Source organism: Protopterus annectens, chromosome 4.part1 (genome assembly GCF_019279795.1).
Source record: "Protopterus annectens isolate FY-2018-M chromosome 4.part1, PAN1.0, whole genome shotgun sequence".
NCBI classification, from domain to species: Eukaryota; Metazoa; Chordata; order Ceratodontiformes; family Protopteridae; genus Protopterus; species Protopterus annectens.
In genome coordinates, this window is record NC_056734.1 from 330,468,179 (window position 1) to 330,540,267 (window position 72,089).

A 72,089-nucleotide genomic window follows, 5' to 3' on the forward strand; every position below is an offset into this window, starting at 1 on the left:
GTAAGAGGAAATTCTTCTTATGATAGACAAAGGAAATACAGTCTAGCAACCGTCTCGACAAAGTAATCTTTGCCACTGCTCTCCCTAACTTTGGTTTTGAAAAACAATTTATTTTATTTATCATTTGTTTACTGGGAAATTTAGCAGATGCCTGAGGAGAAATGCTTCAGACACGTCTTTGTAGCACAGGAGGAAACCGGAGCACCTACAGGAAACCCAAATAATGCAGGGAGCACATGCAAACTCCACCCAGAAGGCACCCCAGACAAGAATTGAACCAGAGAACTTCTTGCTATGAGGTGACAACAAAAACCACAAACCACTGCATCACTGCTCCATCCAATTGCTTGTATCTCCTGAATTGTTTTGTTCTGTGAACACATAATCTGAGTTGTCTGTGCATATATAATATATGCAACTTGTTTTCCTCTTTTTGAATATCTCAGAAAAAATACTGTTGAGTTTATGGATTAGTTTAGGTTTATTTCCGATACCACCTTATGAATGAAGGATGCACTGGTCATAAGGAAGACTCTATCCTTGTGATAAAGTAAATAGGGAGGTTTACATGAGTGTGCCTGTAACTCTAAAAATTCATCTGTCTGATGTCACTGCCACTAGGAAAATTGTTTTCAAGTAAGGAACTTTAGGTCTGCCACAGATGTCCATTCAAATGTGATCGGAGTCGGAGCTTGCAGTATAATGCTGATATCCCATGGAGGGGCTAGGTCTATAATGGAAGGTCTTAGTAGGAAATTACCTTTCAGGAAAGCTTTAGAGATTTTCAGTGAAGCTATAGGAGTGTCCTTGTGTCTAACATTAAAATTTGAAATAGCTATGATCTGAACCTTAATGGTGGAAAAGCTAGAACCTTTATGTTAGAGATCAGATAAGAATTCTAGTATGTATGGAACAGACACTGAAAAAAGATTAAGCCCTTTAAAAAGGTCCCAAATAGAGAATCTCTTACATTTGTTCTGGTATATCTTTATATTGGCCAGTTTCTGAGAAGCAAAACAAATATTTATTACTGCTGGGGGGGAACCTAGCATCTCTGGCTATATTTAAAATTGGAGGAACCATATGGTTAATTTCATGGACTTCTTATCCAGAGGAGGCAGCCTGGACAGGTGAGTTAGTAGGTCTGGATAGTGATTCAACATCCATGGGGGATGTGCTTGTAAAAGCCTTAGGTAGGGAAGCCATGTTTGGTAGGGACAAAAAGGGGTAATGAGGATCACTCTGACCTTGCACTGTCTTGCTTTCTGTGTGAATTTGCTCAGTAGGGGCAACAGAGAAAAGGCATATAGGAGACACAGGGGCCAATTGTGGACCACAGCATCTCTCACTGACTGACCCTGTTGCAGAGTCATGGGTAAATACCTGCTGCATTTGCCTCCTATCTCAACAACTACAAAGAGGTTGCAGTATGGTTGGCTCCAGTTACTGAAGATCAAATGTGCCACTGTAGGATTGAGGGTCCACTCTTGAAGAATCAGAATAGTTCTGCTCAGTTTGTCTGCCAACACATTGTTTGACCTGGGGATATGCATTGCTACTAGAAAGTGATAAGACAATATCGCCCATTTCCAACCTCTCACGGCCTCTCAACACAGAGGATAAGAACATGTTCCCACCTTCAATTGTCAAGATACAGAAAGACTTGTTCCCCAGCAGATGCAGATATGCTGCTACCACTGCTGTGATCTTGGTGAAGACCCTTGGGGCTGTGGTGAGACAGAAAGACATTGCTTGTAATGGGTAGTGACTGGCTTCTAGCTGGAAGCAGAGAAAGCTCCTGTATTGTTTTGCTATTTTGATGTGATAGCAGGCGTCCTGGAGATTTATGAAGCACACCCAATCATCCTTCTTCAGCAGAAGTCAAATGGACTGAATTGTGACCATCTGGAATTTTGTCTGTTTCACAAATTGATTTAGGTGACTGATATCCAGAATGGGTCTGAGGTCCCCAGTCATCTTTGGTACTAAAAAGAATCTCAAATAGACTCCAAATTCTAACTAGTCTTGGGGGGGATCAGTTGGATGACACTTTTTTCTAGCAGCTTTAAAATTTCTATGGCTGGTGAGTCCCAATAGCTGGTTGGAACATCAGGGACTTTTTTCTTTTTCTGCAGTGGAAGGGAACAGGGAATTGAACACCCTCTGGAAATTATATTTCACACTCAGGAATCCGAAGTTATGTTGTGCTAGGCTTGTGATTGCAAAGATAGATGATCCCAGACTGCCTCCAGAGCACAACAGTTGGGCAATTGTTCAAGAGCACTAATAGGCTTTCTCCATAAAAGGACCATGAAAGCCTGGTTATATGGTCCACCTCTGCCTCTAGGGTGTTGTCTGTTAGAGTTACCTCCTCCCTTGCTGCTCAAAGATCTATCACCTGGGGAGTCATGGTAAAACCTCTACGATTTATGGAACCACATCTTCTTCCCTGAACTCTGTTTCATAGAGAAAGATCTCTGCAGGGTTGAGAAGTGGACTCCCACTGCAGAAAGAGATATTTACCATTCTATTGACTCCTAGTGAGTGTGTCTTTATCCTTAGGCCCAAAAAGAGTTGAGCCATTATAGGGAGGCATTCACAAAAGATGACTTGAAGCCTTCTGCAAAGTCACAAAGACATATCCAGGCATGGTGGAGCATGGTAATGCTGGTGCCTGCCACTCTAGCCGTACCATAAACTGCATTTGAGAGGAATCACATAGCCATATTCAAGGTGGATTCCAGGATAAAAAGCTGGGAGTCCACCATTTTATGGACTTCCATAGGCAATACCCCCCAAGAGGGACGTGATGATCTCTTTCATCAAGTCTCTCTGGAATCTGGTTAGATAAACCAAATAATTCAGAAATCTAAGAGCAAAAGTCACTGATGTATAGGCCTGCTTCCCAAATCAGTCCATAGCCCTGAACCCTCTGTTAGGTGGTGAAAACATGAACTCTCTTCTGACAGACCTTTCCTAGTGGCTGCTACTACCACCATACCATCTACTGGTGTCCCCTTGCTCCAGTGTTTCCTGTCCTTAGGAACAGTTAAGATGCAATCCACTTTTTTTGAAATGGGATACACCACTTTAGGGTCCTTCCATGCCCTTTGAGCCATAAGGTCGATAATGGGATCAATGGGTGGTACCACCCAGGACAACGCTAGACCAGAGCCAAATGTTTCCAAGAACACTGACTCAGCAGGCGAAGGGTCTTGGGATAACCAACCCCCTCTCTGCTTCATCAATTTGAGTGTATCATCAAATGTGACATCTTTAGTGAGGGAATGAGGGAAACCTTCCTCTTCCTCAAAGTCAGTGCCAATGTGCTAGGATGGAGAGGAAGTGATATAAATGGAATCAAGCAATAGTATTGTTTAATTTGATATAATCTAGACTATGAACTAATATTTTTCATTCTGATGAAGTCTTTTAAGAAAGACAAAAGCACTCAGTATATGAGTTTAACCTTTAAATTCTTCCCAAGCTTTGTTTTGTCTGAGATGAGCCATTACCAAGGTGTTTTACAAGTTACTACTGCTTTTATACCTTGGCTTCCTAAAGAATCGGTTTTACTATTAAATAAGGGACTGGAGGCCACATTTGATTCAGAGCTTTTAGGGCACTGATAAGAGGCATCACTTCTTTTAGGTCGGTGTGTTTCTGCTTGTACCATGTTTCCCAGATTCTATGTACCTTGAAATTGTGACGAACAGCATCTCAAGCAAAATCTGAAGCATCAGTAACATCTTTGTCTGAGAACACTTTCTGAGAGTGTCTGGGAGAATATAGAGAATGTGACAGGATGGACAGAACTTGTCTGGCCCACCAAAAGACATCTTTCTTTACAAAGCTAAGAATTTGAGTGAGGTAGAGGATAAATATCTTGACCGCAAACATACTCGAGGAAGCACTGAATCTTTCTTTTGTGAAGGTTGCTATGAGGAATAACCAGAATGGAAGAAGCTAAAAAACCTAGAGCTCTTAGAAATTCTCTTGCAGTGGACATTTTCAGTAGAAAAGACTTGATGAAGTACTGATGATATCTTTGCTTCTTTTCTGGGGAAGAAAGGCAATCGTCAAGCAAGTATCTAAACGACATCCAGAAAAAACTGTTTGTAAGGCAGAAGGAAAGATTATTGTTGTCAATTTTTGGCTGATCCCTGAGTGGCAGGAAGGATTCAGTGTGACCTCTAATGCTGATAAAATATCTTGTCTGTCTGAGGCTGTGATCAGGCAACCATTCAGACAAGGAATAATGTGCATGCCTTGCAGTCTGCAGTAAACTACTACTGGAGCAACGCTCTTGGTAAAGACTCTGGGAGCAGCAGGCAGTCCAAAGGGCAAAAGAGTAACTGATGCTGACAGAATTTATAGTCATTTAGAAGAAAACTAAATCATGGTAATAGAAAAAAGGGTAACAAAAGAAAGTCATACGGAGAAAAGGATCATTTGTTCTTAAATAAAGTTATAATTTACAACTGTAAAAAGGGTAAGACTCTAAGTATGGCATCAATAGACTACAAAAAGCATTTGACAGTATCCCACATTCATGGATAACGGTGTGCTTAAAAATATACACCACATACTGATTAATTACATTACAGTGACCATGAAACAGTGGCAGATAACTTTGCAATTAAGCCATGATAAAGGTCAAATTATTATTCCAGTGATAAAAATTCATAGGAGGATATTCCAAGGTGACTTTGTCACCGCTGCTCTTTTGGCTTGACCTTAACCCATTAAGCTTTCTACGTAACAGATTAGATCATGGCTGCAATGTGACTCTCAGAAAACAGAAAACTGTAATGACTTCTTATCTTCCTTTTATGGATGATTTAAAACTACATAGTTCATCAGATGAGGAACTGAAAGCACAGCTGCAAGTGGTCAAAACCTTTTCAAATGATATAAGAATGATATTGGGTCTTCACAAATGTGCAAAGGCAACTTTTAAAGCAAGGAAAGCTACAGCACCAAGAAGACATCAGCCTGGGACAGGAATGTGATATAAAAGAACTTGAGCAAGAGGGAATGTATAAATATTTGGGAATTAATGACAGATCAACAATAAAACATGAACAAATGTGAATCAAACTGAGTAAGTAATATTTTAGAAGACTAAAATTAATACTGCAAACAGCGCTGACATCTAGGAACAAAGTCCAAGCTATAAACCAATTTGCTCTACTTCTCCTAACTTACAGTTTTGGAGTGGTTGACTGCCCCAAAAGGTGTTGAATCGATTGGACAGGAAAACAGGAAAATAAGAGGGATGCTTCATAACTATCAGATGATTTATAAAAATCAGTGTATACCAAGACTATATATATTCCCCATTATGAAGGAGGTATGGGCCTCCTTGAAATGATTATATGTATAGATCTGCAACTGTAGGACTGCTAACCTCTAAAGACCTAAATATAGTGACAGTATTAAAGCATGAGGAGAATAAGTCTAAGATGACTTCCCTGCTTAGTTTAGCACAAGCAGGAATACAAATTAAACCATTAGTAGATAAAGATCAGGTAGCAACTGAATGTGCCAAAAAACAAAGAAAGAATACAAGGTGAAGAATCAGATGAAAAGGCAAGACATGTGGAAAAGGCATAAATATAGTTGCAAGTATAGAAAACTCTTGGAACAACCTCATGTCAGGATCAAACACAGGAATGATTAAGGAGAGGTGAATTTAAACCAAAAGACGAAAGATTAATATTGGTGGCCTAAGATAGTGGACTATGTACACATTGGTATACAGAGTCCATTGAACATGTGGGAGAAACAGACAAATGTATGTTTCGTAAAACAGAATTGGAAACAGTCGCCTATCTTGCTGGCATACCTCTCAATCTCTTAGAGAAAGAAATCTGAGCAAAGCTATAAATAATGGGGGGCAAAGCCCAAAAACAGGGACAATTTTTAAATATTGCTCCTACAAAATTAGAAAGTTGATAAAATAATAGATTTTGCATTAGCATGAATTTTCTGAAGGGTGCGAAGTCTGGAACTCAATTTTGTGTCATTATTTTCTGACTTCAATCTTTAATAAATTGACAGTGATTTGCCAGAAAACCACACATTTATGAAAAATGGATCAAATATATGAGGCAAAAATCTGGATAATCTGCAAAAATCTGTACAGTTGAGCTGTATGCTTGTTGCTGGTTATGATAAAGCTGTGCAGTTGAGAGGTATGCTTGTTGCTGTTTGTGATATACTAATGGCAGAAGGACTGTATACTGGAAGGCATTATAATGTGTGAAGACTATTGCATTAGAGACTGTGCAAACATTATAATATTGAAGTAGCTGAAGAACACTGGAAAACATGCACCACAAAGCATCATAGAAAATGATGAAGTTTACATCACATGGGATCACCCACTACCAACAGTTCAAAAGATAGATGCTAGAAAACCAGATATAGTAGTCCATGAAAAGAAGACAAAAGTAGCACTGATCATTGAAATCACCCAGTGACTAGAGTGTCTTGAGTACAGAGAGACACAAAGTTGTAAAATACATGGGTTTGCAGGCAGAAATGAGGCAATGTCTTAGAAGGATGCCTGGACAGTTCCAATAGTAGTTGGAGCAATGGGTCTTATAAAAAAGAATTTACAGTCGCACTTAGATATGTTACCGATACATGTAGCTCCATATGACTTGCAGGAGGAGTCATTACTGGGCACATTGTGGGTGCTGCAAAGAGCACTTCTGGCTAACATCAAAGATTGAAACAATACTAATTTCATGAGCTTTACTCACACTTTGACTTAGGAATTGGGTTCATTCCAATCATGGTATTAGAAATCCAAAAGACCTGGAGAAATTAAAAAAAAAAAAACAAAGAAGTACAGTAATAATGCAATCCCAAGACAAATAACTTTAAAAAAGCTCTGTGGTTCTTGTCAATGTAAATATATTTCTGATATAGAGTGACCAATAAGGTTTGAGGGGAAAATAAGAAGGAATAGAAATTGAACTGTCAACATCTTAAATTTTGGAACCTGCATAGAAGTGTTTAGTCTGGATAGGCCCAGAATGGGCCTCCAGCTGCCCTCTTTCTTGTATAAGAAAAAGTATTAGTTAAAATCCTTTGCCGTATTGATCTGGAAACATTGGCTCTATGCCCCACTAAACACTTAGTTTGAAATAATTGGAGTTATAAAGTGAAGCAAATCATTTGGAGTCTAAAAGATTCCTGAGGAAGTGGGGAAGGATGCCCGCCAGAGTGCTTAACTTATTTCTTTAATACCAGTAACAAGTCTGTAGTTATGGTTTGCCATGCAGGAAGGCAAAAATAAAGGCTGCCTAAGGCTGGGGTGGGAGGGAAAAGTGTCAAGGAGAGTTTTTTTTGTTTTTGTTTTTTTGATTTGACAGTCTCTCTGCCATTTCCTTTTAAGCTTTTTCTTTTATTTTTCAGATTTATATAGACCTGGGCTTTATGAAAAATGAGACCCACATTTGTTGGATTGTACCTTTGACACTTAGGAACTGGAGATGAGAAAAAGTTGTTTACCGCCCTGCATTGGTTTTTGTCTTTCTTCTAGCTTTTTTGAAAACTTCAGCAGATGTGTTGCTGAACAGCAATTTGTTACCTACAAGGACACTTAATAGCACCTTTTAGCATCCTCCAGGAAGGTCTGTAATCTTAACCAAGCATGCCCTATCATAACAGTACCAACAGCAGTTGTTAGAGGCAGCATCCACTGCATCATAGACCCCCATTTAATTGTGTACTAAGTTACCTGAGAGGCAGAATTAAGCATGCCCATAGTATTAGATTTCATATCAGGATTAGATGAATTTGCCAAGTTTGCCCCATTTTAACTAAACATGGTTAGAATGAACTTGATCATGTTGGCTTAGGATTTAAAAGCTCTAAAAGCAAATTTGGCTCTGATGTGTAGACATTTTTTTACATACCTGTCAAAGGCTCTGCTGTCCTTACCATTAGGAATGGGATCAAATGAGGGAAAGGTTCTAGTACTTTTGTCAAGATACACAGAAATGACATCAAGGCCATGAGTGGGATTTTTGTAAAAATACTTACAAGTATCAGGAACTCTTCAAAATCTATCTGGCTTCTGAAAGGCCAGAAGTTGGGAATCAAGAGACAATGAAGCAGTTGAAAAGGCCTCTTCCAGTGCCTGCAGAACTGGAGGTATAGTAACAGACTTAGGAGTAACCATGCTCAAAAGCTCATGTGACCCATTCTGGCAGTCAAAAATCTCTTCACTTTCCCACTTGAAGTCTTTCATTTTAGCAATAGTGTGTCCAAAGGAAATGTCATCATTAGGGAGTCCGAGGATAACATCACATCTTCCTCAGATTCAAATCTAGTGGGTGAAGGAATTTGAGAAGTATACCCTAGCCCTTCTTAATCTGAATCCAGCAATGCAGATTCTTCAGAAGAAGAGGGATTGTTTCCTCTTTAAAGTATTAGAAGTAGAAGAAGACGGAGGAGGAGGATGAGGAGGTGGAAGAGGGGGAGGCTGAGAAGACAAAATGTAATTAGTTGCTTTAAAGAGAGTTTGAGCAAAATTGGACCAGTCCTCCATGATGACTTTTTTGACTAGAAAGGGAAGAAGGTGAGGAAATGTACTTATTGTTTTAAGAATGTATGTTAGGAGTATCCAGACACATCCTCTTTAGTGTGGAAGCCTAACCCACATAGTAAGCTGTGACCATCCTCTCTAATAGTTGGTAATACCTTCCTCACCCTCAGATAAGACCAGCCTACCCTTTCCTGCTTTCTCAGCAGCACATTCAGTCTTATCAGATATGGAAGTATCCTAGGTCATAATGGCATCCAAAGAGGATGCATGAGAATGTCCAGGAAAAGCAGCTCTATGCTTCAGGGGTTGCAAAGGTGCCTCACTGGAGTCATCAGTCCCAGACCAAATGAGGATGACTGGTCATTGTCTAACATATCTCTCAAAGTGTTTCTTTTCTTCTTCAACTGATGGGGAAGTCCACAAAAGAGGATGATGATGCCATAAGCACATGACCACAACCCTGAAGGTATTTCTCTGTGCAAGTCCTGAGAGAGAATTAAGCATATGTCTGATAGCCTTAAGGATGAATTTTTGACAAGCACCAGGACGTTATGTCTCCTTTGCCTCCTAAACAAAATAAGCAACTCAAGTGGGAGTCTTTGTATAGTATCAGATGTCCACAGTCACACTTTCTTTCTTTCTTTTTTTTTTTGACCTACATAACATTCACACAAAAAAGATACAAAGAAAGTGGAAAGGTCCCTAATGGGGTACTTACCTGCCTAAAACGTTGCACTGAATCTGACCCTATAGTTGGTCTAGACACAATGCAGATGAAATTCTGTATACGCAGACTAGGGCCAAGAGACTATTGAGTTTGTCATATCCAGATGTCTCTTTTATACTGACACATCTGTTCATAGGTTAGTACTAGGCTAACTGCTCTTGTGAGCCATTTTAAGCCTAGCCAGTTATCCCCTGTGAGATTCAAACCCTGTACCTTGTGTTTGTAAGGCAAACACTGTAACCATCAGGCCACCCTGTTCATGCTAAAGGCAGATGTACATCATGCAAGGAAGGTGCTTGAACTTTATAGATTTCCTGGGTGTATGGTATATTTTGTAGGAAATGTCCCAACAGTGATCTTATGAAAAACATTCTTAATTTTGTAAAACCCAGCAAACCCGAGGTCGTGATTCATTACACTGTTCTACAGATACTGTAAATATTGTATATAGGAATATGGTAAGGAACAATTTCATATTATTCATCCTAGATACGAGTGAGTGCTGCATCAGGAATTGTAAACCCATTTTATAAGACTACTACTGAATTACTTTGTATGTGCTATAATACATTATTACAATTCTCACAAAGCAATTACATGTCTGCGTATACATGCTCCTAACTGCCTGTAAATCTAAATACAGCATTCTAAATAATAATGACTATTTTAAACTCTGTTGAATACCATTCTGCTCTTCCTTCTTTTGCTGCAGCTGGATTCTTGTTACCATATGCATACCATATAGTACAGCTGGTATGGAATATACATCATTGGAACATATAATCATTCTATTGCCTCAGTATATGCTCTGTAATTCCTGGCAGTGGATAAAATGGGTCCTTTGGGAACAGTTCACTAGCTTCCATAGCAAATTAAATAAATACATAAATTCTAAATTTGTATATCAAGAGCTGATTTGAAATATGGAAGAACATTACCAGTCACAGTAAATGAAATTTCATATTACAAGGTCTGATCAAATTCACAGATGATGCATAAGTTCTTATGTACTATGTTAAAGCACCTGGGTCTGTACTCATTAAGTAATAGAATAGCGATAACAAACCTTACAAACGTGTAAAGCAGCTAAAGGTGAACGTTTCATGAATACCTAAGGCTTAGTGGGCATAAAATAAGGAAAAATTAACATTATAGAAGAAATAAACAGTAACAAGTCCATGTTTTGCTTCTTTCAAAGGACCATTAGTTTATGGAATTGTTCCCTTATGCAGTTAACAACACAGCACGATACCATCTGACTGCAAGCTCAAAACATGATAACCTCATTGGCTTAAGATGTTATAAAATGGAGCAGGCAAATTCTAAAGTTTTGGTCCAATCTTTGCCATGATTATCTTATACGTAATGCAATAAATACAGGAAGGTTCAGGATGCAGATGAGAACTGCAAACACTTGGAACTCTGTTTATGTGAAAAAAACACCAAGTACTGACATAACTCTCTGAATGTGTGATCTCAAAGACATTATTTATTTAGCTCTATTACCATATTAAATGACTGCACCAGGTTTCTACAAGACACTGGTGGTATTCAGAAGCAATATTGTTAATCCTTACAACTTCTGCAGTTCCAAACAAATAATACTTTGCAAAACAGTAATTAAAATACATTATTTGTAACTCAGTGCTACCTTTCTCTGAACATTCTTTACTCATATCTGACTGAGTCTAATATGCTGATTCCCAAAATATTTAAATGCAATGAAACAGCAAATCATAACTCAAGGAAGACAGATAAAGCAATGCTCGCTCAGCAATGCACATTAGTGTAAGATAGAAAAAATACCTTCCAGGAGGTCTATGCCATAAAGCAGATATTTAGTAAACCAAGAGGCATTATCAACATACCGTTGTATCTTCCCTATCAACTATGTAAGGCAGAACAAGATTCTCTGCCATGCATATATCATATACTCATATTATCACACCGAGAACAGGAACATTTAGTGAGATGTCACATTGACCTATCATTATGGCTGACCAAGTCTGCAGATGACTGCAAGCTGGGTGCTGTCATCAATTCCCCTAGTGATGTGGACATCATCCAAGAGGGTCTCACTCAGACAAATGACTGGTTCCAGAAACATGGCCTCAAGCTAAATACCAAAAAATGCATCATTATCCCCTTTGGGAAGAGTGATGTCCCCACAAATTATCACATTAATAACATCCAAAGCACTCAATCAGTCATGAGGGATTTGGGCACCCAGGTTGATAGCACCCTGATTTTTGACCGCCATATTGCTTCCATTCTATGGAAAGCCTTCTACATGGTCCACCTCATAAATAAGGGTATCTCATCCAGGGACAAAGAGGTCATAATATCTCTGTATTCTTCCCTTATAAGGCTCATTATTGAGTATGACACTCCTTTTGACATGTACCTCACAAAGCACAAGCAGCAGCTGGAGAGATCACAGAGATATAGCAAGATGAGCAAGACTGGAGAGTCTGTTGTTTAGAAGGCAGTTGTTGTTGATCAGCTGACTTACAGAACCTCAGTAAAAAAGGAGGGAGGTTAGAAGAATGAATTCTAATAAAAATGGAGGGAGGTTAGAAGAATTAATTCTAATGAGCTGTGATTGCTGATAGTTGAGTGTGCGTAAATGTACAGCTAATGAGTATGGGGTATTCCTTCTAAAGTTACATCTGTGAGAACAAGTGGAGAAACAGAATGTGACTAATGGTTTCTTTCTACGTCCAAATATTCTTTTTGTTTTAACAACAGGGAAAGACTTCTGTTTGAGGGTCCTATGGGGACTACCTGCACATAATTCTGTCCTGGTCCAGGTTTATACTTGATGTAACAGTGCCCTTTCTAAAATACATAGTATTTTCAGAGAAAATAATAGTGCAAAAACAAGCTATAAGATTCCCTCATTATTAAAATTCCACATATTATTTTTTTCATTAAACCTTAAATAGTTAAATAACCTGGACCGTTGTGGAAAGCACATAGAAAGGGGCAAATTCTGAAGCAAGACAACATAAAGAGAACAGCCAAAATATTCAAGTATAAATTCTAGAGGGCAGACCGTACAATTAACTTCTTATAAATATGAATTTGAACATACAAGAAATACAAGAAATCTTTTAAATGACTATTGTGCTATCCAAAGAGCAGGACACACTGTTTACCTTTAGAAAGCTCTTTTTTGACTGTGCCATGCTTTAAATGTAATTTTTGTGCGTACATTGATTCTTCAGGATCTTTTAAGCACCCTGACACCGGGACAGTGTTCACCTTTAGGGTTGAAGCCAACTGTAATTCATTTAATGTGGTTTTCTTAGCCTCTTGCACCCAATGTTCATCTTTCTATGTAGGGAAGACCAACAGGTGGATCTGAGATAGGACAAGGGAATATACATATGACATCAGGACTGGGAATGCTACTAACACCTTGGCTAAGCATGTAGCTGGTAATGATGTAACACACACTTTTACATTTTTGTTTATGGAAAAGATTGCAATGAATGAACATGGAGGGGACATCAGGAATTTAATTGAAGTATCAGAAACAAGATGGATCATCAGATTAAGAGCAGATGTAGGCAGAGGTCTAAATGATAAGATTCCCTTAAAACCACTACTCAAACCCAAATCTCTATGCAAATAATCAATATTTTTGAATATGTCTTATGTATGTTTTAATATACATTTTTATATATGTAGTTTTATGTTTTATAGCAAGTATCTATACGAATGCTGTTTTATTTAGTGCTATTTTTTCTTATACTTTTTCTTATATTTTACTATGCTGTGTTCTTCATGTTATTGTACTATGCTGTATCTTTAAATCAGCAGGGTAGTTCTCTTACAGCTCTTTTAAGGTTACTTTGTTGCTAGGATATTGATATATTCTTTTATGCAATTGGCTACAGCATTATTGGCTTCTCTATTTAATGCTAAGCAATGTTTGGTTTGGTTTTAATGTCTGAAGAAGCAGTATTCATTAACTACTTTGAAAACACTTACATACCATGAGATTTCTTGATTTTAACTCTACTTGAAGTTTATTTTTTGACTGCCACTTGTTTTAGTTCACTCCTATGTGTCTTTGGAGATACCCTATTTTTTCATAAAATATTTGAACAAATTGGTCATATGAATTATCTTTCCAATGATATAATAATATTCAACTATATTTGATTTAAGTGTGTTTCCAGCATAATATGTTCACATGTCTTTTTATTATTGTAAACACTTTAATGTTCCTTTACAGTTAATTTCTAAAAAATAAGATGAATATGACTTTTTTAAAACTTTTGTCAAATATTCTGCACAATTTCTTGCCATCTCCACTGGGACAGAAGGATAAAGCCCTAAAAACAGCCTGGGTAAACCAAGTACAATGAGTGGTTCAGGCACGTGTCAATGCTGGCATGTGGGGGGGGGCTAACTCTTTGGCAGATGTCTTCTTACTTCTTACCAGGGTGAGGGAGAAGGGATGTGCTGAGGGGCATAGCTGTTCACCAGCCCAATTGTAAAACAGGGACAATGATGAGGGACCACTACTGCAACAGATGGGTGGGAAAAATTAACATCACATGGGTGGGGACATTTCCCCCTTTGTGTCACTGCACATATCTGGGAGATGCCACCCAGCGTGACAGTAGGGAGATAAGGCTTAATCAACTATATCTCATTTTAGGTGTAGAATGATAGCCTTAGCTTTTCTGTTCTTTTCTCAGTTTGCAGAAGAAATTATCATCTGTGCAACTGGAGAGTCTCTTTTCGTCCAGATGTCTTTGGAAGAGATCCATCCAGTGAAAGAACATAATGTTCAGAGTGTTCAGATGGTGCCATGGTATGTTCATTGACTATAGTGTACAGGCTCCTGGGTTCAAGACTTAGAACTGATATTTTGGTTGGGAGAGTGGTCTAATGGTTGAGGTGTTTGCCTTACAAACACAAGGTGCAGGGTTTGAGTCTCACATGGGATAATTGTCTAGGCTTAAAATGGCTCGCAAGAGCAGTTAGCTTAGTACTAATCTATGAACCTATGAACCTATGTGGTGACCATGGGAAGAAAGGAACCATGGAATAAAACATGGGATGGATGTCTGTCGTAAACTGGCTTAAGAAAAAAAATATCTGGCTAAATTAGGCATGTGGATATTCTTCCTTATACTATAGTTAGAATCAAGTATACCATGATTTCAGTGTCTGCTTTTCTAATATAACACCCATAGACACACACACACACGCGCACACACACACACACACACACACACACACACACACATATATATATATATATATATATATATATATATATATATATATATATATATATATATATATATATATATATATATATATATATATATTTATATTTATATATATATATACAGAATTCTTTTCTTTTTCATTCTGATAAATATTTTAACCTTCTCAGTCTTAATACAGACTTAATATCCAAAATAAATGCAGTCAGTTTGGAAGCCAGAAAATTATGTGGCTGCTGCCAGCAATTCTTTTAAGTTGTTGCTTAATTTACTTACTAGACTTGGCCACACCAATTTACAATGTTTCATTGTTTAGTGATCATGAATTATAAGCAAAAGTAAACAGGACATATGGACAGGATATATGACTCTGTCACCCATCCAATATTTTAAAAACAGTTCCAGAAAATACTGAGTGATCAATATAAATTCTATTCTCTGCTGCATATTTATTTTGCTATTGTTTGAGTTATATCTGAGAATATACAATTATTTATGGAGTATTAGGTGTGTTATTTTATGTTCACCCTTACCTAGATTTACATTTAAAGAGATAAGCAAATATAAAATATTAAAAAATAAGGCAGATCTCAAAAGCTAACATGAAAGTTATGTGCTTGACTGATGATAGGCTTAGTTTGCATTTATGTGGTAAGATTTTTGTTTGGTTCATTTCCTTATTTTGCTTATTCATGCAGTTTTGCATAATCATGTCTATGTATGCTCATATATTAGGTTCAACAGTTTGGATCTGTATGCAGATGTACAGAGCTTTTAATGTAGTCTAACATTACAACAGTTGTGTTAAATTTGCAGAAAAACAGACTCTAGTAAGAGTATACATCTGAATGATGTTTTCATATAACAGCTCCATCTGTTTATTTTATTCATCTTTTTTTTTTTTTTTTATTTATCATTTGTTGACCAGATTAGTCCCACTAAGTTAGTATCCTCTTTTTAGGGGAGACCTGAAGTAGTATTTATATACACTACTAGGCAAAATTTGGCAAGGGCCTTGGGGAACTTCCCCTACTCTTTCTGATAGAGGATAGAGTGGTATATTTTACATCCAACTGAGCTATCACCAACTCAAACAGGTGGGAATTTGGATTAATGTATCATTCAAAGGACGATACCCTCAGGAGAGCAGCACCCCTCTTATGCTGCACTGTATTGTCAGCAATCCAACAGTCCGGTGTGGGAATGGGACCTACAGCCTTCTCCACCAGTGGGATGGGACTGACTAATGAATGCTTGGGGAAAAGAAAGTGAGAGAGACAGCACTTTAATTGTAACTTCAACTGGTAATGTGGTGAAGGCTCCCAAAAGTACACACTACCCTACTGCGAGAGCAAGATCATGGGAGTCCTCCAAAAATGTGCTTGCACTGAGGTGGGTACATGGTCCCTGTCATAAAAATGTACCTACATCACACCCATGTAAGAAACAACTGCTTTTGAGATATACTGTATGTCAGCTAGGAAGGAGAGCTATCTTACCAATGAGAAATGTTTTTGATTTGCAGTGACAAAAAGTTTATGTGACTGTGTGTGTGTTCAGGTTCCTATCACATAGTCAAACTTTTACAAGTTCAAAACTCATATGGTCGAGACCATAAGTTCGAATTTGTAAAAGTTAGAGCATTTAAATGGAATTCTCCATAAACTGAGGTTTCCATTTTGTTCAATGTGGTGTGATCTCGGAATTGGTATATTTAAGTAGCAGGGGTGCAGGGGGTGCAGGGGGCTTGCCCCCCCTGCTTACAACAATTTATTTTGTTGTCCGTTGTTTTTTTTTTTTCTGTAGTCGAAGTTTTGTAACTTTGAACATAATGGTTCGACCATTAGGTGTTCAGAGTTATGAAACTTCGACTATGTGACATAGACCCATGTGTTCTACATCTGCTGCCACTGATACACAGTCCATAGCCCAGGGTTTACAGCTGCTTGGCTCCTATACCCTCAAAACACCTCCTCCAAAAAAGCACCACCATTATCACATTATTTGTTTAACTGTTCATGATTTTTATGCATTCTTTATGGTAATTAATGTACGCATTATTCTGTTTGAAAGCGTGAAGTGAAATGTGATTGAGATAGTCTTTTTTTCCAGTAAAACCTCTCTTAGAAATGTCCACAACTGTACATTCTTCCCAGAGCAGAGACTGCTCAGCTCTATAGACTGTAGACTCCTCCATTACAGAAGCTCAAATTCCACAGCTACACAGACCACTGAGCATACAGCTGCACAAACCACAGACTCCACAGCTGCATAGATTCCACAACAGCACAGACCACAAGCCCTGCAGCTGTAGCAAATATATGAATGCAACAAACTCAAAACATATTATTTTGCCTACAGCAGAAATATGTTACTTGAGCCTATCCTAGAGTTGTCATCTCAAAAACATTATTGTAACAAACATGGCTGCATATTACAGCATTACCAAGTAATCTATTTTAAGAGATAGGTCATAGCTACTAAAGTTTACTTGAGCTCTGACTCCTTCCAGTATGGTTCATGCCATTTTAAGTTTAATCACATTTACTAAGCTCTATTTCTTTTCACTTCAATTGTAATATTTTTTAATCTACTTTCTTTTTCAGCTTTAATAGCTTCTCCTCAGGCTCCAACTGACTCATTTGCTTCCCCCAAAGGTGACAACCCACTGGACCATTTGTTCCCCTTAGGATCAAGAGTTTAGCACCAGGGTGTGGATTCATCTGTGGCAAGATAAGTAATCTCTGCTTTACATTTCTAGCCCCTCTACTGATGGCTGATGACAAAGTGGGGTCTACTTACTCCTCTCTCATACAAGTACGTAGAGCTGCTGCTCATGATTGTAACCTTGCAGGGCTATGCATGAACCCCTGGATCCTCCTCTTGCTTGTATAAGCCCTAGATTCTGCAAGCAACAGTAGCACAGCAGTCTGGGTTCCTGTCACCCTCAAGGATGGAGGAGCAGGCATGGTTTTCTCTCCCCCATCCTCCCTATTGGTTCTATCAATGTCCGAGTTACTGGTTAATCCAGCATTATCTAGGTCACAGATGCAGTCAGAACTTTAATCTTGTGCACCATGACGAAACTAAAATATTTGTTTACATCTTGTATTACTATGTGGCCTATGTGTTTCCTTTAGCCTGTTGTTTGATCCTGAAAGACATCACATTACAATAACTATGTAGCTAGGTTGATGGATTTTACTTGAGAAGACTCAAAATGAAATGAATGCACCACGTCATTTTGCAACATATTTTTTACAGACCTAACAAAATATGGATGAAAAAGAAATCTTTAATGGTCCCTTGGAAATGCTACAGTTCCTGTATATTCCTCAATTTGTAGTAACCACCTGCTTTACAGCTGTGGGGAAGAAATTTGAATTTGCAATTTAAAAAGTACTCAATTTTATTTATTCTGCTGCATTTATTACTGCGTGGTCGTAGCCTGATTAAATTGTAACTATTATTCTAAGTCTTTTGGTTTAAGCACTTTGGCTTCATACAGGCTGTTTTACATTAAGATGGTTTGTGGTCTGCACTGTTGTGGCAGGACAGGTAGCTTACATCTTTCTAAGCTGGGAATTGCTGATTGAAGGCCCAGTGTATGCTATTCTAAAAGTGTATTAATTCTGGCTTAAGCACTTGGGTTTCAGGCCAGTTATTCTACATTAAGCAGGTTTGTGGTCTGCACTCTTGTGGGAGTAGAGGCTGGATTCTGCCCTTCTGAGGTGGGAATTTCTGGTCACAGGTTTATTGTGACTGTTATTTCAACTGTTTCTTTCTGAAATTGGTGCGCCTTGTTGCTGTACCTTAGACCAGATTCAGGCCTGCTGAATCTAGCTTTGCTTGTATAACTTGAGCACTGATCCAGGCCATCTTTTTTTGGAGAAGGTTCCCCTGCACCCTAGAAAGCAGGGGTGTGCAGTTAGAACCTGTCAGACTGAAGACTACTGGAGCAGGGCTCAGTTTTGAGCTTTTTTTCTGGTTAATTGGGTAACTTGTTTAAATCAGTTTGTTCGTTTTCTATTGTTGATATATATATATATATATATATATATATATATATATATATATATATATATATATATATATAAGAAAATGCACTTTATTCATCTGCTTTTACTGTATTTGTGTTTCTTCCTACTTTATTACTGGGGGCATTGACTACAACTCCGATCTGTGATATATAACAATAAGTACCCTTTTCTGTGCTTTTAAACTGTTTTTTATCTGTATATCTACTTTATTTTCTGAAAAAAAGAAAAAAATATATATATATTTATATATATATATATATATATATATATATATATATATATATATATATATATATATATATATATTTATACTTGTTTCCCGCCTTTCTAAGCTAGTATAGTCCAGTTTTCAAGTTAGTGCTGAATTCAGGGCTGTGTTACAAATCTCTGTGTTTGCCCATACCTTACTTGGATAGAAGGAAGTTTCTCTGTTCACCTGTGAGAGACAGCAGCTTTGAGCAGCCTATCTGTCCCTGGAGGAGTGGTTTCAGCTCAGAAATTAGTAGTTTATTGGCCATTTTGGGCTAATTTTTATCTCTTTCATTTTCCTGCTATAAATACCATATTCATTTTCCTGCTATAAATACCATATTTGCCCGGTTTTGCAGCGCCGGTTAGCTAGGGTAAAACTATTCCCGGCTCCACAAAGTCTCCTCTTCAATTTTTCCCTTGGAACTAGACAAACTTTCAACTTAAGCACTCAAGCCATTCATTCTCAGCCCGGCACTTGCTCAAAACCTATAGCAAGTACTTATAAACCCTAGCACTAGACCCTCCTGTACTATACAGTAGGACAAGGCTCTCTATTTGACCTTACCAGCCATCCAGTAAAACAGTTCACTGTACCTATCCAGGCATGTCCAAAGGGCAGTTTCAGGTGTACTCTCCAGTCCAACTGGTGAATCTGGGCATTTTGAGGCAATGTTACAACTACCTCATGTACACAGACAACCCCCTCCTCCTACCACCAAACACTAATACATGCGAGAGATGCAGTTATACAGCCAAACTAGAAGCTAAGCTCTCTCAACCCAAGACTGTCAAGGGGAGAAGGGAAATATTTGTATCACACCACCAGTCTTACATAGACCCATTAAACCAGCACTGGCAAAAAACACACATAAATACATGGAAACGTACTCGGAGGCTCTAAATAAAAATCTGCAAAAGCAACAGAGACCTCCAAAGCAAACATCCAAGCAACCTCCACCCCCCAACGCAAACCATGAAACACATACTTCACAAAACCAGTGTGCCATGCAATCACAGCCCTTAAGGCAAAATAACATACCCAACATACTAGTAATAGGTGACTCTATAGTCAGGCACACTGACATCTCACTCACTAGGCTGAATAAGGAGAAGGTTACTGTTAGCTGCCTGTCGGGTGCCAGGATCCACCACATAACACAAGCTATTAGGTCACTGCAGAACAAGTACAAATATGACTCTGTCATTGTCCATGTTGGTGTGAATGACCTGAGCCGTACCTCCCTGGACTACATGAAAAGAGACATGGAGGAGCTCTCTGATCACGTAGCCCAGGCCAGTATGACCCTGACCCTGTGTAGCATCCTGCACTCTCCAAGAATGATACCATGGTATAAAGAAAAAAATTCTCGATTTCAACAATTGGCTAAGTTTCTGGTGTCATTCAAAGGGGATACAGTGTCTATCTGCCTGGGATGACATGCTCGACAAACCACGCTGCTTCACTAGAGATGGCTTGCACCTGTCACCCTTAGGCTTTCGAATACTTGCCAAGGCTCTTGCCACCCCCATAGTGCCTTTTTAGGCAAGGCTCAAAAGACAAACCCACCACCATAAATAGCACAAGTAACAAAAAACTGAGGGTAATGCTACTCAATGCCAGAAGTCTAAACCTCAAAATGCACGCACTCGAGGCACTCCTCAGTATGGAGAAAATTGATATATGTGCAGTAACAGAAACCTGGTTTAAGGCTCCAGAGAGCACCCCAGCACTACCAGGCTACAAGTCATACCATACATTTCGGCCACAGAACCCAAACCGAAATACAAAAGGCGGGGGCATATCCATATTCATCAAGGATACCCACACCTACATGTTAGTGGCACAGCACGATGCTTCAGAGATCATCCACGTGCAACTAACAATGGGCAAAACTGCAATTGAAATTGTAGCTTGCTACAGATCGCCCACCATGTCCCAGGACCCCCATTCCACATTTCTGGAAACACTGGGAAACATAAAGGTCCTAACAAACACCCTAATATTGGGTGATTTCAATTACCCAAACATTAACTGGGAGAACTACTCAAGTACTAACTCCCTTGCCCAACGTTTTCTAGAATTTATAAACTCAAATGCCCTGGTTCAACTGGTCAACACTTCCACCAGAGGTGACAACATATTGGAACTGGTCATCACCAACATGGGTGAAAGGTGTTCCACATCAGAGGTCAAATACTCGTTGGTTAGATCTGACCATAAACAAATCACTTTGGATATCCATATTCTGGCCCTCACTCCCGGACAAAAAAGCCACTGTAAAAAACTTTTCAAAAGCAAACTTCACGTTACTTAAGACCGAGGTGGAAAGTTTCAAAGCCCCCATGTTGAAGGATAACACTGTCCAAGCTGCAAAATCCTTTACTAATGCATTCTACGGGCAGCTACAAGAATGCATGGATTGTGCCATCCCAAGCAAAACCAAGACTCACTCCTCCAAGAAAAGGAAACCAATCTAGTGGACACCTGCCATAAACAAGCTATACAATAGAAGGAGGAAACTAGTACAGAAAAGAATAAAATCCCAAGAAGGGAAGACATCCCTGATCAGTATCAGCAAGAAACGACGATCCCTCATAAAATCATCCAAGGCGAGCTTGGAAAGAAAAATTGCCAAGGACTCCAAAGATAACCACAAGGCATTCTTTAGCTATGTCAAGAATCTAAGTGGCAATGCTCAGATCTGCTCAGAGTTAGTGCAGAATGGCAAAAAATACACTGAACTGACCAATATCGCCAACATCATGGCAGACAGGTTCAGCGCAAACTTCACCCCCCTCTCACCCCCAAAAGGGCCCGTAACCATACCAGAAGAATTTAGAGTCCCTGAAATCACAGACACTCAGGTTAAAACAGCCCTCTCCAAAGCCAAAAACACAGCATCAATGGGACCGGACGGTGTCCCAGGCTGCGTCCTACACGTGCTCAAAGATGAACTAACCCCTCACCTAAACACACTGTTTAAACTCAGCCTCTCCACAGGTTACATACCCATAGAGTGATGCACAGGAATGGTTATGGAGCCACAACAGACCCCGGGAACTATTGCCCTATAAGCCTGACTAGCTTGGTCTGCAAGGCTATGGAGTGCATCATCATGGAACTCATTAACAGAGACATTGGAAACCTCCAAACACTGGACCCTACCCAGTTTGGCTTTGTTAAGGGCAGATCATGCCTCATAAACCTGGTGGACTTCTTTGAGAGAGTTACCAAGGTCATAGACGAGGGAAAGTTGGTACACACAGCCTACCTAGACCTCGCTAAGGCCTTCGACACCATTCTCCATTCTGGTATTATAGACAAGCTCACAAGCCTGAATATAAACCCCTACGTCACAAGATGGGTTGCCAACTGGCTCACGGACAGAACCCACATGGTGAGAGTTGTGGGAGCTAGGTCTCACTCTAAACCGGTTACATATGATGTTCCCCAGGGCTCAGTCCTAGCACCCCTCCTGTTCGGCATATACTTCTCAGAGGTACAGGCAAGCACAGGAGGACTATGGCTGACCAAGTTCGCAGATGACTGCAAACTAGGGGCTATAATTGACTCTCTGGGTGACACAGACATCCTCCAAAAGGGTCTCACTGAGACAGATACCTGGTGTCAAAATCATGGCCTCAAGCTAAATGCCAAAAAGTGCATAGTCATCCCCTTTGGAAAAAACAAAGTACCCACAAACTACCACATAGGTGGTAGTCCCCTAAATACGAAAGATGTAATAAGGGATCTGGGGACCCAAGTATATAGTAATCTCACCTTTGATAATCACATTGCCAAAGTGGTTAGAAAATCCTTCTACGTGGCCCACCTAATCACAAAAGGGTTTGTATCCAGATCAAAAGAGGTCATCGTGCCCGTCTACTCATCACTCATCAAACCCATCATAGAGTACAACGCCCCATTTGGGATGTACCTTACAAGACACCTTCAACATCTGGAAAGACCACAGAAGTACCTCACCAAGAGGATCAATGGCCTCAAACAGATCCCCTATGCAGCTCGACTGAAGAAACTTCAGTTGTACTCGGTTGCATACCACCTACTCGGAGATGATCTCTGCCTGACATACAAGGCCATGTCCAACCCAGAATTGATGGACATGCTCCACCTAAAAAAAAAAACTTATCCCCTCGAGCCACATGCTCCAGGGATCTAAACTTCACCACAACAATAAATAGGATGTGCTGGAGGGATAGATTCCTGTCCCAGAGACTTCCCATGCTTTGGAACAAGATCCCAATCTACATTAGGTAGAGCTCCTTGCTAACACTCTTCAAAAGAAACCTTGACGAGTGGATGGGAAACAGAAAGCTTACCTCGGGATCACTTCAGTGGCTCTGCTGGACAGAGGCACAGGGAACTAATCTAAGGGGGTGGTGAAAGCCAACACTTTCTGGCAAGGCTTGTAAATGCCTTTGGGCAGATAGCCTAGTACCCACCTATGAACCTATAATGCAATTTCATAGTTTCATCATCTGTGTTATACACATGGTTAGCAAATGTTTTGGAACTTTAATGTATGTTGTGACTACTGTCTATTGCAGAAGCATTCAATTTTTTATCATGATGCAAAAGAATAGTTTATGTAACTGTGGAAATGCATCTTTAAGGCATTCGGAGGGGATTAGTTTCATTGATTTGCTAAATATGTCTGATAAACTAGCACGTTCCACAGAAGAATCTTAAATATGAATTCATATTTAAAGAAAATGCTGTATAATCAGGACATTGTGTAGTCTATGTTAACTGCACAATACAGTCTCAAGAACCCTGACTTGACCTTGGTAGAATGAAAAAGGAAAACTGTGTGAATAACTGGCTCCATTGATGGGAATACACAGCACCTACACGCGTGGTAAAGGAGCTGTGCAGCCCATACCTGAGGCTATGAAAACTGAGAACGCAGTACTTTTCTCAATGGATGCATATTTCATACCATAGTGTGTATTGAGGATTTTGCATTTCTAAGATCGTTTACATTTTTTTAATTACTAGGAGTGACAATGCCATATTTAGGTTTACTGCTGGGTGATGTCTGATTTTTATTTCTTTACCATTGAAAATGTCACTCAGGCAATTTGAGGCCAATATTTTTTCTTCAATAACAGAAAAAGAGCAGCAGATTATAATCAATAAGGGTCCGTATTGTAATGTCAAACTGTGCTTTGTTTTCTAGTAAGAAACTCTGCTAATGCCCCTTTTGATCTGTGGTGCCATATTTTCGCACAATTATAAATTTTATGTAAAACTGTAATGTACTTAAATGAACTGTTCATTCCTCATATCTGCCTAGCTGACCAAAAGTATAAGTAACCATCACATGTCAAAAGATGCCGCAGAGACATCATTAATCATTTTACAAAGCCAGATCATTGCACAGTACCACTGTACCCAAGTGGCATCCCAGGGCATAGCAGAGATTCTGCCTCTGTAAGCTTGTTTTCCAGTGAATCATCCTTCAAAAAATTTACTCAGTGAATAAAAAAAATTCACCAAAAAAATATCAGCCATGGTCAGAAACAATATATATGTGTTTCTGAGTTTCATGAGAAAAGCACAAATGCTTTAACAGAATTTTTAAACAAAATATGTCTCAATAGAATATAACCAAATTTCTCCCCAGCAGACCATCTTTGACCTTTGTGCTGCTAGTTTATTTTCTTTTCAGTCCCCTCTAACCCAGCCTCATTGAGAACAGCACTCCTAAACTAGTTTTCGTTTAATACATTATAATAATATGTATTAATGTAGTGAGGTCAGTCTTTTTAAGATAAATATGACAGTCATACACACAATGTTCTTCAAAAAATGTGAAGCCATCTTTTTTCTTGCATATTTATAAAAAAAAAAAAAAAAAACAAATACATTATTGTCTTATTGCACATTTTTACATAGGGAGTGATTTATGAGGCCAATATTTTTATATATATTATACATATATACATAGATATGTGTGTGTGTGTGTGTGTGTGTGTGTGTGTGTGTGTGTGTGTGTGTGTGTGTGTGTGTGTGTGTGTGTGTGTGTGTGTGTGTGTGTGTGTGTGTATATATATATATATATATATATATATATATATATATATATATATATATATAGTGTATCCTTGTTATAAGCGGGATTCTTGATAAGCACAGCTATAATGACTAGTTTCAAGAAAGCCCATAATCCCAAATTCTGGAATTCCTAGGTAAGAAATTCACTTGTCAACTTCTTCATGTGAGAGAATGCTTAGTGATTAGAGCACTGATAAGTAAATTAGTTTTTATACGATCTTATGAACAAGACTGAACTTGCATTTGATCACAGGATTGGATTACAAGCAAACAGACAGACAATGAATGAGTGCCTATACAGTTATAGTCTCATGCCTCCATGAAGAGGGTAGAGGCTTGCACACCATCCATTACAATCAGCTCTAGTGTTGTTGTATCTTTGTGGAAACACAAACTTCACCTATAGCACTGACCTCCTCTGGGAGAGTACAACTCAGTGATATGTGTGAACACCAAGATTGTCACGTATAATCATCAAGCAACTGCATAGTTATTACTATTCATCATACACAATTAATCTGAGACAGTCTGAGGAGGTGGGATAAGGCTTGTGCCATTTATGTATGTGTGTGTATGTAGCTATGTATGTATGTATATATGTATTTATGTATGTATGTATTTACATATGTATGTATGTATTTATGTATGGACTAAAGAATTCATGAGTTGTCCATAGTACAATAAGAAAGTAGAGACAATACATTTTTATTTATTTTTTACTTTATTAACAATTATAAATACAAATTGTATTACTATTTACAATATGTACAACTAACGTAGACATTTAACCAGTGATAATGTGTAAAAAGCATGCCTTAACAAGAAAGAATTGACTTCACTGTTAGCTGCATGGACTAGCCATTGTCCCAGAAGCAAGAACAACGATCTCCCATTAATGCTGGTGAAATTATTTGCTTTATATTTGTGAGTAACTGGGCTTAGATATATTTTATCCTCTAATTCGTGTAAATCCTGGTGCTGTGTTTTGTATTGTTTTTGTGAGTGATCTTTAATCTGGGTATTGTAATCTATGAATCGGAAGGAAATCATGAATGTACAGAATAGTCTAGCCTGAACGTTCTTCATGTTTGTTTCAGTTTGTCAGAAATATATACAGAAAGACTATGGAGGTTGTGGATATTTTACTATTTACTGGTGTTTGATAGTAATGTTTTCATAAGCACATGTAGTCAATGGTTTGTGCGATCCAAGAAGAAAATCTTGATAAATATAATGAAGACAATTATATTAACTGAAGTAAATCTGCAGTATTATTAATATGTGAATACTCTTACATAATGGCAGTTGTTAACATAACATAAACATCTGGAAAAACAAAGTATTATACATTCTTTACTTTATATACAATGGATGGTAATTGTTAGGTATGATAAGCCTCAGAGTGCTATTAGGAGGACAAATATTAGTTGAAAGAGGTTCTAGGTGCTATGACAGTGCAGATGATGGTAGAAAAGGAGAACTTTAATAGCAGAACAGTATTACTGTGCTCAGTAACCTGCATGTATATTATCAGGCAGTCTGAGTAAGGCCATGCAGCTAATATTACACATGCTAGAGTATTTGCCATAGATATAAGGCTTAAAGCTGATTATCCAAAAAGAGAGAGTTGTTTAGTTTAAGCAAATATAGTGGGTCCCTGTTACACTTTAATGGCAGTAAGGGGGTTGTTTGGAGCATTAAAAAGGTTGAATACCTCCACTCAACCACAGCATCTATTACAGTCAATAAGCGTGCTTGATAGGAGCAATTTGGCATTATACTGAGTCAGCATATTGATTTTCAGTGTACTATGACAGTTCTTTCAGTGATATCTATTTAGGTATTACATTTTTTAATTGGTTGACTTAAGTGTTCACATGCCTGGAAATCTGGCTAACTACAATCCTATAACCATTCTTTTTCATTAGAAAAAGTTTATTTCAGTGTTTGGATTGAAAATGGGCTATACTATGGCACAGTCTGCTCTGTCCAGACACAACTGATGTAGCAAGCATAACATGATGACGTCATGGGAGTTCTGAGAGATCTCAGTCTTATAGCTATGGAGTCTGGAAATCAATCCTAGCCTGCAACTATTTGGTTTGTGGAGATCTGCATGCTCTTCCTTTGTCTGCTTGGGTTTTCTTCATGCAGTATGATTTTGACCACCACTCAAAAATGTGCTGGCTAACTGGCTATTCTAAACCACTTATATAGACTTTTAGGTTCATAGGTTCATAGGTTCATACTAGGCTATCTGCCCAAGGGCATTTACAAGCCTAGCCCATAGTTTTGTGGCTTACGCCACCCCTTTAGTATGGGGAACTATACCCATTATTTTGCTGTGCCTCTGTCGAGCAGTGACACTGAGGTAATCCCTGGGGTATATCTGCGATCTCCCATCCATTGGTCAAGATTTCTCTTGAACAAGGCCAGCGAGGTGCTCTGCCTCACATATACCGGGATTTTGTTCCACAGCATAGGGAGTCGTTGGGTGATGAATCTATCCCTCCAGCACGTCCTATTAATAGCCGTGTCGAGGTTTAAGTCTCCCGCCCTTGTGGCTCTGATGGATCTAGATTTTTTGAGGTGAAGCATATTCATCAAATCTGGGTTTGACATGGCCTTGTATGTTAGGCAAAGGTCACCTCTGAGCAAGCGTGGCGACTGAATAGAGCTGGAGTTCTTTCAGTCGGGCAGCATAGGACAGATTTTTGAGACCCTTTATCCTTTTGGTGAGGAACTTTTGTGGCCTCTCCAGCTGCTGCAAGTGTCGGGTCAGATACATTCCGAATGGGGCATTGTACTCAATCATTGGTCTGATGAGTGATGAGTAGAGGGAGACAATGACCTCCCTTGATCTAGATGAGAATCCCTTCATGATAAGGTGGGCAATGTAGAAGGTCTTCCTAACTACTTTAGCTACATGGGTGTCGAATGACAGACTACTATCAACCTGGGTCCCCAGGTCCCTGATAACTTCTTCTGTGCTCAGTGGATTGCCACCTATTTGGTAGCTAGGGGTAACCTTGTTTTTCCCGAAGGGTATGACTATGCATTTTTGGCATTTAACTTTAGGCCATGGCTCTGGCACCAGTTATCCGTTTCTGTGAGACCCTTCTGAAGGATATCTGTGTCAGATGTGTTTTCTACTATGGCGCCCAGTTTGCAGTCATCTGCAAACTTTGTCAGCCATAACCCTCCTGTGTTTGCTTGTACTTTGAGAAGTAGATGCCAAACAAGAGTGGGCCTAGGACTGAGCCCTGTGGGACACCACTTGTGACAGGCTTTGAGTCTGACATGGCGCCAGCAACTCTGACCCTGTGGGTTCTATCACTCAGCCAGTTTGCAACCCATCTTGTGATGTATGGGTTAATATTTAAGCTGATGAGTTTTTCAATGATACCCGAGTGGGGTATTGTATCGAAGGCCTTCGCCAGATCGAGGTAGGCTGTATGGACTGCCTTTCCCTCATCAATGGCTTTGGTGACTGTTTCGAAAAAGTCAACCAAGTTTAAAAGGCATGATCTGCCTTTGACAAAGCCAAACTGGGTTGGATCCAAAGTCTGCAAATTCCCTATGTCTTTATTTATGAGGTCCATTATGATCCTCTCCATGGCTTTGCAGATAAGGCTTGTCAAGCTAATGGGCCGGTAATTTCCAGGGTCGGTGGAGGCACCGCCTTTGTGAAGTGGGACCACAGTTGCAGTGCGCCACTCCCTGGGTACATATCCAGAGGTAAGGCTCTGATTAAACAGCTGTCCTAGCTGTGGGTTTAATTCCTCATTGAATTCGTGGAGCACACAGCCAGGGACACCATCAGGTCCCATGGATGCTGTGTTTTTTGCTTTGGAGAGAGCAGTTCTCACTTGGGCGTTGGAGATGTTTGGGGGGCTGCAATCATTTGGTATAGATATCTCTCCTTTTGGGGAGTTTGCACTGAACCTGTCAGCCAGTATGTTGGCAATGTCCGTAGGATCAGTAATCTTCACATCATTTTGAACTAGTTCTGAGCATATCTGGGAGTTTCCTCCCAGGTTTCTAACATAGCTAAAGAAGGCCTTATGATTGTCTTTTGAGTCTTTAGCTATTTTTCTCTCAAAATTTGCTTTGGATGATTTTATGAGAGCTCTTAGTTTTTTACTTATAGTGATCAAGGGTGTCTTACCTTTTAAGGATTTTGCTCTATCTTGTAGTAGCTTCCTCCTTTTGTTGTAGAGTTTGTTTATGGCTGGGGTCCACCAGACTGGATGCTTGCCTTTGGTAATGCAAAATTCCCATTTTGAGACCATATAGCCAAAACCCCAAACTATCGAAAGACTAGAAGTGCGAATTTCAAAATCCTGACTATCAGAAGTTTAAAATTCATGCTTCTGGTGTTACGGTATGGTGGAAGGGCAGGTAAGTATTTCTGTTTAACTGTGTTGGTTAGAGGTTTAGTGTGTAAGTGTGTGTTGTGAGTGTGATGTGTGTGTGCGAGGGGGATGTAGGCGTGTGGTGGTGTATTCATGTGTTTGTCTGGGTAGTGCGACCTTGGAGTTAGAATATTTAAGTAGGGGAGTGTGGGGGGCAGCGGGGCTTGCCCCCCTGCTTGTCTGTAGGTTAGGTTTGTGTGTTTGTGTTTTGGGGGAAGGTGTGTGTATGTGTCTGTGTGTGCTGTATGTTGTGTGTAGTTTTCGGTAGTTTGAATTTTGCAATTTTGGTTTTTTGGTATTATAGTGTTTTGGGTGTTTGTCTTGGGATTTTGGGCATTGGTAGAATGAGTGCTCGATATTTAGTAGTGGTTCCATATTTTATATACATATATATATATATATATATATATATATATATATATAGATCTACTTCAGTAGATCGAACTTTTATAAGTTCGAACCATATATGGCCAAGACCATATGTTCGAACTTGTAAAAGTTAGAACACTGAAATAAAAACACATAAAACAAAAATAAAACACAAAACTAAATGTCTATAGCAGGGGGGCTATGCCACCCCTGCACCCGCACACCCCCTTACTTAAATATACCAACTCTAAGATCGCACTACATTGCGGAAATGGGAAATCTCTCCTTTTCGCTCTGTACGGAGATCTCCATTCAGTTTTACAAGTTCGAGCATATGGTCTCGGCCATATGTGGTTCGAACTTGTAAACATTCCATCGACTGAAGGGGACCCATATATATATATATATATATATATATATATATATATATATATATATATATGTTGTATTTGCCTTTGCCTTTGCCTTTGTGCCCCAGGTTATGGTTGAAAAAAGTCTAAAAAGGATCAGTGCACTTACCCATTAATAAAGAAGTAGCATTTAACAAATTAAAATTATACAGACATGCCAAGTAACTACAAAACATACATGCCCGATACTGATTATTTATCACACTATGTTTAAGAGAAAATAAACACAGACCCACATCGGCACACACACACACACACACACACACACACACACACACACACGCACACACGCACACACGCACACACACGCACACACACACACACACACACACACACACACACACACACACACACACACACACACACACACACACACACACACACACACACACACACACACTGAGCAGTAAAATATTTACAAGGAAAAGTGAATGCACTTACTTGTTCTTGCATGTCAAATTAAGAACAGCAGTGTATGAAACTGCATCTACAAAATTAAGAGAAGAATGCTACCAAGCTTTCCAATAATATCTCAAGCACACCACAATCAAAGGACAACATGTAAATCAACAAGCCCCATTCTCACACTGCAGTGAGGCCTTTAAAAGTTCTTCTGGAAAAAGGACATAGAATCCCATTAAAGTTTATTTTTAATATGGTTATTATTATTATTATTATTATTATTACAATTAATATTATATATTTTCCTCAGCTCATGTACTGTCTTTAACAACTTAAAGTATGCACAGTTAGATGCTTCTAAGTATCAAAAGGCAATGTCTTGATCCTTATGAAAGCTTGAAACAGACAGCCTTTGAATTTCATGGGCATATATGCATTTGCCAGGTTACTTCAAACATTAAAACTGGAAACAAATCAACATTACCCAAAAGATAACTACAATCACCTTGAAAATAGGACCAGACACACATCACCTTAGCAGATTCCCTGACAAAATTATAATATTCCCTTCCATTCTCTTCAAGTAACTGATAGGGTGGCCAGTTGATACTAAAATGAATGAAGAAACAGCCAGCTATCTATTCTCCCCATCAAACATATTGCTTCAGCACCTTTCAGAGAATCCTCCAGTAGCCTAAATTCAGCCTAACTTCCTTGCATTGTTTTCATCTGCATATGCAACTATTCCATCCACCGAAAATGGGGTCAGACCCTCTGTGTACATCACCTGCAGTGCTGGATGTAGCCTTACTTCAGCAGTACCTCATTATAAAACCTTTACATCTCATACATGCACATGATGTATGAGTGTTTTACTCTAGCATGTAACATATTTGGAAAATGCTCAAAGCTCACCAATTAAAAGCTCATACATCTCTCACTCCAAAGGAGAAAGGAATCACAAGTTATTTTGGCTGGAATCCAGAGATCCCGTGTAAGTAATTCACTTTTCCTACAAAATCTCAAAATGAAGGAGTGCCATGTATCTGCGCCTACCAGGGTCTGTTTTTGTAAATGTGATTTTGCTATTCATCAAATGAAGTAGTGTTCCTTCATTTGAGTACACCAGATGCAACAGAGAAATTTTATATATCACAAGTGCTGCAAATTTACACCATCTGTACATATTATGAAACCATTTAGATGCTAATAATGCAAAAAAATGTACCATATATGTCTATTTAGTTGTTATGATTATGACTCCATTTTGTCTTATTGAGGTCCACGATCACACAATGTTGTAAAGACAACAGTGTCCTTTGGGACCACTATCTATTCCTATATGCAAAGTTTTTTTCCACAACTGATTACATTGCATCCTGAATATTCTGTTGACCATTTCCAGTTCTGCATTTCCCATATCTGTAGTGATGCTAGTGTTAAACCTCTGCTGGCACAAATGACTCTTCTATCACCAAGGCTAGTATGTCATCCTACAACTGCCACTCACCCTAAGACACTTCCCAGTAAACAGTAATCAACAGAGAAAGTCTTTATTTATTCATTCAAAATAAGCTGTAGCCCAAATACTTAAGGATAGTAATCGTATCTCATGCCTATGCTTACTCAGAGCTCAACTGCTGTCTGGCCTTGTGAGGCATAAGGCAGGGTATTATCAGTCACTGTTTCCTTTCTGGAACAACTACTTCAGTACATTATTAATGTCCAGTGAAGACTATGAAAAATAAAGGATGTAAACTAAGCTAAGTTCTATTTTATTTCCATTATTTATCCATGTGCGTGCACGTGCGAGCACACACACACACACACACACACACACACACACGCACACACAAACACACAGAACATAAATACATTTCTGTAATTACTACCACTGGTAGTGGGACCAGAATTCCTACAACTAATTTAACATTTATAGAAAGTAGATATGAAGTGGTGTATAATTCTTCAAACCATGTTTCTTTTTCAGTTTTAGTTCATTAATTAGTTAATAATTAACCCATTAATTATTTTAGATGTGGCTGAGTTCTTCTTCTAGTACACCACCTGCGGGCTAATATATAAAATCAGATGGGACAACCATTTATCTGAATAACAAGGGCCCTAATCATAACATGATTGAATAACTGGGATCTCTTGGAAGGCCACAGTCCACTGAATGAACAGAAATTTTACATATAAAAAGTAGCAAACTGAAGCAAATTAGGATCATGGACGTTGTGTTGTATAAGTTGCAAACATTACTTTGTAGGCTGCTGTTACTGGGCTGGAGAGGATGACCCATGCACAGTCAATACAAAATTTGCTCAGGAACAGGATTTGCTACCATGTTTTTCTTAACATATCCCCTACATTCCCATGCCCACTTAATACACTACAATGCACCCCTTTGCTTGGTTATTCTTCTGTGTGACTCAAGCATAGGAATCTAAATTTGAATGTTGTATGTTAGTGGTGATTACCCAGTTCCTCTGCATACAACACTGCCCTAATATTGATATTTTTAAAGACATATTGATGCATCTGTTTCAGTGAAGTCTTGCACATGCCGTAGGATTAAGACTATGACTTGTCATCAGTCTGCTTTCTGTGGTCCGGAGTCTGATCCCCTCAGCTTTAATTTGCCTCATGAGCGACCTTGAGCAAGTTAATTAACCAAACAGTGTATGTAACCAAAATTGAGGTAGGCTTAATGGTGGTCTACTGAACTGCATGCCTTTAACTACCTAGACCTTCAATATTAGTAATGTCATTGAAAGTAAAACAACATACCCATGCTGAAATACTAAACAAGCCAGTACAGCCTCCATTAAGAACTCAGTTATGAAATACAAAGACTGCGGTGCTCCCTACATGCTGATAATATTTTTCTTTTCATCTCAGTAGGCTTTAACTTTGTCTGAAGAACTTATTTTCATATAAAAATATCACAATATGGATTTTCATTAATGTTGCTTTTTGCACATCATTTTGTGTTCTGATAAAATGTCCACCTTTCTGGCTACATTCATTGTCTAAGTGTGCTGTTGAAGTTTTATTGACGATCTATAGCGACGAGAAAAGCAGTGGTGTAAGAATTGTTTCACGTGCGTGCGTGTGTATGCGTGCATGCGTGCCTGTAGCACGCTCTGCTTGTTTACAGGGTTCGTTTGAAAGTTTTGACTTTTATCTCGCTACTTTTTTATTTCCTACTAGGGATGATTGGTTTGTTTCTTAAGTCGGGTGGCTAAACTTACAGGCATGTGATTGCCGTTTTAAATAGCAGTACCCCCCCCTACTAAAACTAGAACTAAATGAAACAGGATCATTCCATAACGCTCAACTGTCCCTACATTTGATATATATTTAGTTCTGACTCTCTTGATCCATCCTAAATCTGGTGATGCTTAGAGACATGGCAGTGAGTTACACTTAATAAATAATGACGATAATTAGCATTATAGACTTAACTTCAGAAAATATATATTAATTCACATTATCTTGTTCTGTTAACATTTCAAGTTAACTACTATTTTAAAAACTGCCCTTAATTATTTCTAGATTATTCACTGATTCTGTTGAAATTGGTCCCTGTTAAGTTGTGAACTATGACAGAATCTACCGAAAAATGAGCAAGGGAAATATATAAAGAATATCCAAAAATGTACAGTTGTATATCACATACGCAAACTGTATGACAAACAAAATGTGTTTTATCAATATATATGTATATATATATATATATATATATATATATATATATATATATATATATATATATTCCACTCAAGTTAAAAAGTAAATAACAAAGAGTAATGTAGAATACATCAAATGAAAAAACTACAGTGCAGCAGTAGATATAGCAGTTAATACACGTGAAAAGAACAACAAAGCATTGTTTCCCCACCATAGTCACAGTTACGCACATATACCAGAAGAATATAGCAATTCATTTTGTGAACCCTACAGAAAGGGAGTACACCCCAATGTTCCAGCATAAACGGCCCCTGCCACAAGACAGAGAGAAAACATTACTTTACTAGTGCACTTACTGTACACCCTTCACCCACCCAGTGCTCTTCCAAAAACTGAATGTTCCCAAGAAAAATTGCACCTTCCAATGAAAGCTGGCTCTCCCAATCTTTGCACGTTAATAAACAAAGGTAACCTATGCCAAATATCTTACCACTGATTTCTAGGAAACAAACCAGTCAACATCCCCAGTCCCCAAAGCTTGAATTATAATACCACAGCAAGTCAATTTTGTATTTTCAGCAGAGGGAATCTGTAAAAGGTACAAAAACGTGAAATCTTGTAACTCCTGAAAATAAAGTTACGGATATACACACATACCTAACTGCTACGATTTTGTCCCTTAATTTTAGCTTTGTTTTTCTTAGATATACTGATTTTCTTCATATAGTCAAACATTTTACGGGCGCATATGTCATTAAATAAATTAACAAGTATAGTTAAAAATCCTGCTACTAACCATAAGGATACTAATGTGCAAAAACCGTGTGTTATTCTAAGTGCAGTGCTCTTTTCCTGACTATTTTATGAACACTGAAGACAAGTACTATGAATTTTAATACACAAAGGTGGGCACTTATCCTAAGGTGGGCACTTATCCTGTAGTGACTGTGTCGCATGGCTACTGCATTTTTATGAGATTGTGATGAAAAAGCAATGGCTATCTTCTGTTTTGGAGGTGTTAATGTAAAGCATTTAAACCCTCACTTGAACCTGTTTTAGGGTGTTTGTACACAGTACTGTGTACTTTTGTTTAATTAGTTGCTTAGTTCCCAAAGTCTGTAGGCGTTTTTGCCACTTTCACCGCAGGGTGCTTTCTTCGAAAACTAATATATGTAAACATATAAACTGTGGGGCATTTTTTTTTAATCTACATCACACTATTTCAAAACCAGTGCACATTTTTGCAAGTCTCACTCAGTGTGTTTATAAATAATGTGAATATTTTCTAAGTAAAGACACAAGACCAGTTAACACAAGAAACCCGTTGACAGTTTTGCAGAATAAAAAAACAGTAATAGCGATACAAGCCATTTTCGCAGCAAAGACCCCCACCAAATGACCGGCACAAGATAAACCAAACCGAAAAGGCAAGTACGAAAAAAATAGGGCGCTAGCTTTCAAAACTGGCAGCGGAGGGAATAAGAATGGATAGTACCCTTACTTATATTTTAGAAACCGGGGTATAGCTAGAAATTCGTATTTTCTACTCAGCCTCATGCTTCTGCCCTCTCTGTACAGAAGACACATTTTAGACCGTTTTAAAGATTATGTGCTCTTTGAGTAATAAAGTTTCAGACAGATGCTAAAAATATTTATTTCAGTGCACTTTGTATGCCTAGCTACACAATTGTTTAGGGAAAAAAATCTTTAATTTTATGAAAATTGTCCAAAGTATCTTATAAAATAAGATCAGCGTGTTTTCGTGATGGTATTGGAAATAGTTGTTATTTTAAATTTTTAGCATTTGGCTGTTTACAGCATTGTACTCCGTAGGCCTTGTCATAGCGCTTTACTTTCCATCAGTAAAATGAGAAACAGCGCCTCTGAAAATGTGGAACAAATGGTCAAAACGTGGAACCCTTACTAATAATATCAACCAAGAAGCTCACAGCATAGCTATTAGCCATATTCACACTTAAAATATTTATTTTGACGAAATGAGTTAATACGGTTAGTATTATTCACTACTGGATTTTGTTTGAAACACTCTTGATAATGAATGTGTGAAACCCCCCTTCCCTGTAAAATAGTATGAAACACATTTTTGAAGAATCAAAATGAGGAACGATCCTCACACTCATAATGAGATATTAATGCGAAGTATAGGCTTGCCTTTACTTCAAGACACCCTCCTCCTAAATAGATAGATAGATAGACATATAGAAAGATTGACAGACAGACAGATAGATAGTTAAACATAGATACATACATGGGTGGATAGACGGATAATCGTAAAAGTACATTGGTTTGCATTTCTAAACTTGTAGGCAATTGTTGTATAGCTACAGGAGTAGTTAACAACCAATTCATTTTCGGGCCTTTACGCAAAGCAGCTGCAGAACATGAACTGTGTGCCATAGAAAGCGTGGAGTTAGCCTGCAGAACCCATTGCAGACAATAACGTTGTTTTATTTACCTAACTGTATGAATTGAATTCTACTGATAGAGTTACCACCTGCCCCACTTTGAAGGGACAGTCCCTCTTTGGGCAGTTATGTCCTGCAGAGAAATAAAAAAAAATGGCAAATGACCTGAGATTTTAGGACAAAATTATTTCCTATAGTTTATGTAATAGTTGCATAAAACAGTTATTCTGTATCTGAAACACCTACATGTTATAATAAAAAGAATAAGCAACTAAAATGCTACAAGAATAAGCTTTTATTTAGGCAAAAAAAGCGAAGTTCTGTACTTTGTACTGGCCATTGGTATGTTTTGCTCTGCAAAATCTGTCTTTTGTAGTAAAAATGTCCCACTTTCGTCATTTGAAAAGGTGGCAACCCTAATTGATACTATACTCTGTACAAAATTTAGTGAAAGTAATATGCCCACCCCACCCCACAAAGTTGTAATGTTCCTCTCCTATTTGGACTAGCATTACTTAGTTGCTGTTGGCATGTCTGTCGTGCTGCAGTGTTTTGACCTACGTTATTTATTTTTACTTGCTTAGCATGCTGAGAATTCTAAGCCTTATCTTCATTCCAGGATATTTCCTAAACTCCAAATGATATTGCTAAAATTAAATAAAAAATAAAGAAAATGTGCATTGGTAAACTGAAGTAACGTTATCTATATCCGTGGCTAGTTTAGAGTGGACAGAAACACGACACCCACAGGCTCATATATACCATTATACCTCCTATATATACCATTATACCCACTTTAAAATGTTAACGCTAGCTTTCAAATACCACAGCAGATGGTCACAAACCGGACCTGGTATTATTTAAGTAGCATACTGATGATTTAATACTGTTCCCACAAAAAAAGTATCTTTATTAAGGATATTAGAATACTTCAGTCAAATTATGAGTGGATTAATTGTTATGTCATTGCCATAGTACAGTAGCTTGGCTGTAATAGGTACAAAGAAACATTACACTAGAAAACTTGTATTCGGGGAGGAGGATATCTTAGAGAACGGCAGCCGCATCTGAATTACTAAAACTAGGAAGAAACTGTATCAATATTATATTAGCACTACAGTGTAATGAATGTATGAATATACAGAAAGCAAAACTACCTCCAGCAGGCGCACACGTGTGCAGAAAAAGATGGCACTAGATTGAAAGAAAACAACATAAATTTGACTCTTACGTGTTACATTGTATCTGCTTCCACACGTTTTACAAATAAACATCTTAATAGCTCTCAACTTTCCATCTCCAAAATGAGGAACACTAGCCCTCATAATGTGGAACAAATGAGCAACAACTTCAACTAGGGAGGTCATGGGATGGTTAAATATACTGGTGTTACTTCTAAATAGAGAGATAAAGGAGGGGACCACAGCCTCTCAACTGTACAGTTTTTTGCAGAATGTCCAGATTTTTGCCTCACATTTTCTGTCATTGGCAAGTCATTACAGATTAACGTCAGAAAACAATGACTGACATTTGAGTTTCAGACTTCATACTCTTCAGAAAATGCATGCTAACGGAAAACATGCTATTCTATTAAGAGCAATATATAAACGTTGTCTCTGTTTTGGGCCTTTGCCCCCCATTTTTTTTTTTTGTTCAGATTGCTCGCTATAAGAGGTTGAGAGGTATGTACCTCTCAACCATCCAGATTTTCTCAGAATGTCCAGATTTTTTGTTTCATAGTTTTTTTTTCCTGTCCCTCAAATAATGTGGCTTATCGGCAAATCATTGAAGAACGGAGTCACTAAGTAACACCTTTGAGTTTGAGTCTTTATCATACCTCTCAACTGCCATTTTTTTGCCTCGTATTTGGTCTATTATTCATAAAAATGTGTGTTTTTCTTGCAAATCACTGAGGATTGAAGTCATTAAATAAGTCTATACATTTGAGTTTCAGACTTCATATCCTTCATAAAATGGAGGCCATCACACAAATACTGTTATTCTAGCAGCATTGTAAGATTATAAGAGCAATATTTAAAATCTGTCCCTATTTTAGGGCCTTTAACCCCCCCACACACACACACACACACACACACACACACACACTAGTAAAGGCGTTGTCCAGATTTCTTGGTCTAAGAGGTTGAGAGGTAGCCTTCATATCTTTAAAGCTTGCAAGCTAATGCAAACACGGAATTTTATTCCCTATTTTGGGGCCCTCTTTCCTCATTATTTATGGATTTGTCTCCTATCTATCTATCTATCTATCTATCTATCTATCTATCATCTATATCTATCTATCACAGCTAGCTAGCTAGAAAGATGAATATTTCCCAACTGATCACTTCACTTCCATAAAGCCATAAAGTATTTCAAACCAAATGTGTTAATATATTTTCAGTAGTATTAGTTAATGACTCAGTATGGCATCAGATTGATTACTGCTCGAGAAGAGTCATGTAAACATTGAGTTTACGAATGACTTTTTTTTCCTGTTTGTTTTCCATCTACAACTTGTAGCTCATACTCAACTTTAACAAAGCAGGCCTACAGCTAAATCGCAGTTTTAACTTCTTGGTGCTCCGATTGGATTCACAAAAATTATATCACTGTTATTTTACAGGGTTAAACAGCAGCTGGATAGGCATTTTATTTCACAGCCAACTGAAAAAAAAACGCCAAATGACGATTCAAGTGTTGGCATTTTGAAGAAACAAACAGAAATTCTTACATTTGTCTTTTCACAAAGCAGTTCATATTTCCAATCTGCGCGTTTCACTTGGGAAAATGGTCTGATCTCTCTGTTCTACACAAGATGTAGGTTCAAAACTTAAACCATGCATTTCGTATGATCACAATTTCAGTAGACGCAATGTCACAAAGCATAGGCTATAACTGACAAAGATGCATCTCTAAGTTATGGAAAACTATCTTGCAGGTTGACATCACCGTACACTTTTTAAATATACAACATATTTAAAGCAAAACGTGGGAAGGTAGACTTAAGTAGCAATGCCTGCTTTTCTAAGTAAAGACGTCTGAGGTTACATGTGATATGATACACTTTAAAGTTATTTAACTGGCCTATTGAAGAAATACGATAAAACCTTTACAACTTACATTACTTAAACGTCCGACCACCTCTCTGTGATACTGCACATCTTTCATTTATACGTTGCGAATACGCGATTAGTCAGGTATAAAGCTTGTGTTTTGTTTCTTTACGATTGTTGTATGTGCTTACTCAGATTTTAACAGTGCCATCATGAAGAGTTTTAGTCAGAACATGAAAATGTGGGACTTGAGATTGTGTGGGTTGCACTTTATGCTGGGCTTTAGTGAACAGCAAAGAGCATTTTGTCCTGATCGTTTGTGGTATTTACATGATGAATGGAGCCTTGGGTTTCATTTTACTGCTGTTCCATCACATTTCAGTACTAACCTCAGGAGGCCACCAGTGGGGCCACATTAAGCCGCCCGCTGGCCCGTGGGCACCACCTGAATGTACCGCTTTCTCTGGACTGGAGATGGGCGGATATGAGTGGGAAGAAGTTGAGATCATGGAAAACAATTCTTTGTAAGGACAACAGAGAACTCAACGCAAAGAAGGAAACTAAAGCTTTTGTTGTAATGTGTTTTCACTACCACAATAACATGCCAAATGCTTGTGTGATTGATCTACGTCGGGGGCGGCATGACAGTCTCTTACGATATATGTTCTGAAAACGGCATTATTTCAAGTGTGTGTGCATTATAAACACAAACAATGTCACTTCCTTAACCAGTAAGTGTGCATTACACTACAGAAAAACGTCTGGTTTAATATGGATTTTTTCAGGACCGAGGCTGTCATGCAGTTCTGGATATGACGCCATGACACTGAACAAGCATGAATTCGTGTTTCTTAACTATGTAGTCAAATCATATTTTGATTTACATTTTCATTAGTGGAGTAAAAAGAAACACGCATAGTCAGACGGATTAAAAAAATCGTCATTTTTAATGGAAGCTGGAACTGTTTCAACACAAACAATACAAAGTCTTTCGAAACTTGTGTTCAAATTATCACTCAGCATTTATAAAAAAATGTTGAAACATGCTCCAAATGACAATAACAGACAATATCTCCCAAGAGAAAAGGCACCGTTATTCAAAAAACTCAATTTATTTATATTTGATGATTACAATAATGTATATGCATGCAAATGGCCATTATTCATTTTCATGCACGTGCTATATCTTTTTTCAGGGCTGTATGGAAGGTAGGGTTTAACCTAAGCAGTACTAGATACAAGACATATAACCCATTGTGGAAATGACACCAATCCATCATTAGACACATATACACCCATGGACAAAACATCACCATTTTGCTGATCAGTTTTTCTTTGACATCTGGGAGAAAACAAGAGAGCCAAGTGAAATAACTCTGAGACACAGGGATAACATGCAACTTCTGCATAAAATGTCCCCCTGCCAGGAAGTGAACCAGAAAACCAAGAGTTGTCAGGCAGCATAACTAGTTATTTTAAAATTATAGTTAAAATGTCAGCCACAAACCCACATTAGATGTTGTTGTCCACCTCTCAGTTAAATAGAAGAGCCTAAACCTGGCACACTATAATGGGATACTTTTGACTCTTTTAAAAGGTCAGGTGTTAAGTTTTATACCAAGGACCCCAAGAATGAAATGTCTGTCCCTTTAAAGTATGTTAACATTTTGTCCCTTGATGTTTTTAAGGTTGTTAAGCACAACAAACTCTATATCAAATGTTCACCTTCATTCTGCATACCCCCAACACACACACACATTGGAATATTTTTATGAGGACATGCTTGTCCTTGTCAAAATTTTCTGCAACATTTAGTAATATTTTTCAAAACTGCTTCCATATTCTAAATATCAGTTTTAGATAGGGCCTAGAAATAATGGAATTTGACCCACAGCAGTGTACTTTGGCTATCTCCCAGTCCCTTCCCATATTGTGTTTGTGTGCATTATGTAGCCTGCTATGTATGTGTAGACTAATATTGATTTACTACAGTCAAAATCTCTAATATGAAGTTGTCCACATTTTGTTTTTTAACTCTTGGTAATTCATCACTTATATTACAACAACTTAATCTTCAGATCTTTAGTGCATGTGTAAAAACTTGCCTCTTCACCTCTGAAGCTTAGCTACATTACCTAGAATGGTAAAACATGCCTCTTCACCTCTGAAGTTTAGCAACATTACCTAGAATGGTAAAACTTGCATCTTCACCTCTGAAGCTTAGCTACATCATCTTAAGTATTTTCTAACAACCTTCCATAGTGCATGCATTAAAAATCTCTCTATCCATCAGATGCAGTCAAGTGATATCCAACTCCTGCAGCAACCCCATAAACAGCCATCCAGTCGACATAATTTACTAGACAAGTAGATTGTCAAGCCCTTCTTCCTTAGAAGACAAAAACACACTCACATACCTACAGCCAATTAAAGTTCTCCAATTCACCTACAATACAAGTTTTTTAGAATATAGGAGGAAACCACAGTACCCATGGAAAACCCATGTAAACGTAAGAAGTACATGCATTCTCTGCACTGAAAGCTCCTCTATCAAAGAATTAAATTGGAGAACATTTTGCTGTGGGGCAGCAATACTAATTGCTGTGCCACCCTTAAGAAGCCCTAGTGGCTAGCAATTATTATGTCTTATATAACAGGTGAAGAAAGACAAAATGTTTATCAAATGTATTGCAAAGTACAGCTGGACCTTGTGAAGCCTATGCTGTAACATGTATCCTGTGCAATCTTAAAAACTTCATCCAACTCTGTTTCAACTACCCATACATTCAGATCATTCCCTTTTTCCCTAAGAAGTAGTTTCTAGTATTTCCTTTAAATAAACCTCAACCATGTCACTTTTTCCAGCTGCTGTGACCTCTTCCCCATCTGCATTTTCCCTTAAAATGTCAAGTCTTCCACTCTTTGCCTTTCCTGACATAATTTCTGTAAACTCCGTAACCATATAATCCACCAGAATGGTAGCCATCGCTTATTATTTTTTTTTAAATATAAGCCAGAATTGTTTGTGTCATCAGTTACCCACACTCCAGTTCCTTTCTCTCCTTGACTTCTATCTCATGGTTCATATTTCTCTGAGCATAATGTGTCAACTTAAAGGTATATATGGATAGGCATTTATAGTCCCCATAATTGCTTGCTAAGTATTATTTTTATGAATTGTTTCTTAATACAAATGGATATATGCTTAAGGCACCCCCTTTACCTATCTACTGATAGTCACAAGATGGGAAATAATGTCAAAAGTCTTTTAAAGTTAACATCAAGTTAAGTGAAGTTAGCTATAGTGTTAACACACTGGCTTTGGATTCTGCAATCATAATGTACCCAATTTATTCATTGTACTGCTATTGGCTGTTTCATTTATTCCTCCATGCAGTGATACACTTTGATGGTCATCTTTAGTTTGTCTATTTAAAATAATAATAATATAGAGTGTTTCTCCAGTGGTTCTTCAGATTCTGCCAAGTTATTGGGATATACTCTATCTCAACATGTAGCTGTATACAAGTCCATACTCCCCGGTCACTAATATGTAATCCTGTATAAATGATCTCAAAAATATTCATGCCATTTTATGCTTAGTTGCTGATAAATGAACAGAGGTGCTAGCCAAACTAAAGCCTCCTTTCCGTACAGTATACAAAAGAACAGAAAACTGTCAGACCAAGGGAACACATGTACTCATCATCAAGTGACAGAAGAAAGGTAAACAGAACACTGACAAACTATGCTGTTTGTGTAAACTCAGCACAAGATGAAGTCAGTTCAAGACTTATAGAGTGATATTAGATCATAGGATCATAGGAGGTTACTAGGCTATTGGCCCTGAGGCCCTTATAAGCCTAGTCAAGAGTTTAGCCCATGTTTAGACAAGTTAGCACCCAATGTCCCTGTCCAACAGGGACACATGCAGGGCCGGTGTTAGCATTTTGGGGGCCCCCAGCAAATGTCAAGTTGGGGGCCCCTAGGCACTTCCAGTATAAGTATCATCCTAACAATGCCATCCATCCTAAGCAACCTTTTATTTCATGCTGCAAACTTTTAGTAGTATCCACAGACAGACCTGCAGCTACAAGCTTTTACATTACAACAGGCCTATGTATCACACTATCACTATGTTGAGCTGTCTAACAAAGGGGCAGTTAGAGTTACTAGCACTTAGTTGCAACAGTGATACATTGCAACAAGTCTATGTACAGGTCTGGACTTAAAGTGAAATGATGACTGGACCTACATTTCAACCCCCCCCCCCCACACACACACACACACACACACACCCTCCAGTCCTCACCTCTGAGTCCTTCTCCTTTTGGGCTCCCCATACCATCCACGTTACTTTTTTCTTCCTTTTCTCACATTTTGCCTTACTCTAAGCTTTTACAAGAAGCCATAACTTTCTATATGCTCTGAAGTGCATTTTACACAACCTTTTCATCCAATAATAGCTTGAACAGAAATTATGATTAAGGAAAGAATTTCACTGTTGTGGTTCAGCTTTAGTTTCCCTTGCATCTTTCAACACACCTTTCCTGAACAAGACAGCCCAGTAATAACCATTTAGGAAATAACTCAAGTCAGGGCCCAAGAAGCCACAGCTTTACAGATGGTCTGGGATGCATTTTAGAGCATTTCCTCAGCATTTTACTTCAATGGTTGCCTAAATAAAATTATGAAGAAAAAAAGAATTTCAGTCTTATTTTTTTCTTTCAAGGCATAAGTTGTGCCCAAGGCTTAATTTTCAAAGCTGACAAAATTGTAGCTTACAGTAAACTAACAAGCCAGTAGTTGTGAGAATATTTAAGTCTTATCTGGAAATACTGCCTGCCTCCCTAACCCTCTAAAAAAGACAAGTCACTGCCTATGCATCCCTCTGGTGTTAGACTGGGATGAAAGCAGAGATTTAAATTGCCTTTGTCATATATTTCAAGTGACTGATGATATACATATACATAGCATGTTCTTTACCCCAACCGTCAAAGGTAGCCACATGTATATGTGCCTAGTAGAATTGTGAGAATGATTTCAGTAATATTCAAATTTGTTGCTCCTAGACAGTACACCTCTTACACAAGCTATAGTAACCTTCTTTGTACACCTCTGAGGTCTTTGAGAAACACTGCCCTCAGCTCAAACACAAGCTATAATGACTTCATGTCTAAGGTTTGACTGTGATGAAAATTAAAGATGTAATATTCATACAATCTCCAGCCCCTCATAACCCGTAGTAGCTTTATGTACACACACACATTTGAGCAGGGCTGGTTTTAGAATGGGTGTGGTTGTAAACAGAGGCTATTATTAGCTTTATCCTAAAAGGGTCACATCTCAGCACCATTCAGATTAAACAGCGTATTCTGAAAATTGATACGTTTTTCTCCAACAAGCAACAGCTTTGGTGGGGGGCCCCACAGAGTCAAGGATGATAAAGGGAGTCCCCATTATCCATTTAGAAAGTCTGGTGAGTGGCGGGAACTAGACTCCAAAAATATCTAAGTGTCTGAATGTTCTGTGATATATGTTATGTCTTACTTTCGAAATATAATTACTTATTAAGTACATTTTTTACTGATACACAGAAGAATAATGTCTGTGTCCTGGCATTATTGGGTACATGCACAGATAAAAATCAGTGATGTTTTTTACACACACACACACACACACACACACAAGCCACAGCAGTACTAGTTATGTACTTATTTCAGCAAACAGAAATGCCTTGTGCAACACTGGTACTGCCACACCAGATTAGTCACTGCTGTTTAGCAGTCGTCAAACAGCAGAAGGGGTAAGATTTATCTCATTGAGGAGTAATGCATACTTGTCACTGTCCCTCCTTTCACAGACCTTCCCTGATTTTGTTCATACTTTTTCTTTATCCTTCGTAAAAAGTCTGATTTGCTGGTAAATCATTCAGGATTACAGTCAATCAATCCAGACAGCTGAGTTTTATACTTATTGTCCAAAATTGATGTTGATGCAAAATATGTTATTCTAGTAACTTTTTAAGTGAATTAGAGAAATATTTAAACATATTTATGATTCTGAGCATTTATTCTATTATTTTTGGGATTGTACTAAATTCTTAAGCAAAGAAATTGAGTTATATTATCTGGTGTTCTGGTATTAGTTATAAAACTACCTGAAAGAGAAACTATCCCTGATGATCGGAAGCATCAGCTCTTCTTAAAATCCAAAGTTTGCACTGAGGTAAGTCACTCTGGGCTACTGATCCCTCTAGTGCTTACATTGTTCATGTTCATTATCATTTTCATCCTAACAGGGTCATATCACAGCCCCGTTCATGTTAAAGAGCATAATTAGGAAATTAATGCATTTTTCATTCCTCATTTTCCCCAATCAGCAGCAGCTTTTGTGGGGCCCCCACACAGACAAAGATGATTAAGGGGGCCCCCTGCAGCCATGGTTTTGCAGGGACTAAAAGCTGGCTATGTTAGTTAGTTTTAGTGGAGAAACTGTCCAACAGCAGGGTTTAACTAAGCCAGGAGCACTATGTCAGTAGTAAAATATTTAATGGAATTCTGATGCCCATTACTTGACAAAACACTGTTACTACAACCAGAAATATCTTTGAATTTTAAAGGAGATATAAATAAGAGTTATTACACTCATAGTTTATTAAGTATGCAAGACTGCTGTACTAGCTTTTGTTGGTTTTACAGATGTGACAAAATATCAGGATAAGATAACTTGCTGTGGTTGGGGGCCCCCAGGGAACAGGGGGCCCCCAGCAACCGCAGGGTTCGCTGGTGCCTAAAACCGGCTATGGACACATGGAATCCCAGGGATGTATTTTATGTTTCCCATCCAGTTATCTAGGTTGCACTTAAAAAGGGGTAAAGAGGTACTTTGCTTGATGTGGAGAGGGAGTCTATTCCACAGATGGGGGAGTCTCTGGGACACAGATCTGTCCCACCAACATGTCCTGTTGATGTCATAGGCCAGGTTGAGACCACGCATGCAGGTTACTTGAGAGAAGCTTGACAATGATTAACTTTTACTCAGATTTTCTCCAGCTTGGGCTGTCTTTAGTATGAAGCACTAAGCAAAACAGTGGATTTATCACTGATGTGTGTATACATATTCACATTTTTTACTTTTGCTTACATATGTGTTTATATGCTTAATTTGCTTGTTTTAGGCTGTGTAAGTCCACTAATATAAACAGTTGTTATGTTATTTTGCAGAAGACAGCTGCTTAAACCAGGGCAGTCCTGTGAAAAGATGTAGTGGTAACTCTAAATCTATAAACTCTGTGAGTGGTATTAGTACTTAAAAGCATTCCTGGTCCAGGGATTTTCCCCCTATTCTTGAGGTAAGAAACTGAAAACTGTCATGTGATAAGAGGTCAAAAGCTAAGACTTATAACTCTGCCTGGATACTGCATGCACTTAATTACATACAAAGGTCTCAACTTTTCATCTCCAAAATGTGGAACACTAACTCTTATAATGTGGAACAAATGTGGGGCACATAGCCATCAAGGAATGATGGACAACTCTCACAAAATAAGATACAAATTCAGGAATAATCAGGGACAGTCAGGGATAATTTTACATTATCGGTGCCATTAAGTCGAGACATTGACATAATGTCTTAATAGCACCAATATGTATTTTCTGAAATAAAATACATCTATACCTTTAATTATTGTAATTATTTATTACGTGTGATTCACCGCCTTTTCTCCAAAAGTCACCGGCTTTAGAAAGAATAAAGAGGGATTAATCTAAACATTTGAGTCAAAATTAGGGGCATCCCTGATAATCGAGGACAGTTTAGTTATCATTAACAGCTTACCAACAACTTCAACTAGGTGGTTACTAGGAAGCCCGAAGGAAGATTAAAAGGTGCTACTTTATACTTATATGAACGTTCCTCATCCTCTTCAGATTTTCGCAGTGTCCAGATTTTCTGCCTCATATTTTTTGTCCGCTCCTCATAAAGTTTGCTGTTTTCTGGCAAATCAATGAAGCCTATATTCATTAAATAATGACAGACCTATAAGTTTCAGAGTTCGTGGCCTTCAGAAAATGCATGGTAAGACAAAACCTTTTATTCTATCAACTTTTCAAGTTTAGACAAGTAATATTTAAAACGTGTCTCTATTTTTGGGCCTTTGCCCCCCCCCCATTTATTTTTAGCTTTGTTCAGATTTCTTAGATTGGGAGGGGCGCGTCATACATAAAGATGTACGGTTAAGAGATACGTACTTCCCGCACAACTTTTTGGAACAAAGTGTCTTGTTTTGCGTAGTCCCTTGGCTCCTTCGACCTTTCTGCAAGACACTCAGTGTAACAGCTTTAAAGACGTGCAGAAGGTGGCGCTCGGGGCCCGTTCCATCAATAATGTGCAGTGACGGTGACCACTCCACCCCCTTGTCACTGTTTCTTAAAAATGACAAGGTATGAACTCGATCTTTTAGATAAGTGCAGATACAGAACTCATTCTTGGAGACGCGGTAAGGTACCACATTGTTTTATTTTTCGCTGTTTTCCAAGGCTGACTCAGTGACCATTCCATCCCCCTCTCAGTCTTTCTTTTAAAAAAAATCTCAGTTTATGAAATCAACCTTTTTGATAAGTCCAGCTACAGAACTCTGACTTGGAGACGCGGTAATGTACCACAATGTTTATTCTGATGGTATTTTCGCTGTTTTCAAAGGCTGACTCAGTCTTGAAAGGGGTAAATATATATACTGCTGCAGACAGTTTTGAAACGCAGAGAAACAATGATTTAAGCTAATCTATTAGCGTTATTAAACTGGTCTGAGTTAAATTCTTAAAGATTATAACAAGCATAAAAATGGAGTAACTCTGTAGCAGGGCATTTGCGTGAGCTCAAGGCTAGAAATTGTTGGCTTGGTAGCACGTCACTATCCGTAATTTTGCGGAACGTTTCTAATTTTGCACCCCTCCTCCCGAAATTTTAGCTTTCCAGTAAATTGCTGAAGATCAGTCTGTCTTTAATGCTGACCTGATTTGGGCATTTGTCCTTTCAGTATTTTTGGCTTTGCCCAGAATTCTGGAGTAAAGAAGTTAAGAGGTATGCTGACACTAGCATATCTATGCTCAGTAATAATGCCTCTCTGTTCACATTTTCGCAGAATGTCCACATTTTTACCTCATATGTTTGACGTGTTCCTTACAAAATCTGGCAAATCACTGCGAGCTGAAGTCACTAAATAATGACATAATTTGACTTTCAGACTTCATATCTGTTGCAAAAACGCATGCTAACACTCACACGCGCGCGCACACACACCAAGTTATGCAGTCAACCTTTCGGGCCTTTGCCTCCCCCCTTTAGGCTTTACCCAAATTTCTTACTGTAAGAGGTTGAGAGGTATGAGTTGTTGTGTCTTTAGGCTTTTCCCGGTTAGGGGTCGCCACAGCGGAACTCCGGTCCGCTAATGATCGGCAGTTGATTTTTACGTGCTGAATTGCCGGCCCTAACGCACAACCTTCAACGAAGGCACGCCCATTCACGCATGTCTCCACAGCAGACGCTCTAGCTGAGAACCGAACAGGACAACGTTTTGCTGTGAGGCTATGAGTACATTTTGGAATATCTAGCTGCTAACTAACTGCTTCCAGTTCCACTCAGAAGAGTTTGCTTTCGCCTCTATTCGTGTATGTTACACTCCAAAAGGATTCTGTAATACAATGCAGACAGGCCTTCGACTGCAGGTCACTGTAGCCTTCACACTGATAGTATAAAGCTGGACTGCTCAGTCCCTGTTTTCAAGTTGTATATCCTCACTGTATTGATCCAATGACTGTGTCTAATTGTGTGCCAGTGCGAGTAGGTGTGTGGTGGATGGCAGTAAGACAGTTTAATTATTAAAATGTGAAATTTCTATGCCTTGGGGTGTTCTAAATTCAGTCATTGTTTAAAAGCATGGCTACTGTCCAAGCCTGGATCTTTTGTGAAACTGTTTTACGATACTCGGGTAAGACTCAGAAATCCCTACTGGAATAGAGATTTGCGCGACAAACCCAAATAAAGCCAGCCTTTTCACAACTCTCAATTAATCGGGGGCAACTCTCAACAAATCTGTGCCAAACCTAGAAATAATCAGGGACAGTGAGGAACACATTTAAAATATTAGCACTATTAATCTGACACTGACGGAATAAGCACATGTGAATTAATATCCATTTTCTGAAGTAAAATAATTCTGTATGTTTATTGTCAGTATTTAAATGTAGGTCACCACCTTTTCTCCAAAAGTCACCAGTTTGTTTTAGGAGGAATTAAGAGGAACATAGGTAAAATTTGTGTCAAACTTAGGGAGACTTAAAAGGCATGGCCTTCTTCCATCTTCTAAAAAGGTTGTTCAGTCCAGAGTCACCCCTGTAAATACTTACCACCTTTTTTTTAGAGTACATCTCCCTCATCCTCACAAATATACTGTCCACCCTTGGAGCACACCTTGAGCTCTGCTATAATAAGATGGCTAGGGTGCAGCCAGTCAGCCTTATAACTCTCATTACTGCTCAACCTAAAATCTCTGAACTTGCTGGAGTTTCCTTACCATCTCATGCTCAATCAACCAGCACAATATATTCTCAAACATTACCTTCCAAGCCACCCTTTGTGCTCATCAGAACAACATCTCCTTGAAATCTAGAAACCAAAAAAGCCCATAGGGCAAAACGTCTACTCCAGCTCAACAGATAATTCATGGAATTCAATTCAAATGCTATTAGGTCAATACCAAACTGTCATCTGTTCAAGAAATCTTTGAGAGAATTTCTTCTCAACTGGTAGATTCATAGACTGTTACTAGGCTAACGACCTGGGTGGGAGGGCTTTCTAAGCTTAGTCAAATTTTCCTTAAAGAATACATCCAAACAGGACATTGAGCGCCAAGCATTTATAAGCTACCTCTATCAGGTCAGTACAACTTTGCATTTTTCTCCACTGTAGTGCAAGCTGAAAGTTGATTTATATAGCTAGGGGGGTATGGGGGCAAAGCCCCCCACTTAGATGGGTTCGATTGATTTAGCTGTCAGTCCATTGTGCTGTAGGACAAATATTTCTTTGCCTTGGGTAAATTCAACGGATCCCTGAAGAGATTTTCGCTGAGTTAGGGTCGATGATTAGGTGTTCGCTGCAATGCGATTTTGGTGAACTAATATAGACCCCCTCTATCCATAAGACACATGGGTGCCAGACCCAATGTAAATTTATTATTGCCCATCCACTTGTGTATGGTTGTGCTTAAATTGGGTAATAAACAAACTCAGCTTTATATGGATTGTAAGTCTGTTCCATACTGGCTATGTACTTATCTAATTTCAGGCTAATATTTTTCTCAATTTCTAACCCCCACCATGCCTTCCTGACCCCACTCTCCCTATCTACTACTTTCCTCTAATTTCTTGTCCCCCTCTATAGTACTCCTTATTACTCACCTCACTAACTGCAACTCACATTTTTTTTGACCCCCCACTTCTGATACATTTATTTATTTTTCTCTATAAACTCATTTCTCTTCAAACATATCCCACCTGCCAGCTCTATTATAAACCATTTGTTTCCCCCCAGTTCCATTAAATTACTGCACATAAATGGTAATAAATTATGTTTCAGTCTTTTTTCTCCTTTCTTGTCATGAAATTTGTGCTGTCCTTTAAATCCTGACTTTTTACTGTCCTCTAACATTCACTATATGAGTGTCACTGTAAAGTATTATCATTATTGTCATTGACTGCACTTAGCCACTGTCATAATTACGTTAAAAACTGTAACTCTGTATTGTTTCATTGTCATCTTAATTTTTTTGTACTGTGTTTGGTAAAGCTTTTCTCCCCGGGCCTCCACTGAAAATGAGATCTATGCCTGATGTGGCTTTCCTGGTAAACAAATGTGAAATATATATATAAATAAATAAATTCCATTTATTATAGTGTAGTCAGAGCATAGCTCACAACATTCCTAGATTTCACTGAATGTGCCAGATTTTGCCTTGCATTCTTGGTCTATCCTTCATAAAATTAAAAGTTATGTACTCACATAACTAGGTATATGTGTTGTCCGTTTTCATTCTTCCTCAACATATGGGTTTGGATCTGATCTTTGGATCTGACTCGACCCCATATTCCAGACATTGGATCCAGCTCTCGAGCTCTTCCCTCTACCTCCAATGCCCTGTTCCATCCTCACTGCCTCAGATTGAGTTTGCTGCCATACATCTCTATTGTTAAATAGAGACAGGTATAGATAGACAAAAAAAGTAGGGCCCAAACCTGCTAGGTTCTAAATATATTCCAATAGGTCTCTCCAGAAAAAAAGGCTGGAGGATGGATGGGAAGAATGAAAATGGACAACACGGATGCTTAGTTATGGTGAGCACATAGCTTTTAAATCTGATGTTGCCCTTTTCATTCTTCCTCAGTGTATGGGATAGATTCCCCAGCTATCTTGGGTGGCCCCCATGGAAAGATTCTAGAGTACCGCCAAACCAAAGGTGGCTCTATATCTGGAAACAATATACAGTTTATAACGAGAAGCAAAAGTACGAGCAGTGGACAACGTAGCTGCAGCACAAGTGTCATCAGTAGACATTCTCGACCAAAGAGCAGATGATGTAGCCATGGATCTGGTTGAATGAGCTTTAGGAGGTTTAAGTATTGTCATGCCTTTCTTAGAATAAATCCAGGAAATACAGTCTGTAATCCATTTGGCTAATGTGACTTTAGAGATTAAATAATCCAGGCATTTTACAAGAAAGAAACCAAAAGTTGGTCTCATTTTCTAATTTGTTTTGTCCTGTGAAGATAAAAATGTAGCTATCTATGCACATCAAGGAGGTGCAGCTTGTACTCTTCTTTATTGGAAAAAATTGGAAAGAAAACTGCCAAGTGAATGGATTAATTAATGTTATTTTCAGAAGCCACTTTAGGTAAAAAGAAAGGGTTTGTTCATAAGGCGATCCTATCCTTATGAAAACTGATGCAAGGAATTCTTGAAGAAAGAGCCTGGAGTTTGGATATTCTTTTTGCAGAAGTAATGGCTACCAAGAAAACTGCTTTCCATGACAGAAATTTTAGATCAGATCTGTCTGACAGTTCAAAGAGTTTCTGCATTAGACCTTCAAGCACAGCTGTCAGATCCCAAGGTAGTGAGAGATCCTTTATTGGAGGCCTTAGAACGAAAATGCCTTTCAGGAAAGCTTTACATAATCTAGATGAAGCCATGTAAAATGGTTTATTCCCAGTGTGAAAATTGGAAATTGCTGCCAGTTGAAGTTTAATTGTAGAGAAATTAGCTCATTCCTTAAAAAGAGCTGTCAAAAACTGAAGAATTACAGAAATTGTGGTCAAGAAAGGGTCAATTTCATTATTTAGCACTCAAAGGGAGAATCACTTCCATTTGGTTTTATGCACTTTTTTGGTTGAAAGCCAAAATAATGTCATATACAAGGGAAGAAGGCCTGGACTGTCTAACTATTACTGGAAATGGAGAAATCATGCAGTTAGGTTGAGGGCCTGAATGCTGGGATGCTGGATCCATAAACTGTGAGTGAGGAGATCCAGAGTTGGCTCCACTATCCATGGAATGTAACGAAGATGAGACTGTAGAAAGGGGAACCACACGTGCAGAGGCCAGAAATGGGCAATTAGGATTACTGAGCTCTTCAGCTGACTTGCTTTCTGTAGAAATTTGGGAATCGAGGGGAGAGGAAGGTAAGAATAAAGGAGTCCTGAGGGCCAAGTGTGCACTAGAGCATCTCTTGGTGACTACCCCTGAGTGGGGTAAAAGTGAAGTGCTTGCTGCAGTTGTTGAGAGGAGTGGCAAATAGGTCGCACCAAGTTTAGCCCCAACACTGGAAGATCATCTCCTATGCAGACTGATTGACAGACCATTCATGAGGCATCAGAATGGATGTGCTTAGTTTGTCCACTAGTATGTTGGTCTTCCCTGGAATGTGCATTGCAATTAGAAAGTGATCTGATGAGATCGCCCATTCCCAAACCCTCTTGGCCTCTCTGCAAAGAGGATAAGATCGAGTTCCTCCTTGCTTATTGATGTACCAGGCTACAGACACATTGCTGGTCTGAACTACAACAGTCTCCAAAGGGAGAACATCATGAAATACCTGCAGTGCTAATAGGACTGTTCTCATTTCTAGGACATTAGGATATTGATATGCAACTCTGTCTCTTGGGGGAACCACATTCCTTGGACCATTCTTCCCAAGAAATGCCCCCCCACACACACAACCCCCCATTGAGAAGCATCAGTAGTCACTGTGGCTATTGCGTTTGGTAGAAGGTCTGCCTAGATGAAAATTGCCTGATTGTGTCCACCAGTGAATGTGCTGCTTGCAAACTGGTGTGAGTTTTACTGGAAAGGACAGGGTTGACATATAATCGACTACTCTACAGCTAGAGTCCATTGGAGAACCCACACAAAGAAACATGCTAGAGGAAGTAGCACTATGGCTGCTACCACTGATCCTCATGCTTGAAGTACTAACCTTGCCAGAGGAGATGGGTGGGCAAGGAAAATCTGAACCTGGTTTCTGATAGTTGTAATACAATGAGGAGGTAGAGATGCTTCCCGTGTTGTCATAACTAAAACAGAACTGATGACTTCCAGGCTCTGAACTGGTGTTAGGTTTGACTTGGCATGATTTATTGTAAAACCCAAAGATTTGCAAATCGGGAGCAAATAGTCGCTGTCATGTCAAAGTAGATGCTTGGTAGGGGCAGTAAGGAGCCAGTTATCTAGATCTAGAAACACTTGGAATACCTTTAGTCCCAAATGAGCTGCAACTACTGCCATGCATTCGGTAACCACCCTGGGGGGTTGTGGTGAGTCCAAAGGGCAGACCTCTGAATTGGTAATGACTGTCTCTCAGCCAAAAGCATAAATGTCTTTTGGATCGCCTGTCTATGTTGATATGATAGTATGCAACCTGAAGATCGATAGAGCACATCCAATCATCCTTGTGAAGAAACGGTAGGATGGACTGAACAGTGACCATTCATAACTTCATTTTCTTTATGTACTGATTCAGTTTGCTTAGATCCAAAATGGGTCTGAGGTCCCCTGTTTTCTTTGGCACTAAAAAGAAGTGTGAATAAGTTCTGAATCCAATTTGGTCTCAAAGGACCTTTTGGATGAATCCTTTGTTTAGCAGATTCTGAACTTCTTGTGCTGCTGCCTTCCTTTGACTGGGTGGAACATTGGGAAGTTTCTTCCACTGGCAAAATGGAGGAAGGAAAAATGGTATGCAAAAACCTCTGGATGTTATTCTTAACACCTATGTGTCTTGTGTTATACTTGCCCAGACATCTGGATGCAAAGACAACCAACTCCAACTGCCTCCAGAGTTGGACAGACAGACATCCCTTCAGGAGCACTGACAGGATCTATTTGAAAAGAATCTCTGGTTCTGCGGGCCACCTCTGTCTCTAGGGTGACATCTACCATTAAAATTTCTTCCTCTGTCTCTGGAGGAATTTATCTCCACATGAATATTGGAAAGGTCTCTAAGATTTACAGAACCATATTTTCTTACTGCCTCTCTGATTCCTAGAAAATGTTCACTGAAATGTTGAAAACTTGATTCCCACAGCAGACATAGTCTTACCATCTTGCTCGCTGTGGGTAAGCTTATCTTTTATTGCTGGCCCAAGCAAGCAAGTGCCATAGAATGGGGCATTAATAAAGGACATCTTAAAAGGCTTCACAAAGTTGCATAGCTGCATCCAGGCATGTCTCCTTATAGCAATGTCTGACCCAGCTGCTCATGTGGTACCTTCAGCTGTATGAGCGATCAACCTCATTAAAGCATTAGATATAGATAATAAAGTGCCCAGTTACAAGGATGTTCTTTTGAAGTCCTCAGCAGACATGAACTTTGAGAGAGTATTTGAAAGTTCTTTGGTCAAATCTCTCTGAAGCTTAGTAAAGTGTGCCAGGTAGTTTAGTGACCTCAGAGTGAAGGTTGCTGAGACAAAGACTTGCTTTCCAAATCTATCCAAAGTTGTAGACTCCCTGTCTTGCCTGCATATGTGCTGTACAGTGGTTTAGTAAAGCCACATACCCGAAATTTGCATCTTTATTAGGATTTAGTACTGATTGTAAATGTTGAACTTAGCAATTGTGGTGGTGTCTGATAACATCACACAAGTTACAACAAAGCACATACATGTAGTACAAATGACAATAGTGTGCCGTATAGTGATTGGCAGTGCTCAAAGTGATGCACATTTGTTATAATGGCTTTTGTGTATGGATATTACTATGTTGGTGACGTAAAGCTGACGTCCCAGTAGTGAAGTAAAGTTTATTTAATCTTTATTATAAGCTAAGCAAAATTAGGACATAATCTCTGAATGGGGGCATTTCACTGAGTTACCATTAATTTGCAAAACAGCTACCTAACCTATTGTTTACCTTAAGCTGCAGACTGACAGGAATCTGGCAAACTGGGTAGTGTGCTGTTGGGAAAACAATGAACTTCTAAACTTATCTAAGCCCAAAGGGTGAACATTTAGGTTCTTAGAAAGTACAGTTATATAAGTTGAACTTAACAGTAGATATTTGATCACTATTGCAGTAGCTAAGGCTACTTCTTCTTTCATTTTTTTCCTGATTAGGGGTTGCCACAGTGGATCATCTGTCTGCTCATGATTGGCAGTGGAGTTTTTACGGTGTCGAGTTGCAAGCCCTGCACCCAACCTTCCATAGAAGGCACACACATGCATGCACTCACACCTAGGGCCAATTTCGAGTGTCCAGTTCACCTACAGAATGTCTTTGGGATGTGGGAGGAAACTGGAACACTTGGAGAAAACCCACACGACCACAGGGAGGACATGAAGATTCTGCACAGAAGGCATCCCGGCCGAAGATCAAACCGGAGAACCTCTTGCTGTGAGGTGGCAGCACTAACCTCTGCACCAGTAGCAGGCTTTCTTGCCTCCATTAGTACTTGCTGCACATTATCAGTAAACAGGTGCCTTATGGGAATTAAAACCCTATCATCCAGGCAGCCAACTGAAGATGATTGATGTTAGGGTGTATCAGACACCCCTGTTCTTGTGTGAGTAGATCCAGTCTGTGAGGAAACTTCTTGCAATTATCCTCATTTCCAAAAGAAACAAATGGTCACACCAGAAACAGCTAAATGCAGCCTGACCAAATTAAAAGGTCAGATCAGCACAAAGTCAAGTGCAGCAACCATGGAAAGAGCAGAACATTCAAATAAAACCAAGTAAAAACTTTAATAACAAATATATAACACAAGGAGAGCACAAATAAAATGTGTAAAATCCTAGAGCTGAGAGCTAAGCTCTTTCTGCATAATGCCTTTTTCAGATCTTTCAGGAGCATAGTGCAAGCAGTTTTCTGTGCTCCTGAAAAATCTGAAGAAGGCGTTATGTTGAAAGCACTTATCTCTCAGCTCTAGGATTTTATACATTTTAATTGTACTCTCCTTGTGTTACATATTTCTTATTAAAGATTTTACTCGGTTTTATTTGAATGTTGTATCCTTTCTGTGGTTGCTATGCTTGACTTTGTGCTGATCTGATAATTTCTAAAAGAATGGAGAACCATGACTGCTTGTACCAGAAGGGCATCTCCAAAATGATCTTGGAGGATTCCTTCCTCTAAGCAAGTCACTTAACCAGACACGACTCCTGGGCTGAGTCAGAAGAAGGTTCATGGAGACCAGTTCTCTACCATGGAAAGCAAATACAAATAAAACAAATCAAATCAAATCTTCAAATCTACCCCAGATATTACTGGAAGGAGTAGAAACGCATACATGAACATTCCTGTCCAAGGAAAAGACAAGGCATCTGTCTTCCATGCTTTCTTGTATGGAGTTTTGGAACTGATCCTTGTCAGTTGATTGTTCAGAGAGGAGGCAAAGCGGTCTACTTGAAGAACTCAACACAGATAGATCAAATCTTTTAAGTCATCCCTGATTTAGTTTCCATTTGTGAGGGTCTGTCCTGGTCCTGCTCAGCTTGTCTACCCCTCGGTTTTGCTCTGATGGAATGCAGGATGCCTGTAGAGTGAGATTGTGCTATGAAGCTAACAGGGATAGTCTTCAAAGGGGGTATGACCTAGTTCCCCCTTTCCTGTTGATGTACCACTTGACTGTGGTATTGTCTACAATCACTTGAAGAGGTCCTGGGGACCAAAGATAGTTCAGAGAGTTGAGTGCCTTGATCAGAGCAAGCATCTCATTGATATTTGTATGCTTGTATCTCTCCTTGGTATCTCCCACACTTTTATCCCACTGGAAACTGCTCTCCAAGCAGGGTGACTGCTTTGCAGCAGGGAGGAAAAGGGAAGACCTGGATTTAAGGATATCTGTTATTTCCATCAAAATATTTCCCTTCTGACAAACACCATCACTGGGATTTGAAAATATACAGGGTGTTGATGCTGGGACCAAAGAGACTTCAGATACACCTGCATCTTTCTCATATGGAGACCTGCCAGAGGTATAATGAGAATCATAGCTGCCACGAGAACCCAAATCCTGAGGTATTCCATGCAGTGACTAGCGTCTGAGTGGAAATCCTTAGAAACAGATATAAATAAAGATATATTTTTTCCTGTGGAAGAAAAGCTTTCTTAACTGAGGTGTCTAGTTGACATCCCAAGAACACGATCCTGTGTGAAGGAATTAAGACAGACTTATGAATGTTCTCTTGGAATCCCAACTTGTGTAAGAGATCCCTCACCCAAGTGAGAGATTCCTGACACTTTGAAAAAGACACTGCAGAGATAAGCAAGTTCTCTAAATATGGTAAAATGTGGATGCCCTGTAGCCTGCAATGAGCTATAACTGGTGCTAGATACTTTGTGAACTCTCTTGGATCGGTGGATAGTTCAAAGGTTAATGTGATCCAAATAAACAGAACCTTAAGAAACATGCGAAGTCTGGATGAATATGGATGTGATTATAAGCATCTTAAGTCTAGTGTTACCAGGAAACTTGAAAAAGGAAGAAGGGGTAACATGTTATGAAGTGACATAATTCTGAATTTGGGCACTATCACAAACAGGCTTTGAACAGAAAGATCCAGAACTGGTCTCCAAGCATTTTCTTTCTTTGGTACTGAGAATATCCATGAAAAAGTAACCCTTCCCTACTTGGGAAGAAGGAACTGGTTCTAGCACTCCTTGGGACAGCATGTGATGAAGAACAGGTGGAAACAAAAGAGACTGATCTGGAGGAATTTCCTCCTACTATCTTCTGTGACCTTGGTGAATGATTTCCAGAACTCATTTGTCTGAAAAATATGTTGCCAATGAGAAAAATGGAGATTCAGATTTTCTGGAAGGAAAAAGAAAAGGGGCCTGGGTGGGAAATGGTCACAAAACTGAATAGTTATTCAGACTTTGTAACTGTCTTAGGTTTTTGGACTATTTATTCATTTTTTTGCCCAAAATGAATAAGGAGATAGAAAAACCCTTGGACAATTTGAAAAAAAAGAGGGGCAAAATCTCAGGTAATCTCTGAATCAGCTTGCCCCTTTTCCTCACATGTTTTGATCACCACTGCTGCAGAGGGGCCAAACACTAAACCTCTATTCAAGCAAACATTTAAAATCTACCTTTTAAATAATCTGTGAGGTTCTGAGAATGCAGCCATGCTAACGTCCTCAGAACAGTACCAGTGACCACAGACCTGAAAGAAGTGTCAACAGAGTCATAAATACACTGTAAGCAATAGAAGAAACTAAGCTACTTAAAGCAGATGTTTTCCTTACAAGAAGAAACTGCAGATAAAACATTTCTCATACTTTCACAATTTGCCAAAATAAATGTTAACATATGAGCTTGGCAATTCAAAATTCTGAAATCAAAGTTACAGAAGTCTACACGTTTTGCCCAAACATATCAGTAAATTTCACCATCCTTATCAGAAAGAGTAAGGTTGGAATCAACTGAGTGCTTAGCAACAGTGAGATCAAATAAAGCTATGGCTGCTGGGTCAGGTTTGGGGTTAGTGTATAAAAATGTAAAAGACTGAGGAACTTTATACACTACATATTATTTGCCTTTATAGGGGATGCTGGCTGTCTATCAGGAACATTGCTGACAGCAACAAACACATCCTCTAAAGCAGACAAAACAGGAGGAATGGGTGTAGGTTCTGGAAAATTCTTCTGTAATAACTCACAATATTTTATGAGGGACTCAGAAACCTCACTGTTCTCCCACTGAAAACACTGGTACATTCTAACAATAGTCCCAGAGAAAGAGAATCCCCTAGGCAGAATCACAAACCAAGCTCTTCTCTGAGTCTAAATCAGAAATCTAAGGAAAAAACCATGTATCAATCCCTGCATCTTCCTGTTCAAATTCAGTATCTTTTATATCTTCAGGAAAAGAGTAATCTCTCTTTCTACCACAAACTACTCAACAAGAAGAATCAGTGCCTTAAACTCCGAGCCAGAACCAGTAAATTACTCCTATCCTAAGAAATTTGAGGAGGAGGAGTAGATACATGCTTGGTTTTCTGTTTCTTTTTGACAAGACAGGTAGGGCCAACTGCATTACTAAGGGCAGCAGCTGCATCTCCAGGGATGGATATACCATTCTGACAAAACAGGGAATATGTTCCTACTCTCTCTCTGTCCCAGGACTAATGAGTGTGGTTCTCCTGTTACCCACATAGGGGACTCCAACAGCCACAGAGGACATGGCTGACCCCTGGCCCATAGTGGCTGTAAGTGCTTCACCAGAGGAATATGTGGTAGAAGATGAGTTCTCTGAGGTACAAAGAATGGCCACAGTAGAGTCACCCACCTGCAGCTGAGGCATATTGCATGCCTGCCATGGTGGCAAAGGCCTTTTGCTTAATTTCTTATTTTTGTGGCTGGGAGAAGGACCGATCATAGGATGTGTGGTCTGTTCCATAGTTAAGCCAAAAATGGTGACTCTTTCTCAGGAAGAGAAGCAGCAATTGCCAGTAAACATGACCAGTCCACAAAAGTTACTTTTATTCACAGAAAAAAGCACTTTGAAACACTATGCCAATCTCAGAAAAGAAAATTAAACAATTTCTCCACAGAAAAAATGTTTTTAGTTACTTTACGCTACTTTTAAACTGGCAGAAAAAACAAGCACTCTAATACTGTTTCAAGACAGTCCATTAAAACACAACACTCCTAGTTTAAAATTGGAAAGTAATACAACATAAAATTATGAAACAGCAGTTTTTCCCCCAAAGGGAACTTAACTGCCCAGCAAAGGAAAGCACAAGCCTACTATCAACCCTTGAAAGCCGCAAGAGGAGCATACTCTTAGGCAGCAGTAAAACTCAGGAGGAGCTTCCCACCCACGCTTGTCTTTTACTCAGCTCAGCTTAAGCTGCGTAATAGTTTGAGGGCATGGAAGGTGCCCTGAAGCTTTGGAATCTGTCTGTCTGTTATATCCTTAGCAGGATATAATCCATATAGTTAAGGCTATTGCAGCAGTGATCAATATAATGAAAATTTTAAGTTTAGCAAGAAAATGAAACATCATATGCTGAATGATAGATGCAAGCCAAAAAATGATAGGCCAGTTATTTACAAGGAAGAAGACAAAACTGGGGCTAATGTATTTCACTAATGGAAAACAACTTTACAAATTATTCAGAAACTTCATTTAGGAACACAGAAGCTAGAGGATTCCAAGACATGAGCCAGCAGTTCCAGTGGGCATATTTAACTTAGAGACAGCATGCTACTCATTCATTTCAAACTGTTTAACCAAAATATGAAGCCACATTCTCTCCAGCTCCATTGCTAACTCAGGTTCAATTGACAGTCTCAGACATTGGAGGAGAGAGTTTGAGAGGGATAGAAATGAGCAGTTGATACTGGGCCACCCCTCATGGGGGTAACACAGAAGAAGTTATGCCTGCAGCTTCAACAGCAGATAAGTCTGGCTCCTGGTCATATGCAGAGTACAAGGGAAAAGTGGAAAGCAGAAATGTTGCTGACCATATAGCAGTCTAACTAGGATGTATGATATGTGGGAGTACAGACTTGTATTACCTTGGTACTGCAAACATCAGCCTATAGCAGGAGAACAGAACAGGACAGATACAAAACATCTTGTGCATTTGTGAAATATTCATAATGTCTGTTTAAGAAGGGAAAACATAAGACACCAGTTAGATGTTAGTTGGAGAATGGGGTCCTCTAAAATTCTTTAAAAATACTAAGCTACATACTGCTTTATGCCATAACAACTAATTTATAAAAGCATTTTTGAAAGAAAGTGACACAAAAACAGACAGACAAATGAAATTGTTCTGTAATGCTGACTGATCTGTATGGGTATATAATTACAAAATCTAATGTGCTCTTTTTAAATGACAGCTATCAGAAGCAGAAAAACTTATGCATGGCATCTCTAAACTAAAAAAAGTTAATCTTTCTTCTCTTAGTCAGACCATCATCTGTGAGTCTCATGAAGATCTGCAGCTTGCATTAAATCTAGGGAGATACTGGTCAAAGCAGAGCTAAAGAGGCTGTGCACGCCATGTAGCAGAGGGAACAAATCTGGTCAAAGCAGAGCTACAGAGGCTGTGCACGCCATGTAGCAGAGGAACAAATCTGGTCAAAGCAGAGCTACAGAGGCTGTGCACGCCATGTAGCAGAGGGAACAAATCTGGTCAAAGCAGAGCTACAGAGGCTGTGCACGCCATGTAGCAGAGGGAACAAATCTGGTCAAAGCAGAGCTACAGAGGCTGTGCACGCCATGTAGCAGAGGGAACAAATCTGGTCAAAGCAGAGCTACAGAGGCTGTGCACGCCATGTAGCAAAGGGAACAAATCTGGTCAAAGCAGAGCTACAGAGGCTGTGCACGCCATGTAGCAGAGGGAACAAATCTGGTCAAAGCAGAGCTGCAGAGGCTGTGCACGCCATGTAGCAGAGGGAACAAATCTGGCCAAAGCAGAGCTGCAGAGGCTGTGCACACCATGTAGCAGAGGGAACAAATCAAAGAAAAGACATCGGAACTGTCCTGTGAATCAACAGACACAAAGTCAGCTCAGGGTACTGGAACTATCACATGGCCTGACACTTTCAGCGCACTCGTTCTTGAAATAATAATATTTAGGCAAAATATATTAAATTAATATGACAATGTGCTTCTAATTATGTTAGTTTACAAAGCTCTTTGTAATCATACACAGATACAATGAACTTGTTCCTTTTTACATGTGAGATTTGCTGTATCTAATCTTTAATAAGAGGTTAGCTTTTTATGCACAAATCTTGGGATTTAAAGTAAAATGACTGGGAACTGAATTAAGTCCTATGAAATTGGGAATATATTTTTTTCTTCTTCAGCAAACTATACATTGATATATTTAGGACTGTATATATTATTTTATTGCTATGTGTCACAGGAAATTATATATTTTCAGACTAAGCTTTTCTGATGATTACAAGATTATATGCTGCTTCAATATAGGTACTTCTGCTTCCATACAGAAACCGGGGTATATGTAACAGACAAAAAGATGTTTGGGTGTTCCCCACATATATCTGATACCTTATAGGTTCATAGGTTCATAGGCAGGTACTAGACTATCTGCCCAAGGGCATTTATAAGCCTAGCCAGAGTGTGTCAGCTTTCACCCCCCCATTGATTAATTAACTGAGCCTCTGTCAAGCAGAGCCAATGAAGTGATCCCAGGGGTGTATTTTCTGTTACCCATCCACTCGTCAAGGTTTCTCTTGAAGAGTGTTACTAAGGGGCTCTGCCTAATGTAGTTAGGAATTTTGTTCCAAACCATGGGGAGTCACTGTGACAGGAATCTGTCCCTCCAGTATGTTCTATTTATTGTTGTGGTGAGGTTTAGCTCACTAGAGCGAGTGGCACACAGTGACTTGGATTTCTTTAGGTGGAGCATGTCCATCAATTATGAGTTGTACATGGCTTTGTAAGTCAGGCAGAGATCACCTCTGAGTAAGTGATATGCCACTGAGTACAGCTGGAGTTTTTTCAGTCATGCTGCATGCATAGGACATATGTTTGAGACCAGTAATCCTCTTGGTGAGGTACTTTTGTGGTCTTTCCAGCTGTTGGAAGTGTCTTGTGAGGTACATCCCAAACGGGGCATTGTACTCTATGATGGGTCTGATGAGTGACGAGTAGAGGGGCACTATAATCTCTTTATTTCTAGATGCGAACCCTTTAGTAATTAGATGGGCTACATAGAAGGATTTCCTAACTACTTTGGCAATATGGTTGTCAAAGGAGAGATTACTATCTACCTGGGTCCCCAGATCTCTTATTACCTCTTCTGTATTAAGGGGGCTGCCACCTATGTGGTAATTCATGGGTGTTTTGCTTTTCCCAAACGGGATGACTATGCATTTTTTGGCATTTAGCTTGAGACCATGACTTTGACACCAGGTGTCCATCTCTGTAAGGCCCTTTTGGAGAATATCTGTGTCAGCCAGAGAGTCATTTATGGCTCCCAGTTTGCAGTCATCGGCGAACTTGGTTAGTGATAGTCCTCCTGTGTTTCCCTATACTTCTGAGAAGTATATGCCGAACAGTAGGGGTCCCAGGACCGAGCCTTGTGGGACATCACTTGTGACTGGTTTAGAGTTGGACCTGGAGCCCGCTATTCTTACCGTTTGAGTTCTGTCTGTAAGCCTGTTGGCAACCCATCTCATGATGTAGGGGTTTATGTTCAGGCTGGTGAGTTTTTCTATAATTCCCGAGTGGGGAATGGTGTCAAAAGCCTTGGCGAGGTCAAGGTAGGCTGTGTGAGCTACCTTCCCCTCATCTATGGCCTTGGTGACTGTCTTGAAGAAGTCAACCAGGTTTAGTAGGCATGATCTGCCCTTAACAAAGCCGAACTGGGTCGGGTCAAGTGTTTGGAGGTTCCTAATGTCTTTGTTAATGAGTTCCATGATGATGCGCTCCATAGCCTTGCAGACCAGGCTAGTCAGGCTTATGGGGTGATAGTTACCAGCGTCAGTTGTGGCCTCTCCTTTGTGGAGCAGAATAACCATTGCTGTGCGCCATTCTATGGGCACATAGCCTGTGGAGAGGCTGAGGTTGAACAGTGTGTTTAGGTGGGGGGGTTAGTTTGTTCTGTAGTTCATGCAAGACGCAGCCTGGGACACCATCTGGCCCTATTGACGCTGTGCTTTTGGCTTTTCAAAGGGCTGTTTTCACCTGTGCGTCTGTGATTTCCAGGACACTACACTTTTCTGGTATTGTTGTGGGCCCTTTTGGGGGTGAGAGAGGGGTGAGGTTTGCACTGAATCTATCAGCCAGGATGTTGGCAATATCAGTGGGTTCAGTATATTTTGTGCTATTTTGCACTAGCTCAGAGCATATCTGCGAGTTGCCACTTAGATTCTTGACATAGCTAAAGAAGGCTTTGTGGTTATCTTTCAAATCCTTGGCTATTTTTCTTTCAAAGTTAGCCTTGGAGGATTGTATGAGGGACCTTAGTTTCTTACTGATACTGATCAGGGATGTCTTTCCTTCTTGGGATTTGCTTTTTGTCTGAACTAGTTTCCTCCTTCTATTGTATAGCCTGTTTATGGCAAGGGTCCACCAGACTGGTTTCCTTCTTTTAGGGGAGTGAGTCTTGGTTTTGCTAGGGATGGCATGATCCATGCATCCTTGTAGTTGCTCATAGAGTGCATTTGTAAAGGTTTTTGCATCTTGGTCAGCATTATCCTTTAGTGTGGGGGCTGTGAAACTTACCACCTCTGTCTTAAGTAAGGTGAAGTTTGCTTTAGAAAAGTTTTTACTGTGGTTTCCTTAGTTGGGGGTGGTGGTGGGGTGTGGACATCCAGAGTGATTAGTTTATGGTCTGATCTAACCAGTGATGGGTTGACCTCTGGTGTGGAACACCTGTCGCCCATGTTGGTGATGACCAGGTTCAATATGTTTTCACCTCTGGTAGGAGAGTTTGCCAGCTGATCCAGGGCATTTGAGTTGATAAATTTCAGGAAGCGCTGGACCTTGGAGTTTGTACTTGAGTAGTTTTCCTAGTTAACGGTAGGGTAATTGTAATTGCCCAATATCAGGGTGTTCAGTAGGACCTTCATGTTTTCCAGTGTCTCCAGAAAGGTGGAGTGGTGGTCCTGGGTCATGGAGGGTGATCTGTAGCAGGCCACAATTTGCATTGCAGATTTGCCTAGTGCTAGTTGCACATGGATGATCTCGGAGGTATCATGCTGTGCCACTAACCTGGAGGTGTAGGTATCCTTTATGAATATAGATACACCCCCTCATTTTGTGTTTCGGTCCATGTTCTGTGGCCGAAATGTGTGGTATGAATTGTAGCCCAGTAGTACTGGGGTGCTCTGTGGAGCCTTGAACCAGGTTTCAGTTACTGCACAGATGTCAACGTTCTCCATACTGAGGAGTGCTTTGAGTGCATGCATTTTGAGATTTAAACTCCTGGCATTGAGTAGCATAACCCTCATTTTTTTATTTGTGCTGTTTACGGAGGTGGGTTTGACTTTTGAGCCTTGTCTAAAAAAGGCACTATGGGGGCAGCAAGAGCCTTGGCCAGTATTCAAAAGCCTAGGGGTGACAGGTGCAAGCTGTCTCTTGCGAAGCAATGAGGCTTGTCGAGCATGTCGTCCCAGGCTGACAGACACTTGATCCCCTTTGACTGACACCAGAAGCTTAGCCAATTGTTGAAATTGATCATTTTTTTCTTTATACTGTGGTATCATTCTTGGTGAGGGCAGGATGCTACTCAAAGTCAGGGTCGTACCCACCTGAGCTACATGATCAGAGAGCTCTTCCATGTCTCTTTTCATGTAGTCCAGGGAGGTACATCGCAGGTCATTCACACCAACATGAACAATGACAGAGTCATATTTGTACTTGTTCTGGAGTGACCTGAGTGCTTGTGTTATGTGGCGGATTCTGGCTCCCGACAGGCAGCTAACAGTAACCTTATCCTTGTCCAGCCTAGTGAGTGGGACGTCAGTGTGCCTGACTATAGAGTCGCCTCTTACTAGTGTGTTAGGTATGTTATTTCGCCTTAAGGGCTGTGATTGCACGGCACACTGATTTTGTGTTTTATGTGTTGTCTGGTTTGTGACGGGAGGTGCAGGTTTTTTGGGTGTCTGCTTTGGAGGTCTGTGATGCTTTTGCAGGTTTTTATTTAGAGCCTCCGAGTATGATTTTGTGTATTTATGTGTATTTTTTGCCAGTGCTGGTTTAGTATGTCTATGTGAGGCTGGATGTGTGGTGCAAGTGTTAACCTTCCCCTCATGACTGCTTGTTCCAGTCTTGGGTGGAGAGAGCTTAGCCTCCAATTTAGCTATATAATTGCATTTCTCACATATGTTAATGTTTTGTGGTAGGAGGAGAGGGTTGTCTGTGTACATGAGGCAGTTGTTACATTGCCTCAGGATACCCAAGTTCATCAGCTGATCTGGAGAGTATACCTGGAATTGCCCTTTGGTCATGTCTGGATAGTAGGGTGAGCTGTTTAGTCACTTGGTTGGTGAGGGGTGAATAATGAGCCTTGCCCTGCTGGGCAATCAAGTGTCGGGGTATATTAGTGCTTGCTATTAGGTCTGAGCAAGTGCTGGACTGTAGGATGCTTTTTAAGTGCTTAGGTTGAGAGTTAGACTACTTTCCAGGGAAAAACTGAAGAGGAGACTTGGTGGAGCCGGGATAACTTTAGCCCTAGCTAACCGGTGCTGCCCGGACATGAAAAAACGTGCAAACACGGTTTTTACAGCAGGGAAATGAACGAGATAGAAATTAGCCCAAAATGGCCCGCAAACTACTAACTTCTGGGCTGGAACCACTCCTCCAGGGACAGATGGCTGCTCAAAGCTCCGTCTCTTACAGGTGAACAGAGAAACCTCCCTCTATCCAAGTAAGGTATTGGCAACTCAGAAAATTGTAACAGCCCTGAATTCAGCACTAGCCTGAAAACTGGACTATACTTGCTTAGAAAGGTGGGAAACAAGGAAACATTTTGTTTTTGAAAAGATAAGGCAAAAACTGTAAGAATACACTTAAAAAAGCTTTAAATGACTACAAACAGTAAAAATACAATTAAAACAGCTTTAGATGACTACAAGCAATCAGAAAAGGCTTTTAAACAAATTACCCAGTTAACCAGTAAAATAATCTCAAAACTGAGCCCTGTTCCTGTAGTCTTCAATCAGACAAATTCTAACTGCACACTCCTGCCACTGGGGTGCAGGGGAATCTTCTCCAAAAAAGAAGGCCTGGATTAGTGCTCAAGCTATACAAATAAAGTTAGATTCAGCAGCCCTGGATCTAGTTTATGCTACAGTAAACAAGGCACACCAATTTCAGTAAGAAACAGTTCAAATATGCAGGCAGTATAAGCCTTTAACCAGAAATTCCTTGCTCAGAAGGGCAGAGTCCAGCCTCTCCTCCCTCAAGAGTGCAGACCACGAACCTTCTTTATGTAAAATAACTGGCCTGAAGCCCAAGTGCTTAATCCAGAACTAATACACTTTTAGAATAACAGACACTGAGCCCTCAATCAGCAGTTCCCAACTTAGAAGGATGTAAGCTACCTGTCCTGCCACAACAGTGCAGACCACAAACCTTCTTAATATAAAGCAACTGGTCTGAAGCCCAAGTGCTTAAACCAAAAGGCTTAGAATGATAGCTACACTTTAATCAGGTTACTACCAAGCAGTAATAATTACAATTGAATACTTTTAAGAAGGCCTGGATTAGTGCTCAAGTTATGCAAACAAAGCTAGATTCAGCAGGCCTGGATCTAGTCTATGCTACAGCAAACAAGGCGCACCAATTTCAGTAAGAAACAGTTAAAATATGCAGGCACTATAAGCCTTTAACCAGAAATTCCCAGCTCAGAAGGGCAGAGTCCAGCCTCTCCTCCCACAAGAGTGAAGACCACGAACCTTCTTAATGTAAAATAACTGGCCTGAAGCCCAAGTGCTTAAACCAGAACTAATATACTTTTAGAATAACAGACACTGAGCCCTCAATCAGCAGTTCCCAACTTAGAAGGATGTAAGCTGCCTGTCCTGCCACAACAGTGCATGTTTTGTTACCCATGTAGCTGAAAGATAGGTACAGTGGGGCACGTTTCCACATGGCAGGTTCAATTTACCAAAGCTGGTTATTTTCTCTGCCCAAAATGGAAGTTCATAAGATATGGTACTAGAATGTGTAGTGCATGAAGTCCTGCAATTACACTCCAAAACTGGAAAAAAGACAGACCTGTGTGTAACAATTGTTACACACACCCTGAGCTGTATTACTGTTAGGTTTCACAAAAGGGACATTCATTCATGCTCAGCTGTGCATATATATCTTGCCTCATATTTTAATTCTGTGAAGTTTACAGACATCAGCTTATAAGCAACTTATTTAACTAAATAAACTGTCCCTAACTTTTTCTTCCACTTATATTAACTTGCTGTCCATGCAACAGCACACACTAAGTGTTTTACTGGCTTTCAAAGTTGATAAAACACTTTGTGCTTTTTTTTTTCTTTTGTAACTGATAATACATGGAGTCGATAAAACTCCATGCACCTTAAAGAATTATGATCAGGTCTAACTGCACCTAACCAATTATTATGTGTTTTTGACATGGATACTAAGATTCACCTTTCGAACTTCAATCTTGAGGTGAATTTCTTGGCATCCATGTCTCAAACACAAAGTAACGCAGTTATGATCGAAGACCCGATCATAATCCTCTACATTGGTTGTAAAAGTTGTGAAAGAATATTTCAGTTTAATAGTTTTACTTTGTTATGTGGGTGGTTGTGGTACTGCAGCGGTTAGCATTGCCACTTCACAGTAAGAGGTTCTTCGGTTGAATTCTCGATTGGGGTGCCTTTTGTGCTGAGTCTGCATGTCCTCCTTCTGGTCGCGTGGGTTTCCTCCGGGTGATCCATTTTCCTCCCACATCCCAAAGACATGCTGTAGGTGGATTGGACACTCTAAACTGGCCCTAGGTGTGAGTGTGTGCATGTGTGTGCCTTCTGTGGAAGGTTGGGCGCTGGGCTGGCAACTTGACACTGTAAAACTCCACTGCCAATCGTTTTGCAGACCGTTGTTCTGCTGTGGTGACCCCTAACCGGGAGAAAGCCGAAAGAAGAAGTTTTACTGTGTTATTTATTTATTTATTTATTTATTCATTCAGACCAACTCGTATTGTCTATCTCCAAACCTAACAAATCCATTGGTAAGATACTCTATAGCCACTATGTCACATCTGCCTGGAACACGCTTCCTTTTCATATACACACAATTGATAATACTCACAGCTTTAATATAGCTTTAAAAGAATATCTGCATACCTCTTGGATCTGCTCCTGCAGTGACCCCACTTGAAGATCTTCTCCCTTGCCTCTCTCTCAACAGCTAAGGTCCCATCTTCTTTTTTCTACCTCTACTATGTATTTAACTCAATTTTCTGATCAATGTTCCTTCACATCTAACTTCCCTCCTGTCAATCTCCTCCTCTTCTTCTACCACTAGTCCCCATCTCCTCTTAAGGTTTACATTGCAATTACTGTCACACTGAATGTTACAAATTGTTTTAAATCACTGACATTCTTATTTAGTGTAATATGCTCCTAGGATTTATTTATATGTTTTTTTTTCCTTTTTTTATGTATTTTTTACTTTCTTTGTATAAAGACCAATTGTTTTTCCTACTTTAATTTTTTTGTATTAATCAATATATTGATTATTATGTAAATGGAGCTTTTCTCCTCGGGTCTCTGCTGAAAAAGGGAATCTTGCCCAGTCAGACTAACCCAGTTAACAAATGTCATATAAATAAATAAATACATCATATAGAAGGAGCCATGACTGCATCAGGATAAAAACAGTTCTACTGCATGTATTCAAGTCCAAAGCGCTCAAAAACCACTGTCTAAAAGCTGGAGACTTGAACATCTTGTAGACTGTGTAGGCTGCTGATTATGCTTAAAGTCAAATATGAGTTTGCTCAAGTAGCTGCCACATCATACGCAAACACATTACTCAAGTTCGAGTGAGTTAAGTGCGGCAGTCATGGGGAGGGAGTGGGAGTTGAATTTTAAGGTTAGGGAATGAGAAGGGGGTTTTAGTGTTTGGAAGCAGGAAGGGCATTTTAGGGTTAAAAAATAGAAAGGGAGCTTTAGAGTTAGGGAGCAACTGGGGAATTTAGGTTTAGGGAGTGATCAGAGACTTTAGTGTTAAGAGAGTGGAGTTTTAGGGTAAGGGAGCAGGGACTCTGGTTGGTGGACCTGGTAGGAGTTTTAGGGTTAGCATTAGAGTTCTGCTAGAACTCTACAGTTTTTAGTGGGTGTTCGCGCACTTGGTTTTTCAAGCAAGTGATAGTGAGAAAGTTTGCTGTATACAATTAGCATATGAACATTTCTAGTATATCAAGAAGAAGTTTGGGAGAGGGACACCGAGCTTAATGAAAGACACATATTCAGGAAAATAAAAGAGGTTAATTCCTTCCCTTCCCTTCAAAAATAAGTGCACATCTGGGAAACAGCAATTTTTGATTCTTTCATGAGATATCAACATCTTAAACTTTTCAATTATACATTAAAGTTTGGAAGATTTTATAAAAAAAAAAAAAAAAACATATCTATATCTTATTTCTGCAGAAATGCCATATGTAGAATGGAAAGACCTTTCCTTTGGTGTTTATGGATATAAGGTCAAACTCTGGTATTAGAAACAAGACAAAAAGGGATCATGACAGTAATCAAACCTTACTACATGCTGGAAGATTTGTGAAACTACTGCACTGCAGTTAGAATGAGGGTTTTCCCCGTACCTTAGCTGTTTGCTCAGTCTGCTTCAGCTCTGCCAGAAGATCTGTGATTTTTTTTGGGAAGGTTTCCAAAAGTAATGTATTTTTTGGCGGTCACCTGAGATGTCCTTTGAAAATAACTTTAAATAGAGAACATTAACTACAAAGCTTCAGTGCATAATAACTTTTTATAATTAATAGATCTGTTGGGATTTAAAAGAATCTTTTGATAAAGCTTTCCACACCGGAGAGAGATGATGAATGACGTGAATCACGAAACAAGAGCTTGTACTGATTATTTGTCTTTATGTAGCAGGGTGATCAAGTAGCAGTTAGAGTAATGTTTATCGCTCAACTCTATCAGTGCATAAGGCATTATAAAATAAAGTCATATCGACACTCCGAAAATGAATTTCATGCATTCAAGCTATAAGGAGGAATATTGTCCTAGGCATTTTGAAAGATAGCACAAAGGATGTTTTGACTCTGATTTCCTTAATTAGAATTAAGGTTACAACCAAAGGTGTCTTTCTATTTTAAAATTAAGAAATAAAAGAGTAAGTTGTGGGACTTCAAAACTTAAATGAAAGTCATTTAGGCATTT